The sequence below is a fragment of the Adiantum capillus-veneris genome, chromosome 21 (genome assembly GCF_014529385.1).
Source record: "Adiantum capillus-veneris isolate H3 chromosome 21, ASM1452938v2, whole genome shotgun sequence".
In the NCBI taxonomy this organism is placed as follows: Eukaryota; Viridiplantae; Streptophyta; class Polypodiopsida; order Polypodiales; family Pteridaceae; genus Adiantum; species Adiantum capillus-veneris.
The window spans coordinates 3,948,158-4,020,246 of NC_140951.1; the positions used below are offsets into that span (position 1 = coordinate 3,948,158).

The window sequence follows — 72,089 nt, forward strand, 5'->3', positions numbered from 1 at the left end:
TCTTGAGTTGTAAGTGTAATGGCATGTGATTAGAGAGGCTTTTTGTTGTGATTACCTTCATCTCTAACGTCGATGAGACCCAATCGACGATTGACTTGTGGGAAGTGGGCCCATGGAACAGCATGCCTGAATTCACCTACACAAGCCTTCAATATGCCCTCATTGCCTCCCAGCTGGACAGATGCTACTGCTCTCATCAAGAGGATAGAATCTTCATTATCTTTAAATTCTTTGAAATTCATTAACTAAAATTTCATGGAAAAATAGTTTAGTGCTTGAAGTTCACAAGATATCTTTTAATTGTTGTTCCATGACTAGTTCAATCATTTTAGGGTTGGGTTAGAGAGAGTAGCATTGATGGTGTGTGTATGTGTGCATTTGTGAGTGTAATTTAGAGAGAGAGAGAGAGAGAGAGAGAGAGAGAGAGAGAGAGAGAGAGAGAGAGAGAGAGACAAGAGCTCTAATCACTTGATTATGCATTATGAAATGAGGTTATAAAGCTGTCTTCTATAGGCATAACACATGGTTCTCACCTCTTCTTTACACATTACTTTCATAATGTCTAAAAAGTTCATTCTCTCTAGGCTAGAAAAGGTTCACACATCATTTCACATGTTAATGATCCCACAGAGGAGGGTTCATTAGGGCCAAAAAGGACTAGAAAAGGGGTTATTTGTGGATTAAGGAATAGGCTAATAGAATATCAACATGTATACAAGAATATGATATTCTTGTCTTCTCTAACTTGACCCTACCTTAGCTAGATTTTCTAAAAAGCTCTAAATGGCCCTCAAGTTCAGTAGAAAGCTTGAAAATGACTAAATCAGATGGATTTTTGCTCATTTTCTATCTCTATTCTTTGAGATTCAATAACTTCTTCTTGCTAGCCTTCTAGCATTATAACTACTTGTTGTTTTTATAATATGAGAGAAAATGGACAGTGAAAACCTATGTCTTTTAATGTGAATGAGTAAGTAATCATGCTTAAATCTTGTAAAGATGCACACACATTGAAGAGGACCAAATGAGATGAAGTGAAAAACCATTGGAAAGGCGACATCTTTGCATTCAAAGTGAAAGACAGTGATTGGCTAGCTAGAGTACAACATGTTTACTTGGCCACCAACATGGTGTTGACAATATCCACTATACTCATTTTGTAAGTGATACGTGCGTGCTTTTATATTGTATCCAATGAACAAGATTTTTTCTTTCAATCATTTATTGCTTTTTTCTGTAGATTTCTTCCCATCCACAGTAGCTGTGGAATGGCAACCTATAGAATGCATATAAATAGAAATTAATGAAGAAATTAGAGATGTTGTGCATGCCATCTAAATTATTTATGTTACCTGAGAAGGTGCATATGGAGAGTTGGAAGATTTACCGGTTCTAGCTTTAGGGCCATTGGATTGGGAAGCCCCTAATACGTGTACCATAGCTAGCTTCAAAAATCCCAAATGATATACAAAGAACGATAATACCATATTGTAACAAAACGAGAACAAAACTTTGCAAGAGTGGGAGGGTGGTGCATCCCCCCCCCCCTTGCAAAGTTTTGTTGCAATAAACACACTTGGAAGTCCATAGCAAAGAACTAGGTAAAAATGGCACGACACTGGATTGTACAAACAATGTCCATATGCAATGAAGTTTTGCAAGGGTGGGAGGGGTCTGTGTTCCTTGCCCTTGCAAATTTTTCTTGAAATTTGACATGATCACATAGGTCCCATGTTAAAATGTAGCCAGTTTCTTGCCATGGACCACCTTTGAGGTCTTTGAAAACAAATCGGTCATGGTAGGACATGAGGCTATTATGACAGTGTCAGATTTATTGCAACAAACCTTTGGAGTTACAAGGGTGGTGTATTCCCCAACCCCTACAAGGTTTTGTTGTGATTTGACGTTGTCACAACGGTACCATGTTGTACCATGATGAGTCTTTTTCCATAGACTTGCTTGAAGCTCTATGGCAGAAATCGGCCATGATACGACTTGTGTGACCTCTATTGGTATAGAGGGACCATACTTCTTTTGGGTGGGGGAGGCAATATTGAAACACAAAGATTGGTTTGAATAATCCACTAGAGGGGTTGGCCAAAAAAGAAACCATGCAAACAAAATATCGTGTCTATGATAGTGCGTGTCGTAGAGTTCTCCACAGCTCATGTCACAAGTGGTACGATTACAACCAAAGTCTATGAAAAGAAAAAAAAAAATGGACATCACACTAAACCATTTCAAGGATCAACAAATGAAATTGGGGATGGGCTAGCATATCTTGACTCAACATTGTGTCCTAGGAAGCTCTCGCCGATATGGGTCAAATTCTTTCCTACCCGATCGAATCTCCTATCCAAGGTGCGCTATGAAACCTTCATGGTTCTCCATGCCACCATCGACTACATGAAGGAAAACCCATCATCTTGACATGCACATTATGCGGGAAGATCGAATAAGGTCCTTTACACCACAAAAAGAGTCCATTTGTCGTGTATTGAAGCATTTGACTATGCATTGCATAATGGCACATGTCCTCAAAATGCAAGCATAGGTGATTGTATTTGGGGGGTAGCCCAGTGTCCTCATTGTTGGAATTTGGGGCGTTTAGTGTCCCATAATCAATCTAAAGTTTCTCTTGGTGTTTCTTGGGGCCCAACCCATCTATTCTCAAATACAATTTTAGTGATATATGATCACTTGAGCATTATGTACTCTTCCACTTGGTGCATCCTAGTAAGCACCCCAATAATAGCTTAGTTTTAGCTTGTAATTCAGACTTAGACTTCAATGCTTAATCAAACTTGGAACAGTTGCCACCTGGTGAGGGAAATAAGATTTTTGCTCTGTTGCCCTCATATGTGAAACTAAGCCAAGAGGATTGTCACAAATTTGATGAGAAAAAGGCTAAGGTGGCTGAGTAGCTTCTGCATATGAGTTGATATGCACCATGGTTGGGACTAGTGTAGATATTGCATTTGCAAGGCTAGTTGTTAGCGGATTTATGAAAAATCCTTGCAAGAAGCATTGAGAGTTAGTGAAAGGTGTGATGAGATACTTCAATGGTACAAGAGTTAAGCATTTTCTTTGGAAGCAAAGAAAATGTGTGATGAGATACTTCAGTGGTACAAGAGTTAAGCATTTTCTTTGGAAGCAAAGATGCATGTGTAGATGGCTACACATATGTACATTATGTGGGAATGTGGACAACATAAGACCTATGTCAAGCTATGTCTTTACATTCTCTAGTGGTGTAGCTTCATTAAGATCTTGCCTACAACACAATACATCTCAATCTACTACTGAGGTTAAGTATATTGCTATGTTAGAGGCTAGCAAGGAAGCCATATGGTTTACTTGTCTTCTGGGGGATTACTACAAAATTTTTCAAATTTGCATTACAATAGTTAGAGTGCTATGCAAGTAGCATGGAATCTAGCGTATTTGACCCGCTTGAGGACAGGCAATCTTAGAGTCAATGATCTATCCATTGAAAAGTTTTCTTATTGTCAAGTGATTATGAGAAGTGGGGAGAGATCCAGACACTACATACCTTGTATATATGTATGTAGCTTACTTGAAGGCACATCGGCCTTTAAGTGGATAAAGGGGAGATATGCCCTGGCGAGACATGGTTGGCCACCCACCCTACTAACCTCACCATGCTTTATTTGATTCATTATCTTGCTTGAGTTTCATGAGAATAAGGAGCTAGCATGCTGTTGAGACCTCCATCCATGTCTTTGTGTACCTCTCTCTCTCTCTCTCCCCTTTTTGCATGCCCTCTACCCGAGAAAAGTTTGTGAAATTGATGAATTTCATGTGTTTGTCATGCCAACCAATGGGTAGGGGTACCCTATCATGCTTGAAAAGCCATGGCTGGGGGCACTAGCATATTGGAATTGCAACCACACAAAGCAAACAAGAAGAGTAAAGTAGTCCACTAACATGAAAAAGGGCAAGCTTGAAGACACAAATTTAGCTCAATCGAGTATTTAACTCTTTTGAGGAGGATTATACGATATCATAGGAGAGAAATAGTATTACAAACGTGATGGGAATGACTCTAGTTGTACTCAATAAAGTGGACATGCTAGATATATTGTGGGTGGAAGAAAGAAACAAGCCAAAATTATAGGAAAAGACTCAACCAAGTAGGCAAAGCAAGGGCCCAAGAGGTTCCCATGTGCATCTACATACACACTCTCTAACATCTTTTTCATCTCCTATTATGCATAGTAGCCAAGCAAAGGCAACCGATTCATCTCTCTTGAACTTATTCACACATGCACACACACATTCCTCCGAACCCTAACACTCACACACTCTCCCTCTCATCCTTACCCTCGCTCTCTAACCCTCTCAATTTCTCCCCCCCCCCCCCCCCCCCCCCCCCCTTCTCTCTCTCTCTCTCTCTCTCTCGTTCAACATGATAGAATTTGTTAATCTCCATTGCTACACACTGATTACCATACACAATTAATATGCTCACATGTACTCATACATACATGTGTAAATGCATGCATATACATGCAAGTAGATATAAGCACACATTTACTATCACGTTAGACATGTATACAACCAAAGAAAACATCAAAAGATAACTTGGTATACACCTACGGAACATATAAACAACTTTTTTGAATTTTGGGGGTGGGGGGTTTCCTCCACATCACTTGGTTAGAAATAAAAGAACGCCATTGATTTTGCTTAGAAATTTTAATCCTCAACAAGGGTTGTGAAGTAGAACTAGTCGCTTTTGCAAAATGGGATGGAATATCAAGATAACTAGCTTGAATGATATTTCTTAAATTAAGTTTATAGTTTTTTTCCTTTATAGATGGCGCATTAATCCTCGATGCATCGACTGCATTATTACAAGGTAGGCACTGGATCACATCTATTTTTAGAATTAACTATTTACTTAGGAGGATTATTCGATGGTTTGTAAATCAAATTGACATACTTATTATTTAGGTCCATCATTTAACACCAGGCTGGTTAAGGCTGAGACTCGTACCCATGCAGTTCCAATATTGATGCAATCACAACCTTGTTCCACTCTTCAGAGCTCCTCCGTTTCCCAATGGCAACAAACGCTTCCTTGCTTTCTTGAATGATCTTTGTGAACCTTCTTGTTTCGATGACGTTCTCGAAAAGTCGGCAGTTCTTGGCCTTCTAGGCATGTTTAAAGTAACAGAACCTGACAATTTGTGTACTTATTAGCAACGGTCGGCTCATGATTACCTTCCCACCTAAGAATATATCGTTCTTACAGAACCCAATCTTCCATGTCTTTTGAACCCACTTGCATAACTTTCTTGCTAGGCCACAGATCCCCGGACAATCCTTGAACAGGTGGGGGAGGTTCTCACTTGCTGATCTACAATGCGGGCTTCATTCGGGCCAATACCTCTAGCTAGAACTTTCACCCCAGTCGGCAAGGCCCCCCAAAGTACCTTCCATACAAAGACCTTCATCCTAAGTGGCCATTGTGGGCACTAGATGTTATTTACAATTGACACCCATCTTGCCTCCGGCCATTGCTTGCCCCATTGCTTGTTCAGAGCGGAGAACCAATCCAACAAGACCATGAGGATGTTGTACACCTCCTTGGTGAGTGGTTTACAGAAGTATTTGTCTATGGGCCACTGCCATGCTTTCCAATCAAGCCTGGACTCGCAGGTCCGTAGGAAACAATTGACAAGAAATTCTAAGACTCTATTTATTAGCAATCTTTCAATCCCTTTGAGATTGAACTGGGAGGCTAGTTGGTTCGATCCTTTCTAGTTACTACTACTTTAGTCCCAAAACTGGCCCAGTCGTTGGAGTCCTTCGTCGTTCATCTTTCTGGCTACCTCCCTCCAGGTAGGGTTCAGCAGGACGCTTTCCACCTTAGAAAGCCAAGGGGACCAATGAAACATCGAGTTGTGGAAGTATCTAGTTACTCTCTCTATTCCAAGGCCTCCTCTGCTCTACTGCACTTTCGAGCCAGCTCGCCAGATAAGCCCGTAAGCTTCAAGTTAGACCACCGAGGGGCAATCAACTTGTCATGAAGATCTGGCCCTTTCTATTCGCCCCCTTGCGAGCATAGTTTGGCCTTTGTCATAACAGCCCACACTTGATCTTGCTTCATGATTGCAATCACAAACTTGGCACACTGGGCCTCCGCATGAGTACTAGGGTTTAGAATTTCGAAACAGCCTTGTCCCACCGTTCTTGCTATGACCTCCCTGCTTGCCCACTGCCAAGGCAGCAAGTCTTTCATGTTGTTTTTCCATATCAATATTTTCACCGGTTTTAAGAACTCCTTCCAGTTGCATTTGGCTATCTTAAGTAGTGGGCCATTAATGCTATATAAAGGGGGCATAAACGAATTAATCACTTTCAATCTGCTCGCGAAAGGGAGTAGCACATATTCCCACCTGTGCAACTTGCTCCTTATCTTATCCAACATCCATGAGAACCTTTGCTTGTGGGTGATATCCACCCCCAACGGGGCTCCCAGGTGCCTAAGCACTGTCCCTTTGGAAACAATCTCCGCGGACCACATTGCCGGATTGAACGACTCATCTTTTGAGAGGGAGATCAATCTAGATTTTTCAATATTACACTTTGACCCTGACGCAATGGCTACATCTGCACAATCTCTAGCGCCTTCTTGATCACCTGAGGACAAGCTTTGAGGAAGAGTAATGAGTCATCTGCAAACAATTTCGCCAATAATTGGTCATTATTGGGAACGGATAGCCCATGAATCTCCCCTCTTGAAGCACTGTCTTCAAGCATTGTCACCAATGGATGAGATCCAATGGCAAATAGAAGAGGAGCTAGTGGGCAACCTTGTTTAATTGATCTTTTTACCTCGAAATCCCCCACAATCCGCTCATTAAATAAGAGTTCAAATTGGCTACCATCACCCAATGTGCCAACCAACAACCGACACATCCACGGCCCAATGCTCAGTGTTTTCATGACCTCTTCGATGAAAGACCATGTGATTGTATCATACGCTTTATCTAGATCCAATTGTAATAATACACACTTTTGCTTTGTGAATGATGCAAACTCTATGCCGACCATTGCTGCCAGAATGTTGTTGTAGATGGATCTTCCTTTTATAAATCCATGTTGGTGAGGGGTGATGACTTTGTCAAGCAGGGGAGAGAGCCCGAGAGCAACAATTTCGGTGATTATTTTGTATGCCATTGACATCATAGTTATTGGCTGAGTGCATATTATATGTTAATGAGGGTTTACATTTTGTTATTCTTTAGAGATATGGTTTGTATGGGAGTCAATATTATGCTACGTTGACAATACCTTATCACAATAACATGGAAAATTTGTTTATGGTTGTTTCCTCACTCTCTCTCTCTCTCTCTCTCTCTCTCTCTCTCTCTCACACACACACACACACACACACACACACATTCCACATTAAATTGCCCATGGCAGCCCAAACCATGATATCCCCCTCCCCCCCCCCCCCCCCCCCCCCCCCCCCCCCAAACCACCACCCCCAAAACAAAAAAAAAAGGGAAAGAAAAAACAATCCCATTGAGGAAGAAATCAAGAATTGTGGGCTCATTAAAGCTATCATTTACAACACGTAAATGGAATGGACTTGTGGGCTCAAGAGAGCTAATTAATTGATATGAGGCTCTATCATGGCAATCGCTAAAGCACGCGCGTGCGCGCACGCGCGCACACACACACACACACACAGAGAGAGAGAGAGAGAGAGAGAGAGAGAGAGAGAGAGAGAGAGAGAGAGAGAGAGGGGGACATTCACCATTTTTCATGCAATCGTAGATTTTTTTATTCTCACCATCTATATTTGGAACCTTAAGTTTATTGGCATTTCAAAACCTAATTAATCTCAATAATAATCAATTTGTTGATACGGAGCACAGTTTTCCATCGAAAGCTTAAGATCACTCTTAGGCTACTTGTTCTCTCAAATGTGCTCCATATTAGTTTGCTGATATGGAGCACATTTTTTCATCTAAAGCCTAAGATCACTCTTAGGCTACTTGTTCTCTAAAGACGTCCACGTGTCTCCCTCTAGTTGGCCAAAAGTAACACTGTAAAGAAAGCCACTTCGTTCTAGTGGTCCAAAAATAAGACCTTGCGTATTAGAAGGAACTGCATTGACAATCTTGGTCACATGCTATAAAAGCATATTCAAAACACTTCATGTAAAGAAGGGAAGACTCTGCTTTGTTGCCATTTTTTGTGCCATGGATGTATAGCACCAACAAGGCAAATCTTGCACCTATAAAGGGATGAATAACTAGTTGGTGCTCTCTCTCTCTCTCTCTCGCTCTCTCTCTCTCTCTCTCTCACTCAGTTTGACCCACGCTGCACCTTGAGTTTCATCTCAACTAAGTAGGTTGGGGAAGAAAAGGACCTTGGCATTGATGAGATTGAGAAGCACAAGTTGGTGAGACAACGGAGCCCTTACTCAAAGACACATGAGTAGCACACACGTGCGCGTGTGCGCGCGCGCACACACACACACACACGGGACATTCACCATTTTTCATGCAATCATAGATTTTTTAATGCTCACCCTCTATATTTGGAACCTTAAGTTTATTGGCATTTCGAAACCTAATTAATCAATAATAATCAATTTGTTGATATGGAGCACATTTTTTTCATCGAAAGCCTAAGATCACTCTTCAACTACTTATTCTCTAAAGACGTCCACGTGTCTCCCTCTAGTTGGCCAAAAGTAACATTGTAAAGAAAGCCACTTCGTTGTAGTGATCCAAAAATAATATCTTACGTAATAGAAGCAACTGCATTGACAATCTTGGTCACATGCTATAAAAGCATATGCAAAACACTTCATGTAAAGAAGGCAAGGCTCTACTTTATTGCCATTTTTTGTGCCATGGATGTGCTATATAGCGCCAACAAGGCAAAGTTTGCACCCATAAAGGGGTGAATAACTAGTTGGTGTTCTCTCTCTCTCTCTCTCTCTCTCTCTCTCTCTCTCTCTCTCTCTCTCTCTCTCTCTCTCTCTCTCTCTCTCTCTATATATATATATATATATATAGATATAAGAATCTATGTCAAATGAAAACTTCTTTGTAGCGCTTTTCTTTAGGCCATTCTTCAATGCTCTTCCTATGCTTGTTGTGGTTTCATGCGCGTACTTTCTCTTTGGGTGTTTCCCCTTGCCCTTCACAAAACCCTCCTATGTGCTCCTCTGGCACCGACCAACCTGATTATCCCACGTGGCACGAAGTAGAGGCGTGATGCCATGAAGCCCCAGTTAGTGTTGGTAAGCATAAGTTTCCACTCATTGTGGCCAAAATTTAAGCAACCAGCACCATCTCAATGGTCAACCACGTACACCCATCCCAAAAGCCTTTCAAACGAGTAATTTCTACCATTATCATAATATTGAGTCTTCCTCTTCAAAAAGAAAAGGAGAGACCACTCATTGAGCAATGTGTTGTAATGATTTCAACCACTATGGGGACCTCTTATGGGAGATGGACTTCATAATAGGGCATACTTGTTAGAGAGATGTTGCCTATATAAGGATATATAATGAGGCAATAAATTGAAGATCCATGATGTAAAAATTCTACTAGCAAAAGGAGACTCCAAGACTAGTTCAGCAACATTGCATGGACTATTTGAATAAGCTCATATAGTGCTCTAAGAGAAAGATAGCACGAACTAGCCACATATGGAGTGTTGAGTGCCAATCCCCTATGATAATCACATTGTAGATTTATCCTTGCCGTTTAACATCCTTGGATTCATCCATGATGAGTACATCAATCAACAATTTAGATCTTGAATTGAACTCTTAAGGGAGTCAACAAACAAGCTTGATCCAATTGTCTTTATTGCTTACTAGGTGGTGTAAATGCTATGGGGGTTAAACCATAGTGGCATTCATGGTTGTGTTTGCACCATAGCAATAGGCAATAGGTAGATTAGAGAGATCTCAATGCAAAAATACACACATTGTAGCATTCACGGTTGTGTTTGCACCATAGCAATAGATAAAAGGTAGAATAGAGCAAGCCTAATACACAAATGTAGAAATGATAAGTTTCTTGATTGATTGTAAAAAATAAGGGAGAATACAAGCTTTGGATAGTGGCCTTATACAAGCTCAAGATGGGAGAATGGAATCAATGAGTGGATGGATATGCATCACATATGGTAATGGTGAGGGTCATATGAGCTACCACAAGTAGCACGTGGCTAGAAAGTGTGTAGCATGTGTTTATGAAATGAGTAGCATGTGTGAGGTTTTAGGGTATCATGGGTAAGTGTGACTATGCACATATTGGTGTATGCTTTTCCTTTTAGGGATTGTTCTCACTATGAATGTAAGTGTTGGGATGTGTGACAAATTCTCACACCAACTAGTGGAAACCCCCTCTACTTTGGAAGCCGACATCTCTGACATCATTGCTTATGCCATTAGATGCTCTCTCTCTATTCTATAAAAGAGTCCCAAGCTACAGACTATGTATTATGCATAGCCCCATCATTTGAGCCCACATTGTATCCACCATTTGTATTTAGTTTTTTAGTAATCCACTTATGATTTGCTACTATTCTTAGTGTTAGTTTCTCTCTCTAATCTCTTGAAATTAACACACTAATTACACCATGAATGGCTCAATCTTGTTTTCATCATAACCCAATTTCTTTCCATGTGGTATAAAAGCCCATGGTTCACTCCTAGGCATTAATCTCTATGATAAATTACATTGGCATCCTCTCTTAGTCGTTGTAATCATTAATTAAAACTTCTTTTCATTGCATGTTCAACACTAATCACATACACTAATGCTCTTCTTTTGAATTCTATTAATGATGGGATACGTACTATTGGAGTACCACTACCCACATTGATGGAATTAGAAAGAATAGAAGTGATTAGAGTCCCTTGCACAATTAATCATGTCGCACCTCAAATTTTTTTAATAAAAGAAAACCATTGAGCACAAAGTAATCACATGTGGGAGGTACAACCCATTCTTACAGAACTGCAGCTAGTAATGACCCCTCAACCTCTACGACAATTCAACGGACAAACAACGATAGGTATAGGTGAAGAAATCCCTCATGGCCAACAAGCCTAAGCAAATATGGATACCAAAGCCAACCAATCCAGAAGTGTTTATCAAGCCCAAGAAACAACATCTTCCAACACAATCTCGACTAGTACCACGTCGATGCAATTATACTTGGAAGTGGCAACTCAAACCACAACAAAAACCTCAAACAAGCCAACCCAGGTATCAATGGATTCCAAGTCACGAACAATCCAACCACCCAAGAGAGCTTGACATTGGAGATCAAAGCAATCTACTCAACAACCAACTCAATAGTCTCCACAAAAAAATACAAATGGGTACCAAGGAAGCCACATACAACAAAAATAAAGACAATGGTACTCCAACAAGAACGAGCATGCCATCTCGTAGTATAGATGGAGCCTCACCAACAAACCATTGAACAATCCGTTCAGTACCCACATCTTGCATAGCATATTGTTACCCCATGCATCTCTTCTGTTGGCATAATAGTGCCACATTAACGGCCTCGTATAGAGACTGTGTTATCGCCCATGCGCACTGCACAAACCTTTGCCAAGGATGACTCATAATGGGAAGGGGGGAGTGTATGGCCAATGCAGCAGATGGGCACCCTCCTAGCCGACCACACCTTGTCCAAGCCCCATTTTTTATGTATATATCTTATTTTTTGAGAAGCCTTGTAAAAGAGCTATAATTTTGATCCAAGAACTATAGACTCTGAGATGTAATATTTTATCATATGCCAAAATTACGTACCCAAAGTGCAAGTAGCTGGTCCTTGGCCATTTTGAAAATCATGGGTCTAAAGGTGAAAAACCTTAGTTTGAACACACTCTTATCTTTGGGAATTTGAAGAGATTTTGGTCTGTCAAGCAGCTAAACTCCAACTTGTGCCTCATTTTTCTCATGATTCCGTATCCCAAATTCAGTTCCAAGAATTGCATTGTGTTCCTTGTCTTTTGCATTTTAATTTAAGTGTAAGGACATAAATAGATTTTTCAATCCGAGAGTGGTGGTTTGCTTGTTGAGTTGCCGTGATTGCTTGCTAGGTTTTTTACTTGAGGAATGACAACCTCAAAGAGTTCCATGCCCTATCCAAGTCACTTCCCTGAGTATTGACATTATCCCACTAACATACCTAAGGCCCCCTGCATAAACCCTCTTCCCACGGGCATTCAAGAGGTCCAAATTCCACATAGGCTTTTTCCAGTAAAAAAAGAAATAAAGTCTTACCAAGCTTGTTATTTCAAGCACAAAATATGTATGTTTGTATGGGATGTCTTGCGAAGATTTTTCAACAAGCATGTTACACTTGTAATACCCGGAAGGCGAGGTGTGCCTGCAAAATACACAAACCTACATTCTACAAGGAATAAACCCATAGATTTGCATACTTGATAAATCTTGTGAGCATATAATTGAAGGCTATATGCAAACAGAGAGAGATAGAGAGTGAGAGAAAGCACGTGCAGGTGCACCTCCTAGAATAGAGTGCTACACTGACACAATGAGAGAGAAGAAACGAGATGAGAGAAGAATAACACAGACATTGGGTGAAATCTCCCCCTGTACAAGAGTGAACATTTTCCTCTTGCATGTATTTAATATAGATTTCTTGAATGCTCAAAATGGATAAAATTGTCCGTCCGGACATAAAATGGCCATAGCTTGCTCTCAAATAATGAAATGTCCATAAATGTGATATCCTTTTTGCATAGCCTTTAGCTCATTCATGCTTTTACCACCTCTCATTTTCAATAAATAAATGATATTTCATTTCCTTTACATATCTCTCCGTTAGAAAGGAATTTTCCTCATTGCTTAGTTAAGAATTTGTAAATCATACTTGTCAAAAATAATGATTAGTATTCTAGGAATTGTCCTCAATTGGTAAGTTAAGAATTTGTAAATCATACTTGTCAAAAATATCATAAATTGAAAGAAAAACTCATAAAATTAACCAACATTTACTTATGCCTGTTGTCATCCACATATTGCATATTATAGTGTCCCATACCACTAGAATAAGCAGTATATGTCATGTCCAGATGTATGAGGATATCATTGGTCACACTTATCATTCAATAATTAATTTTTATAAAATCACTTCCATTATATACTCGGGTAATAAAATAATACTAAGGATAACGGTGATCCAACCACTGCAAGATGATTTTGTGATCAGTGTTGCCTAAATTGACAATTTTACACCAATGAGATATGCTTCCTAATTATAAAATTATGAAGCAACAAAGGTCATGAATGCAGCAAGAGAGCATAGAATCCTTGCTAAAGTACAAATGCTTGTGGCAATGTGAGGATTGGCGTATATCATTATTTTGGAATATCACCATCACTCTACAAAGCTAGGAGCAAAATATAGTTTCTTAAAGAAATTATTAAACAAAACACTTGTCGAATACCTTTGATAAAATAAAATTTTTCTAAAGGTAAAGCGAGACATGCTTGCAACCTGCATCGTCTTTATTATCCAAGAAGTATTTTCAAATAACTTCTAGCAATAAGCTTCAAACTGCTCATACAAACGCCTCAATTATTACTCAATGAACACGCTCTTGATTAAAACAAGCAATTATGACTACTATCTACAAATGGTTCTACACAGAGTAAAACTATAATTACTTCTCAAACACCTCAAGCTTAGCCATCCAGCCCACAACATTGAAGTATTCAGCCTAACTTTAATTGACAAAGCTAGCTGTAAGTAGATCTTGAGAGACGCGAAAGCATTCAAGCCTACAATTTGATGATATTTGAATCCAACATAACATATTCGGATTCCAAATCCTATAGGTTTGGTTGAGGTAAATATACAAGTGTCACAAGTTGTTACACGTACCGAAGGATGTTTCCATCACTAGGGATAATATTAGCGTTTACATAAGTGATGTGGATTAAAAGAGAGCGAAATTTACTAACACGTGCTTGAGTCAATCATGAGTACTTGAATCCCCATCATTATCTCGTGTGGAATTTTGGCCTTCATGTTGAATTTTGCATCCCAAAAGCACCTCCATAAATGCCCGCTACAAGATCCATGAGGTATAACTTGTCTGTCAAGGTAGAGTGGATAGGTCTTCATCAATGAGAACATAAGTGGCTAGGTCTTCATCAAGGTGGAGTAGCTAGGTAGTGGCTAAAACATAAGTAGGTGCCATTGCTCATCACCAAAGGGTAGGCTCCCATGGGCAAGATGGGCTATCGACTAGAAAGCAAGATTTGGAAGCTGCAAAACAAATATTGTGTTCAACTGCACGTTGTCTAGTCCTGTTTTTTCTGGAAAGTGACTCTTGCAACAGCAATGTGCATAATGCATCAAACTTGACAACTTCTGGATTTCCTTGGGTCATAAGTTTCCAAGTACTAGCAAAAGTCTGGTAAGAATCTGGTAAGGCATCAAGGACATTCTACACAAGGGAACTGTCTGAGATGACTTCACCTGCAGAAATAAGTTGCTCATTGATATCCTTGACACTAGCAAGGAAAGTTTCCATATCATCTTTCTCATGCATAATCTTCGACTCCATCTCTTTATGCAGCAAAGCAATTTTAGCCTCATTGCGACTTGCATAAAGACCAGCCAAAATATCCCAAGCTTGTTTTGCAGATTTTGCTGAACGGATGTGAGGAACAATGGTGCGCTTCACAGACAACGCAATCAATGCATGAGCCTACGCATCCTTTACATCCCAACGAGCTTGTTCTGCCATAGGAAAAACAACTCTAATAGCAGCAAGACCTGCAACATCCTCAACATCGCCTGCATCCTCAGAACCAGGACGTATATCAATGCCCTGCACAATATTCTAGAGGCCCTTTGACACAAGAACGTGTTGCATCATATAATCCCACATAGGGTAATTGTCCCCATCCAACCTGTCCTCAACAGCAAACATCTTGAAGACATCTGTGTTGTTATCAGCCATGGTAAATGCTGCACCTAATGTGAAAACTGCCCGAAAATAGGAGAAATGGAGCGGAAACAACACGTGCTATATAGCACAAACCGTAGAAGACTGTAAAGCACCTGTTATGAAGAAATTGGTACTGACAGATCTTCTGCACAAAATGACGAAATTGCTTGTGCAAACCTGCCTGTAGTGGAAACGGAGGTCAAAATGAGCATGAATCAAAAATCTGAGCAGACTAAGCTCTACGAGCTTACCTGAAATATTTGTCGACCTACGAACGCTCGCCAAGCCTCACTGTAATCGGAGAAAGTGAGCATGCGTGTGCTAGAACAACTGACGACTAAGCCCGGGAGGACGTAACCTGCTATGATACCAATTGTTGGAATTAGGGTTGCAAAGAAATGCACACAGCTTGGAGAAGACGAAGGAAGCTCAAGGTACACAATAGAGAGTGTGTTAGTTAGTGTGCAATGGAAAGATGGATAGCCCTAGAGTGATGGGTGTATATACAATGAATCAAAAATCTGAGCAGACTAAGCTCTACGAGCTTACCCGAAATATTTGTCGACCTACGAACGCTCGCCAAGCCTCACTGTAATCGGAGAAAGTGAGAATGCGTGTGCTGGAACAGCTGACGACTAAGCCCGGGAGGACGTAACCTGCTCTGATACCAATTGTTGGAATTAGGGTTGCAAAAAAATGCACACAGCTTGGAGAAGACGAAAGAAGCTCAAGGCACACAATAGAGAGTGTGTTACTTAGTGTGCAATGGAAAGATGGACAGCCCTAGAGTGATGGGTGTATATACAATGCTCGGGGGAAAAAACCTCCAAAAGAGGAAAAAAAATGCCACGACGGTCCTAGTGTGTTCACACACATCACTATCACATGTATATGGCAACACTATCAAAATGAAGCTTTGCATCATGCTAGGCAATTAGAAAACTTGGAATACTTGAGAAGCAAATTGATTTCCTTTTATGGTCTTTACACTTGACTTAGGAGTAAGTTTTAAAATGTGGGTGATATTCCACAGCCTAGGTTTCTTCAAGCACTAGTTACAAGTGGATTCTGGTAATTGACATGATATCCAAGTTTCTTCAATCATTTGCTTCGATTTTATTCTTAGCTTTTTACCCCATTATAGAAAGCACTATTTGAACTTAGTTATCTTTTATAGTTTAAATTTGTTTGCAAGTTCTAGCTAATATTACAATTCCCAAACAATTCTTCCCCTATGCAACCCTTCATCTTGTTTGTTGGAATTGAAGATCTTCATCTTGTTTGTTGGAATTGAAGATGAAGGGCGAATGACATTTGATTCCAACATGAATCGATGTCCTATAGGCTAACAAATAGCTCAACTGGGCTTGGAAAAGCCAAATGAGCACATTCTTACTGTCATGTATGTCAATCACCCTGTCCTCATTGCCAATAGCCAGCAAGAAATACCAAGGCTGAGATGTGAGTAATTCATTGGCAAAGTATGAAATTATTGTGCATGGGTGGCTATTGGCTCACGTAGAAACTCAACATTTTGCCTATGTCTAGATTTACATCCTTATTTCAGCATCTAGTCATCTTAAACACAAAATATACTAGTGCATAATACATCAGAGTGGAAGCCTCTGAAAAGCAGCTTGTATAGCTTCAAACAATTCAACTGCCGACAACATTCTAGTGTCCATGTTGTGCGATCAGTTTGTGTGTTAAATATATATATATATATATTTATATATACCCAGTTCCAGGATAAGCCAAGATTCACCCTTAAAGGAAAGTGCAATGTATAGATCCATGGCAGTCACCACAAGACAATATAACCATCAGCTCCATCATGCATAGTATCGGCTAAATACCACGACATCCCCACTAACGTCGTCAGCTTGTTAGAAGTTCATGCGGGAAGTGGACATGCTACAACTATACGACAAGCTTCTTCAAGTAGCAAATGATTTCACCATGTACCACACATCGGCATATATTGAAGAACCACAAGCCTTTTCCAATATACACAGCCAACATAGCTTAAAAGATTGGCCACCTCTTGAAGCACGCACTCTAAAGTTCACTTCTCTGATCAAAAGAGTACAAGAATGTGCCATTCCATCCAGGAATCACCCTCATAAATGCTGATTTGGTATAACCCAAAGCAAATCTATAAAGTCAGGTTGACAGCTTGCTCGCCATCTCCATCAAATTATTAATGAGTTGAACTGGCATCTTGGCACCTTCATAAAACGACGTCATAAAAATCATTACAAAGATCAGCTTGCCATTAAGCATTCACTGCATTTTCTGGCTGCAGAAAAACTCGCTTGGCACCCTCCAATGTGTTCTTCAATAGCATGGCAATTGTCATTGGGCCAACACCACCAGGTACTGGAGTAATATAACCAGCCACTTTTTTGGCTTCTGCAAAGTCAACATCGCCGACAAGCCGATGGCCTGATTTTTTGGTGGAATCCGGTATGTAATTTGTACCAACATCAATAACTGCAGCTCCACGTTTTATCCAATCGCCTTTCACCTGGTAGCATGATGCAAATGTGTTACGATGGAGAGACCATACTCACGATGAAATGTTGATAAGTTTTCTCTTACCATTTGTGCTTGCCCTGCAGCAGCTATTATAATGTCGGCTTCTTTCACTATACTCTTGGGGTCCGCTGTATTTGAGTGAACAATGCTAACACTTGCATCAAGTTTATTTAGCAGCATTGCAACTGGCATCCCAACAATGTTGCTGCGCCCCACAACTACAGCCCTCTTCCCTTTTAATGGGATGCCCATCCTGATCAAAAGTTCTATGCAGCCCTGCACCAAGAAAGTGCATAAGCATAGCCATTATCAACAGGCTCATCGATGCTTGATTGCTGCGATCAAACTTCACTCTCCAAGTCACAGAACTGACCTTGGGAGTGCATGGAACAAACAAAGGTTCTCTTCCTTTCATGCACAGTTTTCCAATGTTAAGAGGGTGGAAGCCATCAACGTCTTTCTCTATGCTTATAGCATTCAATACTCTTTCCTCATTCACATGCTTTGGTAGTGGCAACTGCACTAAAACACCTGCATCGGCATGAAAAAGAAAAAAGACTCAGAGAGCCAAAAGAACGTTCATTACTTCTTTTCATGAAAACAAATCTTACAAATATAGTTATTTGGTGCATACACCCGCATGCCCCCAAAATTGGTTATAAAAATGGTTCTCACCCCCAGGGTCCTAGACACGGGCCCCCCTCACCTTCTGAAAAAATAGTCACCGAACATGATTGGGTAGGCGTGCACATGCATTATTATCTACAACCTACTGCACGTCTGCAAATCAATACTAACCTAGATTGACCTACTCTCACCCGACAAAGTTAATTGCACAAATTCGCATTCCAAAGGTTAGAAGCAGTGTCCTGAAAGGTGTCTCAGCTTACAATGCCGCTTTAAGATTCAAAAATGCCGGTTGAGAGCAAGAGGAAAGCCCATCTATATATTTCAAATTAGTGAAAAACTAGCTAAAATTTTGAAAATTTTCCTATTGGAGAAATTATGTGTTGGATAGAAATGATTTTGCCCGAACACAGGTTGTCACGTGCACATCTAACCCTATGTGTACGTGGACAAGCTACTTCATGACATAGGTTCAATTCAGTTAGAATAAGAAGTGATCTCGCACTGTCGTGAGTCTGTTCGCAGACCGTGCATGTCCAGACACTTAGAATAGATGCATATCCTCTGGTTGCACACAGCAGGATCATCAGATTTCCATCAGGAGCATTTTTACAATGCATAGACCTATTTTCTCTATTTTTGACAATTTTCACTTATTATTTTTAAGTGACTTTTGTTGGGAATTGGGTAGGGCAAATTAGGAAGTCAAGTATATAAGAAACCCTAGCGGTAGCACTTTCTCGCAGAAGAGGCAGCAGGGACCTGACATCCACAGTGCACCTTCTCAAGCAAGATCCCCTCGGCAAGAAGACTCAGCATTTTCAGCCAAGAACATCCAGCATTTTTCAGCTATGAAAATCAGCCCTAGCGTTTTGCATTTGCAGGACAACCCCGCAACGGCAGGACAACAGAAACATTAGTGTTTTTGCAACAGAACCCAGAACCAGCCCCTAGTGTTTTTGGATCAGCCTAACCCTCAGCGTTTTGCAGATTCATGAGACCACAGATAGTCTCAGCGTTTTCAGTTTTCAGCATTCAGACATCGCAGTAGAAGTCCCAAACCTCGCAGATCTCACCTTCCCGCAGAAGATTCTCGCCGCACGGTCAGATCCAGCATAGTTTGCAGATTCAGCCCGGAAAACGCAGATTTCAGCATCTGCGTTTTCAGCGCGTTGTCGTTGCATCGTCGTCATCCACATCGTCACCGACATAGAGTCCGAATTCAGCAGAAGAGATTTGCAGATTTCAGCCAGTAGCGTTTTCAGATTTCAGCCCGTCTCGTCGTCCTCCTCATCGTCGGCAAGTCAAAGCATTGTAGAGATTTGTGCAATCAATAGTAGACCGCTCTCGCCATAGAGAGTGGGGCCTTCGGAGGAGGGTTTGACAACATTCTGGTGTCGTATTCTTCTCTCTCTATCTCTCAGTCTCATGCACCTTTATTCACAGTGTCATTCACTTTGTTTGTGATCATTTGCACTCTCTCACTTCCGTAAGTAAAAGGAACCTTGAGCACAGTTCGGAGCACTCATCTTGAGCAAAGTTCAACATTCACTTTTGCTCCACCTAACATTGGTATCAGAGCTTTGGCAGTGTTCTGTATCACTCAAGGAAAGAACCACAAGAAATTTTTTTGCTTGTTGCAGTCGCACGTAACCCAAGTCTTCTTGGGCGTGTCGATTCCTAATCGTGTTTTTGAAAAGTGACAGGAAACCCAAAAAAGAAGGGCTTGTCCAGCCTTTCTTGTATCTCTTTTCACTCATTGAGAGCGGATCGTGCACTTAGAGGCCGGCCAATCGACGTGAGGTGGGAAAAAGCAACCTTGGTGTGAGCGCAAGACCGCTAAGGGGTGCGCCCGCAGGAAAGAGAAGAGCTTGGGTGAAGAGAAGATCCTTCTGTAACACGGATTGCAAGCTAAAGAAGAACCTCAAGAACCTCAAGAACTCAAGACCCCCAAGAACCCAAGACCCACAAGAACCCAAGTTCCTCGTGAACTTAAGAACCCAAGACTTCAGTGGATGGTCATCATCCGAAGCGGAATGGATACTTCACATGGAGGTGGTGAGCATGGAAATGGCGAAGAAGAGTTTTCCCCACCAGGAGATTTTTCCGACCCTCCCCCTTCTCCATCTACGCCAAGGATTGCACTAACTCCTATGGAGGCTTTCGACAAGATGATGATGGACAAGAAGTTAGAAAGCGAAGAAAGAATAGCAGCCATAGAGCGCAAATATAAAGAAAGAATGGCAGCCATAGCACGTGAGCACGAGCAAGCACACTTAGAAGCCAAAGTAAGAAAAGCCAAATCGGATCATGAGCTTTTTGAATGGGAAAAGAGTGCTACCGTGAAATCACGAACTTAGGCTCGCTACTGCTGCTCGCCCCCCCCCTTGCTTCGCCATCGCTACCCTCCCCCCCCCACTCGCTGCCCCTGCACTGCCCCTGCGCGCTAACCTCCCCCCCCCCCAACCCGCTGCCCCCCCCTGTTTTCGCGCTGCCCCAAAGGCTGCCCGCTGCCCTCCTCTCACGTTGCCATCCCCACCCCATCCCCCCGCTCGCTGCCGCTTGTGCACCCGCACATTACCCGGCTGCCCTCTTCGCCCTCGCCGTCCCCCCATCCCCCCCCCCCCCCCCCCCCCCCCCCCCCCCGTCCTCTTTGCTCCCGAAGGTCTTCTGCACCTGGCTCGGCAACGCTTTCTCTTCGGACAAGTGCTTGGCGTACTCGTTCGCAGATTTTCTTCACCGCCCGCTTCTTCGACTCAGCAGTAGACAAAGATGGAGGCTCCAGCTCCACCTCAGAGGGACTCGCCTGAAGCCCCCTCGCCCGACCCCGCTGAGCCCACCATTCGACTTGCTCTTACGCCGGCAGAGCAAGCGAACCTTGCCACAGAGGTAGAACGCTTGCAGGCGACTTCTGTCATCTGCAAGGTTCTCGGCACTCGTCCCAGCAGAGGAGAACTGCAAGACCTTCTCCAGGCCCGCCTCCTCGCAGAGGTGGGCAAGATCTTGGATGTCCAGATTCTCGGACGGGGGTACTACCAGATTGAGTTCGAGACTTCCGAGATGGCCTCCAAGGTCATAGCTATGAGTCCATTGGCCATCCGAGCAGCACGCGCCCACTTTCGACAGTGGCGACATGGTTTTGACCCGTCTTTGGATGTGCTAGTAGAGGAGGCGGACATCCCCATCTCAGTCTGCTTTCCGGGTTTACGGAGGGAGTACCTTCCACTTCTCTCCAGGATTGGCTCCGCCATCGGAACTGTCCTGGAGACACCTCGTACGGCAGCATCAGTAGCTGCCAAGGCGGCTGGCATCCCTTCAGTTCGAGTTTTGGTCAGAGATACCCACACGCTCCCGAAGGTCATCCTTCTGCCTCGGGTGAGTGGGGGTTGGTTTAGACAGAGTGTGGAGTACTCGGGTCTCCCGAACCAGTGTTTCATTTGCAGACAGATGGGCCACCTAGCGAAGGCCTGTCCACGGAGGAGACCACGACCCGCACCCCAGCCTCAGCCCCAGCCTGCCAAGGCTGGGCCACAGCCACAACCAGCGACACAGAGCACAGATTCAGCGCCACCCTCCGAGCCTGGGGCTCCAGCGGAGGAGGGGTGGCAGCAGGCCCGTGGCCGTCGACGCCAGGGGCCACAGCGGCAGCCTGGCACTCAGAGTGGCCCCCACGTGCCTACTCAGCAGCAGTGGGTTCCCACGGGGAACCGCTTTGGTCCTCTTGAGCAGGAGGAACCCCCTACGCCAGCCTCCACCTCCGCTTCACCCTCGCCAGCCCCTCCGCCTTCCGATCTCCCCTCCTCCTCCTCATGCCCTCCCCTGCCCTCTGCTACCGCTCACTCCCCACCTCGCCCCCCCCAAGTCTCTGCCGCCCCACCCCGCTTCTCCTCTCCCCCGCCCCCCCCAGCCCCTTCTCCCCCTCCTCCTGCTTCAGTACCACAGTCGGCTCAGGAGACTGGACCCTTGCCGGCGGCCAGGAGATCTCTTGGCAGCGCCTTCGCCACGAGTCGCCTAGCGAGAGAGGGTCAGCCCTTCATGCGGCCCCCACTGCAGATTCAGACATCTCCTCTTGCAGCTATTCCTCGTGGTTTGACGAGCTTTGACCTCCGACGCCGCTGGGATTTCTTCGATTACGGGTTTACTCGTTTTCTTGGCGATTCCGCAGCAGACTACGTGGCAGCCTGCTTCAGAGTCCACGCTTTGTTCCTCGCCGCTAGGGGGACAGAGGCCTTGGACTCAGCAGTTGGTTTCTCCTTCCCCCTCTGTGGCAGGACTGAGACAGAGTGGTCCCTCGACTCAGTGGTGGGATGGTTGCATACACAGGTTCTCGAGTTCTCTCACCACATGGGAGAACTTGGCGTTACAGATTTGCTGCAGACTTTGTGGCCACTGGCCAAGTTTGCGGTGACACCCCCAGATTCAGCAGGATGTAGACACATTGTGGTGTACTTTTTTGCTGATACGCAGTGCTTGCCTTGCTATGTATTCATTCATGAGGACTCCTGGACAGAGGAGGTTGCTTTACGCACGGCTCGCTCTACTTGGGCTTGGACCAGGCACTCACTGTAGTCTCGCCTATCTAGAGGACGCTCGGATGCGGATTACTCCCCATCCAAGCCTGCTTCGAAGATAGCTCGTCTTGCTGCTGCGGCAGCATTTGTTCTCTCTCGCTCCCCATGAGGATCGTCTCGTGGAACGTGCAGGGACTCGGTGGGCCCCAGTTTCAGCGACAGCGGGGCCGATTGCGTCAGGAGCTTCAGCGATGCCTTGTGGGAGGAGAGATTGATCTCCTTATGCTTCAGGAGCACCATTTGTCTGAGAGCCGCATTCGGCGATGTGGTCAGATTTTGCGTGGACGCTATGATACCTTTTGGTCAGCTGCTTTTGGACCTGGAGGCATCCAGGGTGGGGTATGTATGACTATTGCGGACTCATTACAGCAGGCCATTGTGGACAGAGGGATTATTGTACCAGGCAGGGCTCAGTGGATTACTATGCAGGTTCAGGGTAGCCTTGTGGGTTTCCTGAACATCTATGCGCCCAATGTGGCGAGTGCTCGTGCAGAGTTTTGGTCACAGATTGTTGAGTCTTTGCCACAGGTTGACCAGTGGTGTGTAGGAGGGGACTTCAACATGTTGGAGGACCCTTCTGACAGAATCGGAGGCAATCATGTTACTTTGCATGGAGTCGAGTTAGCAGCTTGGGAGAGGTTTTGTATGACGTTGAGGGTCTCGGATACATGGCAGCATTCTGGCTTTGTGAGGCCTCCAGAGAGTCTTGCCTTCTCTAGATCGGACCGCAGAGTGGGAGGAGTGAATCTATCGCGCATAGATCGCTTCTACATAGTGACCACTTCAGTGACTTGGGGGGATCAGTGGGCATCCTAGCAGGGACATCCTTCTCGGACCATGCACCAGTGATCCTCACAGTGGCAGACAGGCAGAGGAGTGGGAGCACGATGCTTCGCATCCCAGAGCGGGTCTTGTTGGACTCAGCACTCAGAGAGAGGGTCGAGGCTCTATGGACAGAGGGCATGGACAGCCAGGCTCCACCTGCAGACAGAGTGGCCTCAGGCCTAGCTCAGCTCAGCCACTTCTTTCTCCAGGAGTCTTTGGCTCGACGGGCTGCAGCGAGAGAGGAGGAGCAGCGTCTCAGACGAGGCATTGCTTCACTACAGAGGATGCAGGAGCAGCATCCAGACAGTCCATGGTTGGAGGAGCAGCTACAGCAGGCTCGACAGGAGCTTGCTTGCACAGAGGAGAGGCGCCATGAGTTTGCCTTCCACCGACAGGCATCTCAGTGGACTCAGGTGGGTGACAGAGTGACAGGTGTTTTTTTTGGAGACAGTGGGACCTCGGCACTCGCATGCCAAGGTCAATCAGTTGAGGAGACCCGATGGGTCAGTTGTTTGCGAGCCAGAGGATATGCGTGCAGTTGCTACTGACTTTTACCGTGAGCTACTGTCGGCTGAGCCCGAGTCAGAGAGACAGGATGCATGCAAGGAGCAGGTTTGGGCACAGATGCCTTGTCTTGTGACTGAGGAGATGCGGCAGAGGCTTGAGTTACCTCTTCAGCTTGAGGAGCTGCACACGGCTCTTAGGGCCCTCCCTCGTGGTAGCTGTCCAAGTGAGGATGGGCTGACTTTCAGCTTCTTCTTGGAGTACTGGGACCTGCTTGGCCCAGATCTTTGTAGTGCCTTTCAGTACATTCTGCACACAGGAGTGATGCCGGATAGCATGAGTGAGGGCCTGATTTACCTCATTCCAAAGGAGGGTGGCTCCTTGGATGAGATTCGACAGTGGCGTCCCATCACCATTCTCAACTCAGCCTACAAAATTCTTGCCAAGGCTCTGAGTTTGAGGATTCAGCCACTTTTGGAGAGCCTTATACATGGAACTCAGACAGGTTTTGTCAAGGAACGTAGTATCCTTGACAACATCTTCACTTTTTGGGAGGCTTCTGCCCTTGCACAGCTCCGTGGGGAGGACCTTGTGATTCTTCTTCTCGATTTTGAGAAGGCATACGACAGAGTTGACTGGGACTTTCTAGAGGGCACGCTACGCAGGATGGGCTTCTCAGAGGCTTGGATCAGAGGGGTGTCAGCTTTGTACAGACAGGCCCACAGTCAGGTGCTTTTGGCAGGAGGTAGAGGTGAGCGCTTCATGCTCACACGATCGGTCAGACAGGGTTGTCCTCTTGCCCCCTTTCTCTTTCTGTTCTATGCGAAGGCGATGAGCAGATTTTTGGTGTCACAGCAGGTTGGGTTGAGGGGCTTGGCACTCCCTATATGGGGAGATGAGCTTCTGGACGCTGAGTTTGCCGACGACTCAGCCTTGTACTTAGAGGGCCAGGAGGCCAATTTACACAGATGTGGACAGGCTTTGGAGACCTGCTGCTATGCATCGGGCGCACTGATCAACTGAAGAAAGACAGTGGCTTTCTCAGTTGGTAGTGCTCCTGTGCCAGATTGGATGCCAGGAGAGGGTTTCAGGTGGATTCCTCCAGGGACTGCAGTTCGGTACTTGGGTTGTCAGGTTGGTTTGGATTTGTCCCCCGAGCAGCAGATTTCTCCTCTTCTCCTGTCCATCAGGAGAAAGCTGTTACATTGGAGCTCAGCACGACTTTTGCTGGCTGGTAGAGTAGTAGTTGCCAACCAGGTGTTGTTGGCGACTATGTGGTACATCACTTCTTGCTGGATCTTCTCGAGTTCTTGCATCAGCCAGGTAGAGAGGCTGATCAGGAACTTCCTTTGGTCTGGTCGCGACACTCAGATTGCCCGAGCCAAGGTGGCTTGGTCGGTCATCACACTTCCTTGTTCTCAGGGAGGGCTTGGGATCATTGATCCAGCACAGCAGAGCAGAGCCCTTCTTGGGAAGTTCGTCGTCAGAGGACTTCTTCCAGGCGAGGAGCCCTGGAAGGAGTTCTTGTTGCAGAGGCTTCGTGCCAGGGTGCCTCAGGCAGGAGGCCCTTGGCAACCTTCGACCAGATGGATCTTTACAGAGTTGCGCCGAGTTGGTTTGAGCAGGAGACTGGAGGACCGATTCGCTGTGAGTTTGCTTCGGTCTTGGGAGCTATTGCGGCGTGGCCTAGAGCAGCGACAGCCGACGTGCACGGAGGAGCGCCTACGGCAGCCCCTCGTCTGGAACCCCATGGTTAGCACTCAGAGAGGCCACTTGGTTGGGAGTAGGCCTCATGTTTCTTGGGGTCCCATGGCAGCAGGTCCAGCGCGCTCTCTAGGTGACTGGCTAGAGTTCACAGGTTTGTCAGAGAAGGTGCAGGTTGTCCAGCTACAAGGCATGAGAGGGGTTCAGAGCATGTGTCAGGACATCTCAGAGTCAGTTCCAACTGATTGGCTCACGCCTCTCGAGCCAGTAGCACCCCGGTGGATGGGAGCCTTCACACGACTGGAGGTTCTCATTTCAGTCAGGGCTTGCTCAGAGACTGTCCCAGCCCTGTTCTTCGAGCTTCAGGGTGGGGGACGATTACAGAGAGTTGCAGTAGAGGCCCCCCAGGTAGCAGAGTGTTGTTTCCAGAGGATCCGAGTTGTGGGCATCTGTGGGAGGACTTGCGTCATAGACCCTGACCCAGCAGCTCTTGAGACAGGACACTGGAGGCTATGGGCTTGGGAGTGCTGTCCACTGGCACGAGTACAGTGGGATCCTGGTGAGTGGCTATGGAGGGACCCATTCTCTTCTGCAGACCGCCCAGGAGTCCCTTTCTTTCAGTACACTGTTCGGCTTGGACGTCATATACTTGCAGCACAGAGAGAGGCCCGCCCCGCTGCAGCACGTCATTGGCAGGAGGAGGGTCACACAATTGAGTTCTTGGCAGCTTTTTGGCAGAGGCTGTGGGACTCCAGACAGCCGAGGCGCGTCACCTTGTTCCAGTGGTTGGTTGCACACAAAGCCACAGCAGTAGGGAGTTGGCTTGTACATAGTGGTCTCTCGGCCGCATGTACAGCCTGTGACCAGTTGGTGGAGAGTCAGCGTCACTGTCTTTGGGATTGTCCCTCGGCCCAGCAGGTGTGGCTACGAGTTCTTTGGCTGATGCCTACCCTCTCCACGGCTCGACAGTACACTTGGGGGGCGGCGGCTTGGTCCACCCTCACGGGCCCGGCACTTCAGTTTGAGCTATCTTCCACCAGCAGGATGATAGTGATACAGGGGGGTCGACCTACACTCCAGCCTGCTACAGACCTTACTCCACAGGAGTGGAGCAGTGAGAGAGCGGAGTGTTGGGAGCTCATCAGCGGCCTAGCTCTCTGGTTCATCTGGCGGGCCCGTTGTTTCCGCATCTTTGAGGCTCGCCTTGTACCACCAGCAGAGACTGTTCGTGACTTTTGGCTAGAGCTGATCCATACTCTCAGAGGACAGCTTGAGGGACTACAGGGCAGCTCCGACCGCATGCGGGAGCGCCGCGAGGCTTTCCTTCGTCTCTGGCGCCCTGGGCTGTTTTACTCCATGGTCCAGGGGGTGCTCAGATGGCACTACTGTCCACCTGTGTGGCTTTTCCCTCCTCCCATCTCTTGATTTAGCCCCATTGTATATATGCTGTTTTTTCATTGGGAGAGTCTCCCCATCATGTTTGTTGTAGCCCTCTCTTGCAGAGGTGGATGTAGCCCTATGGGCAGCTTTCATTAACTAATAGAAGGATCTTTTTCTCGGAAAAATAAAATAAAATTGGATCATGAGCGCAAAGAAAGACAAGCAGACTTTGATCGCAAGAACAAAGCAAGAAAAGCGATCAGCGACCAACACATAAAAGAGTTGTTGCAACTTTTTCTAATGTGCAAGCACAGATTAACAAGAATCAGGAGAAGGAGACTCTTTCAGTCTCTTCTTTTCCAAAGTGCGATACACATGATTTGGATGATAAGGATAAGCATGATGATTTGCATGATAATGATCAGCATGATGAGTTGCATGATAATGATAAGCATGATGATTTGCATGATCAAGATGTGATTATTCACGAGCATGATGATTTGCATGATCAAGATGTGATTTCTCATAAGCATGATGATTTGCAGGAAGATAATGTGATTGTTCACAAGGATGATGGTTTAGTTGATACTTTGTCTAGTGAAGCTAACCTCATTGCAGATTCGATCAATCATGAAGAACAGATCTTGGCTCTCGAGTTGAGGTCCAAAGAACCCCTACAGGAAGATTTGATCAATCACGAAGAACCCATCTTGGCTCTCGAGCTTAGGTCCAAAGAAGCCCCACAGGAAGTATTATGTGTTTGAATGATTAGTCAACACGCATTGTTCGAGTGTTTCATTCGTGATGCTTTCCTATATTTTAATCACCGTCCTTATGTTGCATGTTGAACACGATGCACTCATGAATGAGCATGGATGTATGCATGAAAAGAAGAAATGTTTGCATTCAAGGAATTCACATTCCATGTCTCTTCCTTGGCATGACATAGTATCCGAAAGAGCACAAGAAGGATTGAGCATCAAACATCGGCATTTCCATTATGATTTGCCACAGTTGATTGATTTAGATCAGAAAGTTAAGATTTGACCCCATTGTGTGTTTGATGAACGGTTTGGCACTCCGTCTTTATGTTCATCTACATTGCATGCACAGTTTTTTCAAAAGACTAGAATTTTTTCAGTCACTTTACATGGAATGGGTATGTTTATGTTTTTGTGTCGAAAGTGGTTTCAGGAATTTTCAGCCTCGGAGATTCAAGAAGAAGTTAGATGCATGACCATAGACGAAGTTGAAGCATTGAAGGAGCTACAGATGACTGTCATTTTCGATGCGGCCCAAAGAAGCAAGCGTTGCAGACCTTTATGAAGTTCAAGTATCGCATGACCCACGCATCAGAGTGGGCCGGCGAAGAGTCCTTTCCAGGATTCCAAACCCTGTTGGCGATCTCCCTCGATGCCATACAGTTCGGTACCAATACCTCACTTTAAAAAGGAGGGGATGTCACGTGCACATCTAACCCCTTGTGTACGTGGACAAGCTACTTCATGACATGGATTTAGTTCAATTAGAATAGGAAGTGATATGGCACTTTTGTAAGTCTATTCGTAGACTGAGCATGTCCAGACACTTAGAATAGATACATATCCTCTGGTTGCACATAGCATGATCATCAGATTTCCATCAGAACTCATCAGGAGCATTTTTACAATGCATAGATGTATTTTTCCTATTTTTGACAATTTTCACTTATTATTTTTAAATGACTTTTGTTGGGAACTGGATAGGGCAAATTAGCAAGTCAAGTATATAAGAAACCCTAGCGCTAGCACTTTCTGGTAGAAGAGGCAGCAGGGACCTGACATCCACATTACACCTTCTCAAGCAAGACCCCACCCCCGGCAAAAAGACTCAGCATTATTAGCCAAGAAAAGCCAACGTTTTTCAACAGTGCAAATCAGCCTTAGCGTTTTGCATTTGCAAGACAACCTGGCAGCAGCAGGAAGCAGAAATGTCACGTGACACATCCAACCCTATGTGTCCATGGACAAGCTACAGCATGACCAGGGTTCGGTTCAGTTCAGTCACGTCAGTCTAGAATAGGAAGTGATCTAGCACTTTTGTGAGTCTGTTCACAGACCGTGCATGTCTAGGCACTTAGATTAAATGCATATCCTCTAGTTGCACACAGCATGATCATCAGCATTACCATCAAAATCCATCAGGAGTATTTTCCAGTGCACAGAACCTATTTTCCTTATTTTTGACATTTTTCACTCATTATTTTTAAGTGACTTTTGTTGGGAACTGGGTAGGGCAATTTGACTAAGTTAATATATAAGCAATCCCTAGCGCTAGCATTTCTGGCAGAAGAGCAAGGAGAACACAGGCACAGGTTGCAGCAGGTTCCTCCCTCTCTCTCTCAAGCAAGATCTCTAAAGAAACCTGGAGTTTTCAGCACTCATTACCAGCGTTTTCAGCATTGTATACCGGCATTTTCATCACTCAGCATCAGCAATTACAGCCCCCTGCAGGTCAGCGTTTCAGCCTTTCAAAGCAGCGTTTTCTTCAGCAGCAAACCAGCGATTAAAAGGGCAACAAATCCAGCGTTTTGAACAGCAGAAATTCAGCGACTAAAGACAGCAGATCCAGCGTTTTCAAGACTGCACCTTACTTTGGTATCAGAGCCCGCTTGGAGGTTAGCAAGACATCTCCTTTCGAGGTGTCAGGCTTCTCTCCCGGTTTGGACTCTCTCATCACGCAAGAGTGCCTTGATGTTTTGTTCACTATTCAACAAGTGCCCTTCCGCAGAAATTTGTAGTCTCTCCTCTTTCAGGATGTGATATGCTTTTGGGCATTCGATGGTTTCGTGAGCATAACCCTCTCATTGATTGGGCGGAAAATACGTTCATTTTCAATGCCAAAAGTGACTCTCCCCTTGTCATTCGTGGAGAGCAAGTTGTTCAATCTGCATCCCTCATTTCTAATGTGCAGGCGAAGATTGCAAAGAATCCAAAAACAGAGACTCTCTCAGTCTCTTCTTTTCCAAAAAATGACACAAATGATTTGCATGATCAGGATAGACATGATTTGCATGAGGATCAAGATGCGATTTCTCACAAGCATGATGATTTGCATGAATGATTGTTCACAAGGATGATGTGTTAGTTGATACTTTCTCTGGTGAAGCTAACCTCATTGGAGATTCGATCACACGAAGAACCGATTTTGGCTCTCGAGCTTAGGTCCAAAGAACCCCCACAGGAAGTACTATGTGTTCGCATGATTAGTCATCACGCATTGTTCGAGTGTTTCATTCGTGATCGTTTCTTGTATTTTAGTCACCGTCCTTATGTGATCCCTTTTCATAGGCATGACATATTGTTCGATGAGCACGATTCACTCATGAATGAGTATGGATGTATGCGGATTACTCATGAAAAGATGAAATGTTTGCACCCAAGGAATTCACATTCCATGTCTCTTCCTTGGCATGACACAGTATCCAAAAGAGCACAAGAAAGATTGAGCATCAAGCGTCGGCATTTCCGTCGTGTTTTGCCACAATTGATTGATTTAGATCAGAAAGACAAGTTTCGAATCCATTTGTTTGTGTGTGTTTGATGAACGGTTTGACACTCCATCTCTATGTTCATCCACATTGCATGCAGTCTTTTAGGAAGAATAGTATTTTTCCAGTCACTTTACATGAAATGGGTATGTTCATGTTTTTGTGTTGGAAGTGGTTTCAGGAATTTTCATCCTCGAAGATTCTTGAAGAAGGTAGAAGCATGACTATCGACGAAGTTGAAGCATTGAAGGAGCCACAGAAGACTTTGTGTTGCTTTCGGCGCAGCCCAAAGAAGCAAGCGTTGTAGACCTTTATGAAATTCAAGTATCACATGACCCACGCATCAGAGTGGGCCGGCGAAGAGTCCTTTCCAGGATTCCAGACTCTGTTGGCGATCGATCTCCCTCGACGCTATACAGTAAGGTGCCAGTACCTCACTTTGAAAAGGAGGGGAGGTCACGCAACACATCCAACCCTATGTCTCCGTGGATAAGCTACAGCATGATCAGGGTTTAGTTCAGTCAAGTCAGTCTAGAATAGGAAGTGATCTGGTACTTTTGTGAGTTTGTTTGCAGACTGTGCATGTCCAGGCACTTAGATTAGATGCACATCCTCTAGTTGCACACAACATGATCATCAGTATTACCATCAGAATCCATTAGGAGCATTTTCCAGTGCACAGAACCTAATTTCCTTATTTTTGACATTTTTCACTTATTATTTTTAAGTGGCTTTTGTTGGGAACTGGGTAGCAATTTGACTAAGTTAATAAATAAGCAATCCCTAGCGCTAGCATTTTTGGCAGAAGAGGTAGGAGAACACAGGCACAGGTTGCAGCAGGTTCCTCTCTCTCTCTCTCAAGCAAGATCTCTAAAGAAACACGGGGAACAAGGGGAGGCTGGACAAGCCCTTCTTTCTTGGGTTTCCTGTCACTCATCAAAAGCACGATTAGGAATCGACACGCCCAAGAGAACTTGGGTTACGTGCGCCCACAACAAGAAAAAAAATTTATGTGGCTCTTGTGGTTCTTTCATTGAGTGATACAGAACACTGTCAAAGCTCTAATACCAATGTAAGGTGCAGCGGAAGTGAACGTTGAATTTTGCTCAAGATGAGTGCTCTGAACTGTGCTCAAGGGTTCCTTTTACTTACGGAAGGGAGAGCTTTCCGTTCCTTTAGTGAGAGAGTGCAATGGACACAAACAAAGTGGATGAACACTGTGAATGAAGGTGCTGAGACTGAGAGATAGAGAGAGAAGAGAATACGACACAAGAATGTTGTCAAACCCTCCTCCGAAGGCCCCACTCTCTATGGCGAGAGCAGTCTACTATTGATTGCACAAATCCCTACAATGCTTTGGACTTGCCGACGATGTCGACGACGATGAGGACGACGACGAGACGGGCTGAAATCTGAAAATGCTAATGGCTAAAATGTGCAAATCTTGATCTACTGAATTTTGACTCTATGTCAATGACGACGATGGGACGACGATACTTTGAAAATGTAGATGCTGAAATCTACGTTTTCCGGGCTGAAATTGCAAATTTTGCGGGATCTGACCGTGCGGCGAGGATTTGCTGATGCGAGAAGGTGAGATCTGCGAGGTTCGGGGATTCTACTGCGGAGTCTAACTGCTGAAAACTGAAAACGCTGGTCTACTTGTTGAGTCCTTGTCGCGATGGAACTGCAAAACGCTAGGGCTGATCACCAAAAATGCTAGGGCTGAATTGGAATCTGCTGTCGCCGGTTGTCCTGCAAATGCAAAACGCTAGGCTGATCTGCTGTTCTACTGTCGTCGGGAATCTACAAGTGCAAAAACGTTGGCTCATCTTGGTGCAAAAACGCTAGGCCTGCTGATGGGTGTCCTGCTGAGAAGGTGCCTGTTGAACGCTGTGTTCCTGCTGCCTCTTCTGCCAGAAACTGCTAGCGCTAGGTTTCTATATAAACTTGGCTAGTCAAATTGCCCTACCCAGGTCCCAGTTCCCAACAAAAAGTCACTTAAAAATAATAAGTGAAAAATGTCAAAAATAGGGAAAATAGGTCTATGCACTGTAAAAATGCTCCCGATGAGTTCTAACTAAAATCTGATGATCATGTTGTGTGCAACCAGAGCATATGCATTTACTCTAAGTGTCTGGACATGCACGATCTGCGAACAGACTCACTAAAGTGCCAGATCACTTCCTATTCTAGACGGATTGAACTGGACTGAACCCTTGTCATGAAGTAGCTTGTCCACGTACACATAGGCTTAGACCTCCTTTTCAAAGTGAGGTACTGTTACCGAACTGTATGGCGTTGAGGGAGATCGCCAACAGTGTCTGGGATCGTGTGAAGGACTCTTTGCTGGCCCACTCTGGTGCGTGGATCATGCGATACTTGAACTTCATAAAGGTCTGCAACGCTTGCTTCTTTGGGCCGTGCCGAAAGCGACAAAGTGTTCTGAGGCTCCTTCCATGCTTCAACTTCGTCTATAGTCATGCGTCTACCTTCTTCAAGAATCTCCGTGGCTGAAAATTCCTGAAACCACTTCCAACACAAAAACATGAACATACCCATTCCATGTAAAGTAACTGGAAAAATTCTATTCTTCTGTAAAGACTGTGCATGCAATGTAGATGAATATATAGACGGAGTGCCAAACCGTTCATCAAACACACACAAAAAATGGGGTTGAATCTTGACTTTTTGATCTAAATCAAGTAACTGAGGCAAAACACAATGGAAATGCCGATGCTTGATGCTCAATCTTTCTTGTGCTCTCTCTGATACTGTGTCATGCCAAGGAAGAGACATGGAATGTAAATTCCTTGAATGCAAACATTTCATCTTTTCATGAGAGTTCCATATACATCCGTGCTTATTCATGAGTGAATCGTGCTCATTGTACAATATGGCATGCCTATGAAAAGGGATCACATAAGGACGCTGACTAAAATACAAAAAAGCATCACGAATGAAACATTTGAACAATGTGTGCTGACTAATCATTCGAACACATAGTACTTCTTGAGAGGGTTCTTGGGACCTAGGCTCGAGAGCCAAGATCGATTCTTCAGGATCTATCGAATCTTCTTGTGGGGGTTCTGTGGACCTCGACTCGAAAGCCAAGACCGGTTCTTTGTGATTGATCAAATCTGCAATGAGGTTAGCTTTACTAGACAAGGTATCAACTAAACCATCATCCTCGTGAAATCCTGCAAATCATCATGCTCGTGAATAATCACATCTTGATCATGCAAATCATCATGCTTATCATTATCATGCAAATCATGTGTGTCTTGCTTTGGAGAAGACGAGACTAAAAGAGTCTCCTTCTCCCGATTCTGTTCAAACTGCGCCTGCACAATAGAAAAAAGTCGCCACAACTCTTTCATGTGTTGGTCGCTCTTCTCTTGTTTTGCATTGTTCTCGCGATCAAATTCTGCTTGTCTTTCTTTGTTCTCGCGATCAAATTTTGCTAGTCTTTCTGTGGACTTGCGATCTAATTCTGCATTTCTTACGTTGGCTTCCAAGCGTGCTTGCTCGTACTTACTCTCGATGGCTGCCAATCTTTCTTCGCGTTCACGTGCTATGGCTGCCGTTCGTTCTTCGTACTTACGCTCTATGGCCACCATTCCTTCGTCGCTTTCTAGCTTCCTATCCATTATCATCTTGTCGAAAACCTCCATAAGAGTTAGTGTAATCCTTTGCGTGGATGGGGAAGAGGGAGGGAACCTCCTGGTGGAGAAAACTCTTCTTTGCCACTCCCATGTTCACCACCTCCATGTGAAGTATCCATTCCGCTTCGCGTGATGACCATCCATTGAAGTCTTGGGTTCTTAAGTTCACGAGGAACTTGGATTCTTGTGGTTCTTGGGTTCTTCAGGGTCTTGAGATTCTTCTTTAGCTTGCAATCCGTGTTAGAGAAGGATCTTCTCTTCACCCGAGTTCTTCTCTTTCCTGCGGGCGCACCCCTTGGCGGCCTTGCGCTCACACCAAGACGGTTCCGAACTGTGCTCAAGGGTTCCTTTTACTTACGGAAGGGAGAGCCTTCCGTTCCTTTAGTGACTCGTGAGAGAGTGCAATGGACACAAACAAAGAGGTGAACACTGTGAATGAAGGTGCTGAGATTGAGAGATAGAGAGAGAAGAGAATACGACACCAGAATGATGTCAAACCCTTCTTCGAAGGCCCCACTCTCTATGGCGAGAGCGGTCTACTTATGATTGCACAAATCTCTACAATGCTTTGGACTTGCCGACGATGTCGACGACGATGAGGACGACGACGAGACGGGCTGAAATCGGAAAATGCTAATGGCTGAAATCTGCAAATCTTTATCTGCTGAATTCTGACTCTATGTCGGTGACGATGTCGATGACGACGATGCGACGACGACACGCTGAAAACGCAGATGCTGAAATCTGTGTTTTCCGGGCTGAATCTGCAAACTACGCAGGATCTGACCGTGCGGCGAGGATCTGCTGCTGAAAGGTGAGATCTACAAGGTTCGAGGGTTCTATTGCGGAGTCTGACTGCTGAAAACTGAAAAGGTTGGTCTACTTGTTGAGTCCTTCTCGCGATGGAACTGCAAAACGCTAGGGCTGATCTGCAAACCAAAAACGCTAGGGCTGAATTGGAGTCTGTTGTCGCCGGTTGTCCTACAAATGCAAAACGCTAGTCTGATCTGCTGTTCTACTGTCGTCGGGAATCTGCAAGTGTAAAAACGCTAGCTGGTCTTGGTGCAAAAACACTAGCTTGTTGCAGATGTGCAAAAACGCTAGGCCTCCTGATGGGTGTCCTGTTGAGAAGGTGCCTATTGAACGCTGTGTTCCTGCTGCCTCTTCTGCCAGAAAGTGCTAGCGCTAGGTTTCTATATATACTTGGCTAGTCAAATTGCCCTACCCAATTCCCAACAAAAGTCACTTAAAAATAATAAGTGAAAAATATCAAAAATAGGAAAATAGGTCTATGCACTGTAAAAAAAGCTTCTGATGGGTTCTAACTGAAATCTGATGATCATACTGTGTGCAACCAGAGGATATGCATCTACTCTTAAGTGTCTGGACATGCGCGGTCTGCGAACAGACTCACAAAAGTGCCAGATCACTTCTTATTCTAGATTGACTGAACTGGACTGAACCCTTGTCATGAAGTAGCTTGTCCACGTACACATAGGGTTAGATGTGTCACTGACAAGACATGCTTGCTACAGCTAAGCCTTCCAAGCATCAAGTAGAGTTAGTCACCACAGTGGAAGGATGTCGACGGGTAAAAAGAAATCTTCTACCGAAAGCAACACGACTAGCTATGACTTTATTTTCCCTACCCATAGTCAAGGACGACTATGATTTCAAGGGAGAGGTAATGTCATGAATATTAAGTTCTAACCTTCTAAAAGTATTTTCTAACTTATATTGGTTACTTAAGTCTATGCGTCAACCACACTCGGATACACACGGGTACGGAAGTACGGAATAGCTACGGATCAGACCACCCGAAAATTCCACACGTCAGATAGCCTACTACATAGGATGCTTAAAAGCCTACATACTACAACACCATGTTTAGAACTTTATACTCGAACACAAAACCATAGAAACTTTAGAAATTAGAATTTAGAGACTAGCTTGTTGCTCAATCTGCATACGGTACACCAATTAGTCAATGACCATCATAATTCATAACTAGAAAAATTTGATTGGCTAAGGCCCAAAGGTATGTAGACAAAGAACAAAAAAAAGCAGAGAGATGGAGCCTCAAAGTAATGAAGTGGCCTACAAACAAAAAGGACTCAGGTTTATAGAAGCAAGCCAAAAAACATTCAGGAGTGTAGTCTCCTGAATCCAAAACATAAGTAGAGACTAAAGGCTAGAATCTGAACTGTGGAGTCAACACCATAAGTAAGTGGCCAGGCGCAGTGAGCTCTAACTCTCACCATAGCTCACATCCTTATCACCATAAACGGCGCCGTCATCACCACCATCACCATCATCCTCGTCCTTGTTCTCGTCACCAACTGAGCATAATGTCTCAAGGGCCAATATGACTCGTAGAAGCAATGAAAATAGGCTCTATCGCACCATCTGTAGTACTCTCTACAATGGTCTCCTGAATCTCTTGCAAGGCAAGCAAGTGGTCCTCATCTTTTTCCTTATTGAGCATTTCCAATGTGACCTCCATTCTCTCATAGCCGCACTTTTTGATTTTGGATATGAGCCTCAACTTCATGCGTATGTATACAAGCTTGTCTGTATGAGATTGGAGTAGCCTATTTCTTCTCTTGGTATGAATGAGAGAGAAGGTGCTTTGAGGCACGTGTCCCTTGAGAAAGCACCCTTCAAGCAAGAGCTTGCAAATCAGGTGTGCAAGCCCCAAATTTCACTTCCTCTTGCATATTGTTTTGATCTTTTGCAATTGGATGAACAAATGACTTGCTTTCAGCTTTATAAACGTTGAACTCATCAATTAGGGTGCTTTGCAAGGTCAAATCACCCTTGGTGTACCTGTCGAAGAATGTCATCCATCCTTCATGCACCTCGCCATCACTTTCTTGCCCTCTTCCTCACCATGTAGGATGCAACATGTATCCAACAACATGTAACGATGTGTGCATCATATTCTATCTTTCAATGCATAAATCCCTAATCTCTCTCATCTTTGCAGCATCAATGCCTTGTATGTTTTCAATTTTCTCTACTGCAATCCATAAGCTCGTACATAAGCCCCATGGTGGCTCCTCCCTATCAACCAAACGGAGAATTTCAATATGGGAGCACAAATTTTTAGAATCAATTTGGCCTCTTGCCAAAAGGATGCATTAAACACAATGAGCGATACCTCGATAGCCTTTTCAGTGTTTGATTTCTTCATCTTCACAAATTTGTCATCAATCATACGCTTGCGCATACCTTGCATGCATCTCTCATCCACAAGATTGGCCAGCATAATAAAGTAGTACGCAAATCGAGTGGCTGACGCCTTCACAAAGTCCTTCTTGCTAAGTTGCCGAAACAATGCCAACGCAGTAGACTTTCTTGTCACAAATGTGACAATCTTTGTTGCATCCTCAAGCACTTTTGCAACCCAATCAATCTTGCCAATGACCTCGAGCAGAAGGTCCAGGCAATGGCAAGCACATCTGGTTTCCACTCCCTTTCAATCATCTCCCAATGTACAACATTTGCTGGGCCAACCTCTTTGAGATGCTTAAAAATGAATTCCGATGTCTTCATTTCCCCATGCGTGTCTACAGCTTTCAAAAACACTAACCCATGAATAGAGCATGCAAGAAAGTTAATGATAGGCATGCGCCTAGTATCAGACCATCCATCACATACAATAGAGCATCCATGTCTTTTCCATTTCTCGCCATGATCTCAGTCTTTACGCATTTGATCTCCTCATTGAATTCTGTGGTACACAAAGCATGGTAAGAGGGGGGAACGTACGAAGGACCTGCTTGTCCACTTGCTTAAGGGCTCCTTACTTTCCATGTAGGAACATCCTCAGCATAAAAAAACTTGCGCAAGGCTTGGTCTGCTTGCGTCTGTGCTTGCAAGTCAAATGCACTTGCCAAAAACCCTTGCGCAACCTTCCTCTTCTTGCTTTAGAGTGCCACATTGGCTCACACATTGGTGATAAACAGCCAGAAAAGGGGGTACTTTATATGGACACAATCCACAACCTTAGCCATATCTAATGGAAGGCTTCAAGACAAAGAGGCGATGCTAGAAAATGAGCTTGAATAAATGCTCACAGCATCCCTTCTTGCAAAAGTGATAAGCTGTATAGTTCACAAAATATTGAGACAATATGCAGTCAAGGACTTATCTGTCCCGACTTTAAATGTAAACCATGGCTTAATGTATTGTCAGTCTGACCAATCCCCTAAGCATTATGAAATGTGTTACCTCAAGTTCACAGCATTCGACAGTTGTAACTGCTTCTTACAAAATACGAGTCAGAAGTTGTAATGCAGACTAAGTGCCGCAGGGAGCTTAAACTCTCTACCTCTTGGCTGCACTTAGTCAGATTTCAACCCCAAAAATTAAGATTGAAAATTTTAAGATGGGAGTTATACAAACATTTGGCAAGCTTCCGAGGACAAACCGACAAAAGCAATTCCAATTTCAGTCAAGTGACAACAACTGACCAATCACTTCAGGATCCGCATTCAGCTCCATGACATGATCCAAAATTGTTTCTTCTGAAGCATCAGCAGGCAGGTCAACTGAGATGGACTTCATGCCCACCTCAGTACATGCTTTCCTCTTCATGCGCACATACGTCTGAGAATCTTTTCGATCCCCCACAATGACCACAGCAAGACTTGGCACCTACTCACAGCCAAGTGAATACAGGATTGTTACGTTAAGTACCTCTCTCTCTCTCTCTCTCTCTCTCTCTCTCTCTCTCTCTCTCTCTGCTGCACAACCACTCTCCCTTCACCAACAGAGAATTGTTTGTGTGTGTGTGTGTGTGTGTGTGTGTGTGTGTGTGTGTGTGTGTGAGAGAGAGAGAGAGAGAGAACCCGGCCATAGTTGTTCCAAAGGTAAGTGACTTCCTGAGCGATCTCTTGATGAATGGTGTTGGCAATGGCCTTGCCATCGATTAGGACGGCACCTTCAGCACCAGAGGATCCCATTAGAAGCTCAGACAACCCGGCCAAGTAAAGTCAAACGTCACTCTAGAGTAATGCCTATATACATTCTCACGCCTGATGCCTGCAAGATTCTCCTCCGTCCTCTTTACGCGGCGCTGCAAAGGGCACTGATTTTGCTTCTAAATTTTGGAGCTTCACTTCGAATGTGAATGTCTATCCTAACAGCATGCACGGGGTTTTAAACGACCCGATCCAAGGAGGCACAAAGCCCCATTTGGAAAAGTAAACTCGTACAATTTTTGTAAATTCGGACATCGAGATAGTAAACTCAGGCAAGCATAAGTAAATCTAAACAAGCTCACTTTTCAACAAACTACATACGCGTGTCCGCTTAAAGCATTGGACTGCCGCAATATCCATCTGAGTTCGAATCTGAGGGGAAGGGGGGCCTGCTCATCACCGATTTTTTGTTTGTTCTCGGATCTCCTCGAGATCCATGGACTGAATTGTCCACCATTGACCCCGTGCCACTTAGAGCCGTGGGTGGTCGAGGGACGGGAGAGAGGTTCTAACTTTGTACCTTGGTAGTACATTATCTTTGGAGAGGTGGGATTGGTTGAAGCTTTGCAAAGTGTGTGCAAAACCAAACTCATGTACACTATGTTGCTTTCCTCTCCTTGGAGACGCAAACAACAACCATCGATTAGCAGGAATATTTCTTGTGAATGTTTGATTGCAGGTATTCAATGTTAACACATATGTGAACGTTTGATTGCACTTATTCAATGTTAATCACATTTGTGAACGTCTACAAGTGACTGTAAATATACCACACACATGCTTGTTATAAGAGGGGAGAAGCCACTAATCTCCTATTCTCCTCTATATTTACAATAATTATGGAAAGATGCGTCTTTCTTTCCATTAGTCACATTTGTGCACATTCTGTGCTATACATGACTGTAGATACATCGCACACATGATCCTTGCAAGAGTGTGCGATGAGAAGTGGCGCTGTACTCTTCTATTAAAATAATTATGGAAATATGAGTCTTTCTTTTTGTTAGGAATCTTAGTGTTAGGAGCCCGGTTTGGGCTTCTAGTTGGGAAAAGCGAGTTCATGAAGAGATTGTAAAACACTTATGAGGTACACTTACATGAGAGAACGGGAGGTCTTGATTTTGTGGTATGCTATTTTCAACTTATGTGTTTTCTTTATCTCAAAGACAATTTTTGAAAAATTAAACTATAATTTTAATCAACTACTATGGAGCATTAAGAATATGATGTATGAAGCGATGTGAGTAAAATGTGCCTTGCTTGTTTACGAACCACTAACATACACTACCGACTATTGTGAGAAATAGAATGCAAGGAGTATTGTGAGAAAGTGGACGTGTAAATAATGTCTTGACAGTGGACTTTAAATAATATCTTGACTTTCAAGAAACCACTATGTCGACCATGAACAAATGCAAATGGAAAGCTTAGGCAAGGGACAGTAATACGAGGGTAAGACAAAGTCTTAAGCATGCACCAATCTTTAGTGTGATGAGGTCTATGTAGCTTTATTACAAACATACCTAGGTACTTTGAGCCTTGAATCTTTGTATAGAAGGATGAAGTTCTCTATTTAAGACTTGTAACCATATACATGTGGTAGTGATGTGTGTGGACACACTAGGACCGCCGGGGCATTTTTTCCCTCTTTAAGAGGTTTTTTCCCCGTGCATTATATATACACCCATCACTTTAGGGCTATCTATCTTTGCATTGCACACTAAGTAATACACTCTCAGTTGTGTGCCTTGAGATCCCTTCGTCTTCTCCAAGCTATGTGCGTTTTTTCTGCAACCATAATTCCAACAATTGGTACCAAAGTAGGTTGCGTCCTCCCGGGCTTAGTTGCCAGTTGCTCGAGCACACGACTGCTCACTTTCTCCAATTTCAGTTAGGCGAGCATTTGCAGGTTGACAAATATTTCGGGAGAGCTCGTAGAGTTTAGTCTGCTTAGATTTTTGATTCGAGCTCATTTCGGCCTCCGTTTCCATTACAGGCAGGACTGCATAAGCAATTTCACCATTTTGTGCAGAATTTTTTTCAGTGCAAATTTTTGCATAACAGATGCCTTACGGTCTTCTACGGTTTGTGCTATATAGCATGTGTTGTTCCCGCTTTGTTTCTTCTCTTTTTGGGCAGTTTTCACATCAGGTGCAACATTTACCATGGCTGACAACAACACATATATGTTCAAGATGTTTGCTGCTGAGGACAGATTGGATGGGGACAATTACCCTATGTGGGCTTACACGATGCAACATGTTCTTGTGTCAAAGGGCGTCTGGAATATTGTGCAGGGCATTGATGTACGTCCTGGTTCTGAGGATGTAGGCGATGTTGAGGATGCTGCAAGGATTGCTGCTATTAGAGTTGTTTTGCCTACGGCTAAACAAGCTCGTTGGGATGTAAAGGATGCGCAGGCTTATGCATTGATTGCATTGTCTGTGAAGCGCACCATTGTTCCTCACATTTGTTTAGCAAAATTTGCAAAACAGGCTTGGGATATTCTAGCAGGTCTTTATGCAAGCCTCAATGAGGCTAAAATTGCTTTGCTACGTAAAGAGCTGGAGTTGAAGATTATGCATGAGGAAGATGGTATGGACACTTTTCTTGCTGGTCTCAAGGATATCAATGAGCAACTTATTTCTGCAGGTGAAGTCATTTAAGACAGTTCCCTTGTGTACACTCTACGAGATTCTTACCAGATTTTTGCTAGTACTTGGAGACTTATGACCCGAGGAAATCAAGAAGTTGTCAAGTTTGATGCATTATGCACATTGCTGTTGCAAGAGTCACTTTCCATAAAAAACAAGACTAGATAGCGTGGAGTTGAACAAGCTTTTATTGCTTCTCGTAACATCAATGCAACCACTTCTTATGGTTCTGCTGCGAGTGGCAAAACTTCTGTTCCCAATGCTTCTGCTGGCAGCACTTCGTCTAGCAATTCTGGTGATAAGGGCAAACAGAAGATGCGTTGCCATTATTGTAAAGCTAATGATCACTTGATCAAGCAGTGTCCTAAGTTGGCCAAAGAGGCTAAGAAGAAAGAGGGTGGTTCCACTGCAAATGCTAGTTCCACTACAAATGCAGCCATTGTTGAGTCTTCTATAAAAGGAGATTGTCATGCTAATGTTGATGCAGAATGGGCTTTTAGTGCAGAGTGCACTTACAATCCTGTTGTCCATGATGCATGCATGTCAGTTGCTGCAGATTCACATGTGTGGTATCTCGACAGTGGTGCTATAAAGCGCATTACCTCACATCGTAAATTATTCACCTCTCTTGAGTCTGTCCCTCATGGGAATTCAGTCACTTGTGCCAACAATGCCTCTTATCCAGTTCAGGGAGTTGGAAAGATTGTGCTTACTGCTGCAAATGGCAGTTCTTTCACACTTTTTGATGCACTTTATGTACCTGGGATCAAGAAGAATCTTTTGTCTGTATCTGCACTTGCTAGACTTGGACTTGTAGTCAAATTTTTGGATGACAGATGTACAGTTCATGATCTCAGTTTTGGTGATGAAATTGTCGCATCTGGGCTTTTGTGCCGTGGGCTGTATAAGCTCACTTTGTATGACAAGTGTGGACAAAATTTTTCAAATGCACTTGCAGATTCAAGGGCTATTTCAGATGCAAAACTTTGGCATGCATGTTTTGGTGATTCTGAATTTTGTCAGTTGGCTGCGTTTGCAGAAATCTGATATGGTTGCTTCTTTGCCGCCTCTTGAAGCACCTATCAAACATGTATGTGAAGGCTGTATTTTGGGTAAAATACATTGTTCTAAGTTTTCAAAGGATTGTTTAGTTCGGGCCACATGCAGGTTGCAACTTGTGCATAGTGACGTTTGTGGGCCCATGCAAACTCTGTCCTTGGGCAATTACCTTTACTTCATGACTTTCATTGATGATTACTCCATGCATGCATGGGTATTTCAGCTTAAAGCGAATTCCAAAGTTTTTATGTGCTTCAAACAATTTCTAGCTATGGCTGAAAATGTCTCGAAATGTACTATGGGCACCCTACGTTCTGATCGAGGGGGGGAGTATATGTCTCATGAATTCAATACATTTCTGGCTAGTCGTGGGATAAAACACCAATGTACAGTGCCTTATACACCTCAAAAAAATGGTGTCGCTGAGAGGAAAAATAGGTCACTTACGAAAATGGCACGATGTATGGTTAAAAGTCAAGCTTTGCCGCATTCTTTTTGGCTTGAGGCCACCATGTGTGCCACTTATGTACTAAAAAGGTGTCCTACAAAAGCTTTGTAGTCTATTACTCCATATGAAGCATGGCATGATAGAAAGCCTTCTATTGAGCACATGCATGTTCTTGGCTGTTTGGCATATGCTTTGGTGCCACAAACACATAGCAAAAAATTGAATGATAAGACTGTCAAATGTGTTTTTGTTGGTTATTGTGCTGAAAGCAAAGGTTACAGGTTGTATTGTCCGCAAACAAAGCATATTCTGGTTTCACAGAATGTAGTGTTTGTGGAAGATTCTATTCAGCCCTTGCTGTCATGTACTAGAGATTATAATGTAAGCTCACACGACATTTATGACACTTTGTTGCCTCTTTTCAGTGGTAGAAGTTCGAATGTAAATTCCAATGAGGCAAATGTACATGCTATGGGGGTTTCTGAAAATGTTACAGATCATCCTATTTCTGATGCAGATGTACATGTTGTACTTGATGAGGAAAGGGCTGAAAATGAGCATGCCAGAGGTATGCCAAAATGGCTAGTGCATACATTGCATGACAGTAAATTGGATGGACCTTTGTCTAGTCGTACTCGTTCAAGCTCTCGCCATGCATCTTATGCATGAGATTGTTATGCTTAGACTGTGTCTAGCTTACATGACGTTGAGGAGCCTCTGTCTTTTGATGAAGCACAATATTCATAAAATTGGATGATGCAATCAGAATATGATGCACTTATAGAAAATGAATGATGGACTTTATGTGATTTGCCTCCTGGCAAAAAGGCCATTGGTACAAAGTGGGTTTACAAGTTGAAACGCAAGCCGGATGGTGAGATCGATCACCATAAGGCTTCACTTGTTGCAAAGGGTTATGCACAACAAAAACGCACATATTATGAAGAGACTTTTTCTCCCACTTGTCGTATGACTATTGTGCATTTTCTATGTGCATTGGTAGCTCATTTTGGTTGGATGTACATCAATCAAACAATGTTACTGCTTTCTTGAATGGTGACATATTTGAGGAACTTTATGTAACGTAGCCTCGCGGTTTTGTCAAGAAAGGACAAGAGCACAAAGTGTGAAAATGTAACAAGGCTTTGTATGGGTTGAAGCAATATTCTCGTGCTTGGTATGAAAAAGCTGAGACTCATTTGGTCAAACAAGGCTTTCGTAACAGTCCAACAGAAAGCACATTGTATGTAAAGCATGAGGGTGATGTACTTCTCATCGTGGTTCTTTGTGTAGATGATTTTCTGATCACTGGACCAAATGAGAGACATATTGCTGAATTTAAGGCTGATTTGAATGCTACGTTCAAGATGAAAGATTTGGGGTTGTTGCATCATTACTTGGGTATACAGTTTAAGCAGTGTGATGGTGGTATTGCCTTGTGTCAGAAAAGTTACATAGAGACATTACTATGTAAGTTTGTTTGAGGATTGCAAACCTATTGCCACTCCCATGGAAACAGGTTTGAAATTGAGTCTTCATGAAGCTGGTGATCCTACTGATGTCACTCTTTACCAAATTGATGTTGGGTGCCTCATTTATGTATGCAACACGAGGCTGGATATTCAGTTTGCAGTCTCACAGGTCATCAGATTTATGCATAGCCCAGGGTCTAAGCATTGGCACGATGTCAAGAGTATTTTTCGCTACCTTAGTGGCACTTTACATCTTGGCTTGTTTATCCCAAGGGGGGATCATTGCCGCCAGACTTACTTGCTTTTTCGGACTCAGATTGGGCTGGTTGTTTTGACATGCGAGTGTCCACAAGTGGTTTTTGTTTCATGCTTGACAGTTCATGTATATCATGGTTGAGCAAGAAGCAACCTACTGTGGCCACTTTGAATTGTGAGGCTGAGTACATGACAGTCTTCACAGCTACGGTTGAGTGTGTATGGCTCAGATGCCTTATGGCTGATTTGGGTGTTGGACAGGACACTGCCAACACTATCTACACTGACAGTCAGAGCGCATTGCCAGCTGCAAGGAACCCAATTTTTCATGCTTGCACAAAGCACATTGAGGTGCATTACCACTATGTCAGGGAGAGGCTCTCAGTAGGAGAGATCATCTTGGCTTATGTGCCAACATAGGACAACCTTGCAGACCTTTATACAAAGGCATTGTCTCGTGAGAAGCTCGAAGCTTTTTGCAAAGCTTTGGGCTTACTCCCCTTTGCAGACTGATCATGTCCTCAGGGCATGGCACTTCCCTTTACTCATGTGCCAGCTCTCGTTCACCGCATCACTCCGGGGGGATTTCTTACCATATACATGTGGTAGTGATGTGTGTGAACACACTAGGACTGCCGGGGCATTTTTCCCTCTTTAGGAGATTTTCCCCCCCGTGCATTATATATACACCCATCACTCTAGGGCTATCTATCTTTCCATTGCACACTAAGTAATACACTCTTAGTTGTGTGCCTTGAGCTTCCTTCGTCTTCTCCAAGCTGTGTGTGTTTCTCTGCAACCCTAATTCCAACAAGATTTGCTTCTTGTCTCACTTTGCCACATTGAACACTTCTCTATAACTTTGTGGGTGCACTACAACAATAAAAGAAAACAATGAAAAAGAAAAGGAAAAGTCTTGTAACCAAAAGAAAAGGTCATTTGATAACATATTTTGGATGTTTCATGCATACCATGTGTCCCCATCCTTTATCATCATTGTAAGGCTTAGCACATAGCAAAAGTGAAAATAGGGGCAACCCTTTTAACTTACAATCATAGTGAGAACAATCCCTAAAAGCCAAGCATACACTATTACGTACATATCACACTTTCCCCATGGAAACCTATAGTTTCACACATGCTAATCATTTCTTTAACACTTGATAGCCGCATGCTTATATTGTGGTAGGTCACATGACCCTTGCCATTATCATATGTGGTGCATATCCATTCACTCATTGATTCCATTGTCCCACCTTGAACCTATATTAGGCCACTATCCAAATTTTTCTTCTCCCTCAATTTCTACAATCAATCAAACAAGTTATCATTTCTACATTTTTGTATTGACCTCTCTCTAATCTACCTATTATCTATTGTTATGGCTACAATGGTTTACCCCCCATAGCACTTACATGTGGTATCAGAGCATGGTATGTGATTAGCACTTCCTAATCACCTTCACATGATACTAATAGATTACTAATTAGCATTAGATGGCATTTTTTGAGCCAAATTAAATTGTGTGTCATTGGATATGTGCAAACACTAAAGGCCATTAATTGAAAATTGCTATGTGTGTGTGTGTGTAGGATGAATTCAACCATCAGAGCATAAAACAGACAATCATCCATATATAAAAAAAGTCCAGAAAATGTATATTTATCACGTGTAACTTGGGCAATGGACAATCAAGGAAGAAAAAACACTCCCATTAAACCACTTGCATGCAAGATATGGTAAGTCCTTCAAATGTTACCTGCCACCATCACAGCCAACAACAAAAAAGGAGTTAAAAGTGGTATGCAGGTGTCATTAATGAAGGACACTTGTTATCGATGTCCGCCATAGCTTAAGGTCAAAAATTTAAAGGAGAAGTAATCCTATGATGAATGCCCAGACCTGATTGGGAAGCTCCATATTGAGTTGATTAGAGAAGTATGGTCCAATCACAAAGTCTTGCAAACTTAAGCTCTCAATACCCGACACTGCAACCTTCATATAGATCTATAGATTTTCCATTTTTCAAAAAGTAGGCGGGAGTGATTTACTCATGCAGAGTGGGGTGGTGGGAGTAAGGGGCAACATGGGAGAGGTGGTAGGGTCTCCTTCTTTGATATAGCCCCAACTCAATACCCGCCATGCAAGGATGTATGTCAGCGTAGTGGTCTAGTGGAAGTGTGTGAAAGTGATTTGTAGTACTTCTGATCTGGCGGACAAATATCACCCTTATGATGTTAAAGCCACTCACTTTAAGCCTTAGATTCCATAGGAAAACAAATCCAAGGTGTGTGTAGAAAAAACCCTCCTCTTTACACTAGGTCAATTGTTTGTAGGAGAGTCCACTAATGGGGGCACTAGGCCCCCATTAGGGACCTAGTGCCCACCCTTTGAGGCATAAGTTGACTTTTTTGAAGTCTGTACATGATTGCAACTTTTTTGTGGTTTCTAAGTATTGGTAGATGATTCTCCATAGTCTAATTCTCTCAAAGCCATTCAGACAAAAGGCTTGTACAAGGGTTTTTATATCAGAGCAGGCTTGTTATATAGAGTGGTTACAAAAGATGATGGGTTTTATTTGGGATAATATGACTTTGTGAGACCAGTTAGACGGTCTATTGCTGCCTCTGTGGATAAAATTTAGAACATGGGCGGGTACCACCATACTTTTGTCTATCCAGGATCTATGCAGTTCCCCATGATGTACTTCAAGCTTCATGCTAAGGAAAGTTGTGCTGATACCTTTGCCTTCAAAAAAAATGGTATTGCTATCATCAATGGATAGGCAGGGAGGATAAATGGGGTTGGTGATAATAGTGAAATCCCTGGGTTGCTCATTGTTAACCCAAAAAATATCATCAAAGAACCTGAAGGGAGTTTTTAGATGGAGAAGGTGATGCCGATGAAGAGGATCTTTTAGGACTGAGTTAATGTAATTGTATTCCAATGCATGTAGGTAAAGGTTACACCAAATGGGAGAGCATGCCAGTCCCATGGGGATTTCATTAATCTGCATGTAGAATTTCCCATTACATTGAATGTACATATTGTTAATCAGCTAGGAGTTTAGTTCTAGGACTTGTCTTTTCTCAAAGGCTAATTGATTGTTGTAAGGTTGCTGCGACCAGCTTCCACTTGTAACTTACTTGGAAAATTCTTAAATGAGATGAAAGGTCCATGCCGATCAAAGACATAGCTAATGAGGGAGTTCATGATGGTAATGATTCCGATGCTTCCCTGATGGGGAATGTTCTCATAGCATTTTTTGACATCAGCTGAAAATATAGAGTTTACTTTTCTTGGTAGATTTAGGATAACCTCATATAGTGAGTCCACAACCTACCACGATTGTAGCTTGATATTGCAACATAACAGGGCTTTTTGGTTGAGTGGGTGTGCCCTAGTTTTTAGGCAAGGGATACATGTTTTGAGAATACATGCTAAGAGCAAAGAAACCTCTGAAAAACAACAATTAGACCCACATGTGATCCACCTAAAGGCGTTTTTATGGGATTTATAAATAGCCATTAGGTAGGGTAAAGGAGAGAGGTTTTTTAATTGATACTTGGTGAGGAAATCACCAATTGCTTTCAAAATGTCAGTTTGGGGCATATTAATGGGCAAAAAATCAGATTCTGGTTAGCCTCTTCTTGGCTTCTTGAGTCATGAAGGTTGGAATAGGGTTATTGGCAGTTTTGTCCAAGCATGTAATAAAATACTTGCTTTTGAGGGCATCAATGTGTTGATCCATAGGGGCAATCATTTTTGTAGAGTGTTTAGATGGTAGTGTAGTTTCACAGTATGCCCAAAATAGGTTTTTGATCCTATCTTCTTGAAGATGGGGAGGTAGGGGTAAAATGCCACTCTTAATTATGTTAGAAAAACACATCCATAGTTCATTTATGGTCATATGTTTGCACAAAGGTTGGGAGGGGATATGATTAAGCCCTTTCATGAGAATGTTTCTCATATTTTGATCATCAATGTACTTGAGATCAAAAAATAGTACATGCTTTAGACTGCTCAAATAACCGGGTGTAGCATCATTGCACTGACATGGGGGTAGTTCAGTAGTAGAAAAAACTTCCTTAGCATTGCATATCTGTAGTTTAATGGGGTCCATAAAGGACCATGCAAAACATAGTTTGTCCCATAGCTCATTAGTTGGAATATCTAATCCATACAAAAAAAGGCCAAAAAAGGCATGGATAGACCTTACATTCATAAAGGCATTTCTGTAGGTAAGATGCACGAAGGTACGGCACTTGGATGGCTGATTTTATACCAGACAAAATCTACCAACTTCATCCTTGATAACATCCTGCAATCATTAGAAATACATCAGATTCTTGGCACTAGGGACACATCCTGGGGTGATAGCAGAGCGAGCACGAGAAGTAGCAATAGAGGTAGGGGTAAAACAAGGGGTAGTAGGGGATAGTCTGGTAGCTTGTGCCACAGGGCGGCTAATAGTAGAATAAGTGGCAGAGGATTCAGAGGGAGAGAAGACTGAGTTCCAAGGGGGGGGGGGGGGGGGGGGGGTAGTAGGCGGTTGAGTTAAGTATCTCGGGTTTGACCCTTCCTCGGTCTATCTCTGCCTTGGTCAACTCGTCCTCTCTTGCCATGCCTAGAGTCAGAGCTAGACTCTCTGGTAGGCATCACAACTTTTTGAAGGAAGGCTTCCATTTCATTATTTGGAGCATCAAGAGGGGTTTGTTGGAATAAGGCAGCTTGCTTGATGTATACTTTGAGCCTTTCCCTGTACATATGGTGAATGAGAAGTGCTTTGATTCCTTCTTGTCCTTCAGTAGACACCCATTTTAGGAATTTCATGGTGGACTTCTTTAAAGAGTCAGCTGGAAAAAATGAAGAAACTTTAAACATTATTAGCCATAGAGCATGATCAAACCAAAGAACGTTGCCGTCTCTGCATTGGTCTCCTTCACCATTGAGATCACATCCACATTTGATGAAGGGGCGGTGAATGTTCCATAGATGTGTAGTATAGCTAGGGTCCCTCCCGGTTAGGGATATAACACCTTTAACTCCTAAGACACACCTGAGATTGATGGGGCATCTCTGTGTCTCAAACTGTGCCATGGTGAAGGGGCATCCATAAGATAGGGCTCAATGATATTTGACGAATTCGTCATGAGGATTTGCTGCAGGCCAATTATTGCTGCCTCTTTGTCCTTACCATTGAGAAGGGTAAGTAGGAATTTCTCATTGATGGGGGAAAGTAGGGCATAATTGTCAAAACCCCAAACTTTCTAATGAGTACCATGTAACATCGGTTCCAACCGTCTATGTGGAATGAAAGGGTCAGTATATATTTCCATAGGTTTTGAAGCTTTTTCCAAAGTCTCCCCTGTAATAACAACAAATTCCTCCTTGATTGTTGCTTGCTCCTCCTCATCCAATTCGTCAGGTATTAGGCTGCTCATGGGGTTAGAGGTTGGTGAGAGAGTGAACATGGGGCCACCCTGCAGCATGCCCTTCTTCCTTTGTCTCACCAAAGGGTCATTCCTAAGCTTCTTCCCATGCATCTCCATAACTCTTCTCATGATAGAAGGTGATCCTTCCCACCATTCCCTCCTTTCTCTGGTATCCTCATTAGTGATGTTGGGGATAATGGCACTGATTTCTCTGATTTTATCAATAGCCAGTGCCGGGTTTCCTTGGCTAATACATAGATGCAAAGCTTGGCTAATACATAGAGGCGGGTACTTCCAGAGTAGAGAGAAGCATACTCTCAAAACCTGCACCAGTACTGTGACATGCCAAATCATGCTCAATGATAGTAATATGGAAAAGAGGGTCTCTGATATAGAGAAGAAGGCCTTGTATGAAGGATGCAATAGTCGGTAATTGCTCAGAATAGCCCAACCTTATAAGATCCTCATGCCAGGAGTTAGGAACGTCCTGTAATAGGAGAATTAAAGGTTATGTAAGCTCAAAAATTTAACAAAGGATCTTGGTCAGCTTGGAAGGCTGCCAAGACCATTAGTGTGTGTAGGATGAATTCAACCATCAGAGCCTAAAACAGACAATCATCCATAGCTAAAAAAAGTTCAAAAAATGTATATTTATCATGTGTAACTTGAGCAATGTACAATCAAGGAAGAAAAAACACTCCCATTAAACCACTTGCATGCAAGATATGGTAAGTCCTTCAAATGTTACTTGCCACCATCACAACCAACAACAAAAAGGAGTTAGAAGTGGTAGGCATGTGTCATTAATGAAGGACACTTGTTATCGATGTCCACCATAGCTTAAGGCAAGAAATTTAAAGGGGAAGTAATCCTATGATGAATGCCCATACCTGATTGGGAAGCTCCATATTGAGCTGATTAGGGAAGTATGGTCCAATCACAAAGTCTTGCAAACTTAAGCTCTCAATATCCGACACTGCAACCTTCATATAGATCTGTAGATTTTCCATTTTTGAAAAAGTAGGCGGGAGTGGTTTACTCACGTAGAGTGGGGTGGAGGGAGTAAGAGGCGACGTGGGAGAGGTGGTAGGGTCTTCTTCTTTGATATAGCCCTGACTCAATACCCGCCATGCAAGGATGTATGTCAGCGTAGTGGTCTAGTGGAAGTGTGTGAAAGTGATTTGTAGTATTTCCTATATGGCAGACAAATATCACCCTTATGATGTTAAAGCCACTCACTTTAAGCCTTAGATTCCATAGGAGAACAATGCACCAATCTATGCCACTTTTGGCCCAAGCATCAAGATATAATACATCAATTAAGTCTTGATTTTTATGCTTCGTGTCTCCATCGATTTTCGCTCATTAATCCCTTAGTTGTATGTGTGTGTGTGTGTGTGTGTGTGTGTAGCTGTTTTTACTTATATAATAAGACATAAATGAACTTTAATGCTCAAAAGACAACTGGCTTTAGAAAAAAGGCAATGATTAGTACAAAAACAACTTAGTCTTATAATTCTCTTTGTACATGGCTTATGAGAATGAGGTCTCATTCTAGTATACAATAATAATGACCCATTAAAGAAGTAATTTCCAAGTAGTAGGAGCAAGTGAAATCATGGATAGTCATTTGCTTCAAGCCAAAAAATGCCAAGAAAGGATAGAGTCCTTACCTACATCCATCCAAACAAGACAACATATACGTTAGCCTTGAATGCATTTTACAGGTGTCAACGAACTATATCAATTGTTATCCATGTCCATTTTATAACTTTTTACACTTAAAACAAACGTCCAAAGTGCACATGTATTTCAATCTTGTAAAAGAATCTTTTTAAGCTTTGTAAAAAAGGCCATTACCCCTTTGAATTATGGTAGTTATTATAAGTATGGTTTCTATATAGCCCAATTTTTAATAGACCTTAAATAGATATTTACATATATATCATTTTGATCAAAAGGCCACCACCCCTTCTGATCCAAGTGTCTTAATACCAACATTAGCTCAAAATTACTTTGTGCCTACTCCTCAGCCATACATCATCAAAATTTACATAGCAAGTTTATCATGCTCTTATTTAATGTGGAAAAAATCAGCCAAACAATTCATCTAGACTAATCCAGTGTACGCGGTAACCCTTTGACCACCTCCATCCTTAAAACCATCAAGAAAATCATAGTAGCCTTGTCCTTAGTAACAGATACAACCCTCAAAAAAACATTGTGTTACACATCAACTAGTTGTCTGTTGCTTGGTTTAGGCAAAAAAGACTCAGCTAAGCATATCAAGCCAAACAAATCCACTATATTAGATTGAGTAAGAGGAACCAGAACTATACAAGTGTGATGAAGACATGTCTTATGTGAAGAAACCCATTAAATCTAGTATGTTCAGTCATGACATTGTTATCAAAGACCACCATCATGGCATGTAGGACGACCCAGGCCAAAGTGCATAATACATCATTCCAAATGCGACACCATTATCACGCTAGCAACCCAACAAAAACCAAGTGTCAAATGCAATAGAGCCCTAAGAGACCCATCCCCTTTATATACAATGATTCCAATATACCCGGCCAGTACGTGGATGAATCCCTAGTGTATCTTGCCCGTTAATGGCATTAGTGGCTAAAACCGCAATTGTGAAGTGCGTGGGTATGACCCAATGCTAATTCACTCTTATACATCAAAAGGATTGCCAAAATCTAGTTTTTTATGTATATGCTAGCCAAAGCCTTGGTGCAAAGAAACCTACAGTCGTGTAGTCATCAATCACAAGGTGTGTGAAACACAAAATCCCTTCTTAGTTATGCAGACCACATTTTAAACCCCTAGCATAAAACAAAATAAGGTGCAGTAAACCTTAGGTAGATAAATAAATCTGGCAACTGATAATCGGACAAGTACTTAATGGGCACTTAATGGGCACCTTCTTTTGGGCTGACAGTATCCAAGGTATTCCTTTACTAAGTTTAAGTTTGCCCAACAGCAAGGGTCTAACCACCCAATCCTCACTCATTTGCTCAGGCCAAATGTCTTTCATGCCCAAAGTCAAAACATATCAAGCAAAATTCTGTCGAAAAAAATAGGTTTTTAATAGATTGTGGTATAACATCGTTGTCTAAAAAGTCCAGAGAAACACGCAACAAATGGACCATCTAGTTTACTACTCATGGCTGATAAACCCCAAGCCAAACAATCCCTCTTAATTAGTTTAAAAAGGTTTCCTGCAAATCATATAAAACCAGAACGTCTGGTGCAAAAAACCAGTCAATGTGAGACCTTGGGACTGCCTAGACTGGATTCACCACCCAACCTCCCCTATATAGCCCCTGGCTACTGAATCCCCTATTCCACACTGGGAGCCGGCCACTTACCGGCCCTGGTCCGTGACCTCCCTTGGATATGCCCTTGGCATGACGTTACTCCCCCCTTGGAGAAGTGTTTTCGTCCTCAAGAACAAGAGTGATAAGACACTAATGTTTTCCACAGTGACATCCTTCATGGATCCAACTGTTTGCTTGACCGGAACACTGTTCACTATCTTGAGTTTCCACATTGTTGTCTTGTTGTAACCATGTTGTGTTACCAATTCCTATCCAATCAGAGTGTGTAGACTCCATTTAGAACGCACATGAGCATGTTAAACGAGTTATCACAACAAAGATGTACCCAAAAGAGTACCGCTTTCACTTTTCATGAAAGTAACTTACTGACATAACTCATCATCCAAGTTTAAGTCCTTGACTTATTCTTAAATTTCATTAGTAAACAACCCCACCATAAATAGTTTTCAAGGTTGAGAACCTGAAAATATGAAGGGACTAAATTGAGTCACAAACATGCTTTACCTTATTGTCCCTACAGGTGGGCTCATAATAGCATAATGTAGAAATGTATCTTGGACACTATGGCCCAAAATACTTTGGTCCGACATGCCCTTTGCATGTCTCTGAAACGTTCAATTGTATCAACAGGACTTGAAAAAGAAACCAAGCAAAGCATACTAAAAAATGGAATAACACCAATTCAATAGATACGTACCTGGAGATTGAACGTAATGTTCATTTACCCAGCAATCCAAACCCTTTGGTTAGAATCTACGTAGTCAAATCCCTTAGCAAGACCCTTGATAGAAACTGCTCAACTAGCACGTAACGGTAACTAAAATAGTCGACCGCATTAAAAAATGATTTGAATCAACTGGAAAAGTTGAACTGTGTCCTCGACTGCGTGGTAGATTGCGGACTTCTTTCCTTGAAAGTATAACAGGAATAGATCAAACTGTGATCCTCAATGCCTATGGGGTGATTTAGTAATCACCCGCTGGGTCTTACCCCAAAACTGTGCTTCCATAGACACTCGTAGTGCTATAGAGAGAGCAGGATATCAACACAAGTGAAATGCCTAGCTCTTATGGACAACCATGTTGCTTGACATTCTTGCTGCATCTATATGCCGTGTTATAGATCAGCCTATGCGAGTGTAAGTTTATCAAAAATTCAGCTCAATCACATGTAATGCTTATGAAATACCCATATGTAATGGAAAGACTCTTGCTTGGCCATTAACATTGATTGGGAGTCCACGGGGTAGATCTGTTCAAGTTGGAGAACAATCACCCAAGAAATGCCAACAGTTGGGTCTTACCCGAGATCTGATAATGACTATTAGCCAGTGTGTGTGGCTCATAACCCTTATGGCAATTAGTGTTCAATCGACGAACCAATGAAGACTAATTTAGATGGCGTCTTGCCCAATTTCTACTGAGAGTTAGAGCATCGTGGCTCAGGCTGACTCCCAAACAAAACATGTTCAAAAGCTTCTTAGAAAGTTTTCATTATTCTTTGAGAGAAATAAGGAAAAGAGAGAAGGAGAGCATGCGAGGCTAAGGAACTTTCCTTAAACTATTATGACGTGTATAAATGGTGCCCACGCTCGTGTGCATCTTATGCCTAGCATGCAGCTTATTCTATAAACATGCAACAATTTGCCTGGATGACGTGCTCATCGAGAGAGTAACAGAAATCACATCCATACGCACCTACCTTGTAGGGGTCGTGACTGTACGAGGAGGACTTAAATATGGAACTTTGCCTATGAATTAAGTCCAAAATTTAGGTTCTTTTTAGTGTGGTTGTGCGTTGTCAGCAACCAAAAAGCATGTCTATCCAGAACTTTTCTTGTCCTTGACAGAGTGTTTGGTGTTATAGAGGAAACATAATCTATGAGGCAGTGGAATTCAGTCCACCTGACCAATATGCCTTGCATGCAAAATTGTAAGCCCTTGGCTACTATGACGGCCTCAAGTGTGAGAGTCGAAACCATAAGTGCCTTGCACAGTCTGCATTGGTAGTGACGCATCATAACGTGATGTCGCCACACATAAAATGGGAGCAAATTTCTAATCGTAACTGTTCCCCAAACTGGCATGCCAATGCCCTTGATAGTCAATAGGCTGCACGTGTGAAAAGTCTTGCTTCATGTGAAATTGTCAAAGCACTTTGCTTTAAGTGACGGACAACATATTCCAAAGTAAACATGAAAACATGGATAAAAAACAAATTTAAAATTTGGCTAACCTGGTTATCCCGCTGTAACCAGTCATCTTGAAATTTTGATGGAGAAAAACTCGTTCCAATACGGCTCATAGCCCAGTCTGCTGCGCGAGAGAGAGTTGTCACGTGTATCAGATACACCCTCTGAAACAACCTATAGGTACATTGAGAAATGTTGCAAGTTCGTATGCTCATAGCAGAGTCCAAACGTGGGAAAACTCCATACTAAATGCCTAAAGTGAAGCCGTGATTCACATAAATACATCGATCCTCATTGCCAACAAATTCTATTGTTGACATATGCCATAGCAAAGAGAGTAAACCTTGTCGATCATGTACAAATATTTGACCTTGTCACGCAATCTCAACTGAAATTGGCTAGTTTTGTGTGGCTAGCATCTTTGCCAACTTGTGGAAGCAGGGACAAGAAGTCGGCAATGCCAAGCTCTGTGCACCCTTCATCAATTCGAGCCACAGGGTGTGCCGATCTCCTTGAGATTCCATGGGCATCAAATTGTAACCTCAGATATGCGTGTGCTGTCGAGGTACGCTAGAGAAGCCTTGCTTCTAATCAACACTGTTTGTACATAAGACATGATTAATTTGGATGTGCAACTAACCATTGGCCCTTGCCAACAATGTATGCTACAAAATTTGAAGGCTTATGTAACTTTCACAAGCCGTGCTCGTGCTTGGAGGGTTCAAAGTATATGCAAGAGGCCTTGCGTGAACACCGTGACAGTTATCCTTGACAAACATCTTTTGAAACAAGTTTCCCCTCCATCCTAAGTCATGATTTCAAAGCTTGCTTTTACTAATGCAAAAATTGCTGCAAAATAAACTCAACACAAGTTAGCTTTAAAATAAAAAAATAAAAAAAATCTGCATACCTGCAACCTTGTTGATTTGCCCGTTAAAGATCAAGCCTGGCTCAACTTGCTTGACCCGATCACTATGATTTGCAAACTCATAGAGGCTTGGCATTATTTGTGTGCCGATCATCCATATCATTGCTGCAATACGAATGTGGTTTGCCAATGGCCACGCTCGATTCCCCTTCATGGATTTTGTGTTGCCTTGGCCGCAACATGGGATAACAACGGCCCTGCCTTGCAGAGGTGTGCATGCCATGGTTGCATGCCATACTAATGTGATCGCTGCAATCATTTGTGCCGCCATCCATGGGCTGCTTGCTTGTGTGGCCTGTTCACATGGGATAAGTCCCTAAGTTTCCACAATTTCTAGCATAGGTAATTTCCTGTAGCACCCATGTATGTTGTACATCAAAACTATCAACGGCATGTTCACCTGAGGTGGGCAACATCTTGTCAGCGTCTGCTGGGCCTTGTTGGTCATGGGGACGACCCCTATGGGGTAGGGTTCCCAACTTAGGGCCTTCCCTTAAAGTGAGATGGCGGAAACATAAAACACAGAAATGGCGGCCGCAGCCTGTGCACAGAGAAACAACGATGGGGGTGTTTGGGGGTTCCCTTGCATGTGTTGCAGTGACGAAAAATCAATGGTTCGGCATGGCGATCCCAATGAGGTCCTCCCGGTGTAACTTCGTCGTGGTCGACTTTCAACCCTTCCCCGACACAAGAGCATCTGCCCGCGGCTGCCTGCTCCTTGGTTGTTCCTCTTTGCATGCTCCATGCATGCTTTGCAAGACCCTCACATCACGTAGCTTGCCCCTTGATCCCTAAGCTGAGAGAGAGAGAGAGAGAGAGAGAGAGAGAGAGAGAGAGAGAGAGAGAGAGAGAGAGAGAGAGAGAGAGAGAGAGAGAGAGAGAGAGAGAGAGAGAGAGAGAAGAGAAAAAATATCATGCCCTCTTTCCCCCTCTTCCCTAGCTCACCGCTCATTGAGCTCTGATACCAATGTGAGACCTTGGGACTGCCTAGACTGGATTCACCGCCCAACCTCCCTTATATAGCCCCTGGCTACTGAATCCCCTGTTCCATACTGGCAGCCGACTGACCTCCCCTGGATATGCCCTTGGCATGACAATAAAAGAATACTTTAAAAAAATATATAATGCGGACCTGAAAAGCACCATCCTTTTCTATCAGCTCCATGGTTAGACAATAGGCAAGCCTCCAGGAAAGTCCTCAAATCTCTCTTTACTCAAACACAAACACCACGCAAAAGAGAAGACTAAGTGAGGGGCTTAGGGCCATCCTGACCTTATATAGTATTCCATAAGTGGAAGGACTGATGAGGAAGACCTGCATGTATGATTTCATTTGAATTCTGCTCGACTCCCAAAGCGCCTGTCTGGCTACAAACGATAGTCGTCATGGCCCTCTACATAGGGGATAGATTGGGAGAGAAGAGGGAGGAAAAATATCATCATATTGTGCAAGTGCACAGAGATCATTTGGTAGCAGGGTCATGAGGTAGAGAGGGTAAGTGGACAAGTGTGAACTTCTTACTCGATGTGTACTACAATCATTTAATTTAGCTAATACGGTATCCTAGAAATGAATGCCATTTACCCTAATTTTGGGACAGTGTCCCATATTTCATGCACCCTATGAACGGTAAAGGACCATGTATGCTTGAGAGGCCAAAAAAACTTATCAAAGTGGTGTGGGAGGGACTAGTCCCAAGGGAGGGGGGAGTGGGGGTAGGGAAAATTTTGTTGCGAGGGGTTTCGGGGGTTAAAAAATTCCAATCCTAAACCAGACTTGGTATAGAGTCAACCTTTGTACTAGGTTAATATTAGTTGTATAAGTACTTAGGGGTGTGTGTGTGTGTGTGTGTGTGTGTGTGTGTGTGTGTGAGAGAGAGAGAGAGAGAGAGAGAGAGAGATCTTGAAGACAAAAGAACCTTTTTAAAGCCTTCTAAAAGGCTGCATATTGCAGATACCATTCTCTAAACAAAAGACAAAGGATTTCTTTTCTTTTTTTATCAAATTAAAATCACCTTTCTCTTCAAGGTGCAATTTTGATGACCTCTGCCTGCAACACGACACACCCCACATTGTTAAAGGCTTACTAAAAGGACATTGGGCCAATCATTTAGTGAAATAGCTTTAGTGGTGGTGTTAATTAGGTCTATCCTTCTAAAGCCATTAAGGCAAAACTTGTGAATAAGAAGCATGATGTCCTCCCAAGCCATAAAGCAGTTAGAGGAGGAATAGAGGATCATATATAGCATATTAATACATGTATTGAGGGCCGCTTTATTTGGTCGATAATACTTTTTTATAAACTCGACGGAGAAAAGCAGCTCTCTTTTCCAAATGAAACGATAGTCAAAATTGCCATTATAGGGGCTATGTACTGTAATTGAAAAGTTAAGGAACTGTATGGAAGTGGAAAAGAATCCATAAGCTGCCTCGAAGCCGTCATCGTAGGTCGCTTCAATTTTAAGGTAGTTAGGGTAAATATGGTTAATCTCTACCAGAAAAGTTCTATTGTTGAGGCTTAGGATATCATCCATGTATCTGTATGTATGTTTAAAAAGTGAGAGTTTATAACTGGTGCTTTTATCTCCCATAGTTTCAAGAAACCATTTGTATTCACGAAGGCTAAATATAAATTACACATAAGAGGTGAGCTGGAGAAGTCCATGGGGATGCCAAGGCTTTGGTTAAAGCAGTGGCCACCAAAGTGGACTGAACAATTTTCCAGAATCGACGTTATGTAATTAACCAGTTTTTCCTCAAAGTGGGAGGAGTGAGAAGAGCTTGTTTTTTTTAACCATCTAGGCTTGTTACATTTTTCAACCCTACTTCCCCATTTAGAGGTATATTTTCATAACATTAGGTGATGTCGACAAAAAACAGATAGAAAATCTTATATGAGAGGTTGAGAATAACCTCAATAAAGTTTTTAACAAGCCAAAAGGGGTTATAGTGTATCCTAAGAAAGTCGAAACAAAATCTTTTTTTGTTAGCACAAACAGATTCGAACTTAGAAAGTATAAGGTCGAGGCATAAAGTGATGTCCTTAGTAAACCTCGTAAAAATACCATTTGAAGCATCAGATATCCATCGAAACTTGTGTTTATGATGTTTAAATGTGGGAAATAGAACAGGAAGTTTGACTACCTCCAACAAGTAACCAAGCTCAATAAGATATTTAGCAATATAATTGGTGGCTTCTCTAGGGGATAAATTGAGCAGAGTAAATCCTCCCCTAAAAAGGCGAGAGTTGCCGCTTTCCAAGCTAGGTTTTTGCAAATCAGAGTGGGGTAATTGGTTCTCTTATCCATGCCAACAACAAACCAATCATGTGCGAGATTTCGAAATCTTAAACTAAGGTCAGATGGTGTGAGCCAAGTGCTATTTGTGGTCAACCAATTGTGTGGTAAGAGGGAGACTTTTTGGAAGAAACATAGTTGCACCAATTTGGTTAATTCCAGTAGGATGATCTTTTCCAATTGAAGAGAACTGCCCAGGTCAGTTAAGCAGCTAAGTAAAGCTGATAAAGCCAAGTATGGATTTTTGGGAAAAGTAGGGATGTGGTTTAATTCTTTTGCCAAGATATTCTGGATTGTGGCGTCATTAATCACACTAAGATCACAAGTACATACATGCTTTCTTGAATCTCCAAAATCTTTACAAAAAGTACTATACGTGTCACAAGCACATCCAGGGATAGTATTGTGGCGTAAAATCATTATTGTAAACAAAACTTTTAATAGGCTAATGGTAAGTCTAGCCAATACGAACATTATTCAACATTTTGTGGTTGTCAAAAATTAAGTCAAAACACTCACAAAATATTACTGTGCAAATGAGTCCAACAACTCATTTTGGTACAAACATTGTATATAGATAGAATCTGATGAAGTGGAATTCTTAGAGAGACCCATCCTTCCACATGGGCCACAAAATACCTGCACAATATAGATGCTTACAAGTCAAGGAGGTGTTGGATGGGGGTATTTCTAACTCTGCCTCAAGTAAAGCTGCGAGATTTTCCTCTATTAAAGCTAGAGGAAGTACTTGGTGTTAAAAAAGATCTGAAAAAGTTCTTGGGGGTAATTAATGAGTTAGGTTTTTTTAGTGACGGAGAATCTTCATCCTCAATACGTGGCTTAAGTAATTCAGTAATGATTTTGACTCCCTTGTAATTAGCAAAAGTAGTGAGGTAAGTACCGGGTTCATCTGACTTGAGTTTCTTACAAATATGAAGCATCAATCCTTGGAAGATATTAAAAGAAATTTGAGCAATAACCAGCTGCTTGGCCTGACCTCCAACCAGGAGTAGATGAGGGCTACATGAAAGTCCACAAGTTTCTCAAGGAAGAGCTGATCCAAATGATTAACAATATACACAGATTGAATAGTCAATGATACTGGATTCATAAGAGGCTTTAGGGTTGAGAAATTTGCAGGCGCATTTAAGATAAGGTTGGAACACATTCCTAATAGACTTAGTGTAGAAGTCAGGATTGATTTTTGCAAACTGCATGTTGCCCTTCGTACGAATATATAACCCTGCAATAGATGAGTGTGCGCATCTATTGCACGTGTCAAAGCAAGGGACTTGCCGTACATTGTGTGCAAGCCACAAATGACTGCAAGCACACAACTAGATTAAGCTAGCAAGCTCAAGAGAGTAAGGGTGTGTCACTCATCGCCCTACGCTCGCCTTCGTGGAGGATTCCTCGCTGCAAAGAAGAAGGAGCTACCACCGTGCCATGCTCAACCGCCTCGCCGCCGTGCCACTGCAATGCTCGATCACACACAGACATACTCTCTCTCTCTCTCTCTCTCACGCGCGCGCGCACACACACACACACACACACACACACACACACACACACAAGGAGATGATGAAGAAGATGGAGATAGAACAAGAGCACTCTTCAATTGCACAAATGAGAGAATGAGTGATTTTTAGGTTTAGGTGACTTTTATATGAGCTCGCCCATTCACGCTTGGGTGCCCATGTTTAGCCAACTAATAACTCTTGGATGTTCCAGTTAGAGTGTGCCTCTCATCAGCGATCACTCTTACCCCTTTCCTATTGGACCGACAAGCCCGGCCCATGACTACTAGAAGTGGACGCCAGTGCTTAACACGCCCCCCTTCCTGATGTAGATTCCATCCTCGGAAGCTATTGAGTTGAAGCTCGTTCGTCGAGGTGGAAGAGCATTTGAGATGAATGTCCTTAGCCTTCTTTAGCCACTGCAAAATCAAATAAATTTGGCATAGTAATTGCATTCTTATATACAATCAAAAAGCATATGCAGCTGTAGGCATACAAATTGATTGGTAACAGAATATTAAATAGTTTGTCAGCAATAAATATTAAATTGTAATATAATGAAACGCATAAAAAGTTATAAAGGTCACAAACTAACAAGTCTGAGGTCGCTAATGTAATGATCAAAAGGCAGTGAGATCAACTATTAATACCATGGGCAAGCTTCTCAGTTTTCTCTGGTCAATTAAGTTGTTTAATCGCGAGAGCCATGTCCGAGGTCTGACTAGAGACTATACCTAGAAGACCTTGTAGATAAGCTACGATAAAAGGAATTGCGCTTGAAATCATCGCCTGACTTATTTCCTTTTCTTTGACCCCCCAAAGTCTTTTCACACTGATTCAATTTTGATGTGTGTGCTTATTTTGTATGCCTTGGGTTTTTTGCTTTTCAAGGAAAAGTGCCCACACTAGGAACCTCTAGGGCTCTAGTACCATAGGTGATACATATGAGTGAAGTACCAAATCAAGCTGAGATTTCTCTTCCCACTTAAGATTTTCCATTGTGGCACTTTGATTTTTTTTGTTTGTTCATTTTTAGCATTTTAATTTTGTAACTTTGGGGGGTCATATAACACTGTTACCCTCCCTAGGCTCATCACATTAGTAAACTCCCTTTATAATACTTAAGCTAAAGCTCGATAGGGACTAAGCCCACTAGAAAGCCCTAGTACATTGCACACAATGTTGCCTAAATCAGATTAAGAACCTAAGTAACCATTGATTATTAGTAGGAAGGCATTCCCCACGGTATTAAGAGAAGATCTCTAATGCCTAGCTTGGTCAAACTAACTTAGTCAAATTGCTTGATTTTTAAACCTAGACAAGTGATTATGACAAAAAACTACATTGAATTTAATGTTTGATACTAAGCAAATGCGTTGAATATTATGCTACCAATAACAATTAAAGCAGACAAACGGATGCAGAAAAGATAAAGAGCAATGCTAATGGACAAGAAAGACCTGTTTGTGTTGATGACCGCGCTTGATTTGAAGAGTGAACGAGAGAAAGATTCCATGAAGGTCCAAATCCTAACAACAGCAACACATTCATGTACACACTAGGAAACACAAAGAATTCCTATAGGAGGCACATCAGTGGGAAGAGGTACCAACCCTTATTGAACACAATTAAAAAACATAAGGAACCCTAACCTAATTATTTGCATTCCTCCTAGAGAGTCAAGGAAATAGGATATTGTAGTGGGCGTGTAGCATTTTGTGATATTTTTCTTTTGATGATCTTCAATTCGTTTTGGAGCTACAAGATTGGACTCACATGGGTCACGTGACAGGTAAGAGCACAATTTACGTTTTGGCACCTAGATTTGACTTTTGATGGAGTTGAAACCATCTGATTCCTCAATGGTAGAAAATTTAAAAGATATTATGATCCTTTAAGCCAAGAGAAGCTACGTGCCATCCATCAAAAAGCGGTAGCCAAGGCACAAACAGAATTGAAAAAGATACAAGCTCAAGCTGAGGCGAAAGAGCGACAACAACCCATAAGACGCCAACGAGAGGCCAAACTTGGAGTTACACATGCATTCCATGTTGAAATAGAGGATGAATGGTTGGACTTTGACACACCTCTATGATACCCTATTGAGCTAAATAGCACCTATAGAAAAGTGCTATATAACGCCTTATTGGACACGGGTTGTTAACCCTCACGGCTCACGGACACCCTATCACCTACGAGACGGATGTTGTAACCTACGGTGGACATTGTATTATTTATTTGGTAGAGTCAGATATCGGGCTTGTCGGTCCAATAGGAAAAGGGTAAGAGTGATCGCCGATGAGAGGCGCACTCTAATTGGGACATTCAAGGGATTAGTTGGCTAAGCATGGGCGCCCAAGTGTGAATGGGGTGAGCTCATATAAAAGCCAACTAAACCTAAAATTCACTCATTCTCTCATTTGTGCAATAGAAGAGTGCTCTTGCTCCATCTCCATCTCCATCTTCTTCTTCTTCACCTCCTTGTGTGTGTGTGTGTGTGTGTGTGTGTGTGTGTGTGTGTGTGTGTGTGAGAGAGAGAGAGAGAGAGAGAGAGAGAGAGAGAAAGAGAGAGAGAGAGAGCGATCAAGCATTGCGGCGGCATGACGGCGGTGAAGCGGTTGAGTGCGACGTAGCGGCGTCTCCTTCTTCTTCGCGGTGAGGAATCCTCCATTGCAGGAGCATAGAGCGGTGAGTGACACACCATTGCCCTCTTTTGAGCTTACTAGTTAAGCTAGTTGTGTGCTTGGAGCCGTTTGTGGCTCGCACACAGTGTTAGGCAAGTCCCTTGCTTCGACAGTGCGGCAAGGAGCGCACATTTTTGGCGCCGCTGCCGGGGAATCGCCCTGCACTAAGCCCAAGAGGCACTTTGTGCTTCTTCTATGAGTTGTTTGTAGTAGGACAGAAGAGGAAGAGGAAGAGGAATGAGTTATTTTTCTGCAAGTTGTTAATTTCTGTATTGTCTGCAAGTTCTTTGATTTCTGCATAATCTTGTGTTTTCTGTTTGCACACAGTCTTTGCACAATTAGTAGTCGTTAGCTTGTTCGCAGTGAATGAGTAAGTCGGTAGACAGTTAGCAATTTCTGTTTGCACACAGCCTGTACACAGTTTTCTGTTAAGGTTTGCCTGCACACAGTCTTTGCACAGTAAGGTAGTGAGAGAGGAAGTAGGTGGACAGTTAGCTCACTGTCAGTAAGCAGTTAGCAAAGTGGTTAACAGATTAGTTAGTAGATTAGTTAGTGGTTAGCAGCACTATAAGTAAGTAGATAAGGTAGTGAGCTGTCTGTGAGCTGTTGATAGAGAGGTTAGGTAGGTGTTGACAGTGTGTGTGGCCAAGAAAGGCTCACATAAACCGCGCGCGGTCTTCGCCTTTAATATATATATATATATATATATATATATATATATATATATATATATATATATATATAAACCGAAAATATTTAAGCGTGAGTGACTGGGGGGCTACACTAAAATTTTGATCGGGATCGGGATCATTAGCCCAAGCCCAAGCCCAGGCCCAGGCCTCAGTCCTCAGTCTTATGATATATACTAGACCCACTCTTATATATATACCCTACCCCCTCAAGAGGGAATGAGAGCATGTGGGGCAAGTCCTCCACTCTCCTCCCTTCTCTTCCCACTTCCACCCTTAGACTTTCTAATTTGGGCCTAGTTCTCTACTAGAAATTGACGGTTTTAGGGATTCCGATGGCATAAAGTGACCAAACGGAGGGCTGTAAAGCACGGCACGTCCCTCTGACCAAGACGCTCGTTTTGAGCTATCATACGTTCTATACTATAGCTGGGTCAGAAAAAAAAGGACCAAAAAATCAACAAAAAAAAAAAATTTAAGAAAAGACTTGGGTTGCAAAACACCCAAAAATACTAGGTGAGCAGCCTTCACGGGCACTCACTGACACTTCTACGGGATCCAAGTCATATGAACCTACGCTTTGGACGAGTGTTAGAGCACGAGAATATTGGTAGTGCCTCCATTTACGCGGGCACCCATTATTCGTCCACCCTAGGTTCTGGACCTTCGGCCGGGACTCAAGGTAGCGCGACCCAAGATCCTCATATCGCGTCTAGTGATTCTTCCTCTGACTACGAAGTCATGTAGGGGTATCCTACACCAAACCTTGATAGTTCAAGTCAAGACATGCATGCCATGGGCCCACGGCCCGGGTCCTGCGTGTTTAGCCGCTTAAAAGAGACCCTTAGTAGAGCTACTCGCTTCGAACATGCGGTTAATGAAATAAATGAAGGGAGTGGGGAGGTAAATTCGTCATTCATGCCTAAAATAGACCCTATGCTTCTTGAGAGTGTGCATGTGAATGTTCCATCCACTGCACCTCCTGATCCTTTAGGACTATCTCCCTCTGAGGTTTTACTACCCGATGGTAGGAGTCTTGCGGAAGTACAAGAGATCGAACGCTATATGCAAGCAACAAGGGAGAGGGAAATTGAGAACCTACGAAGGCTAGAACAAAGTCGAGCCCTAAAAGCAAAGGCTCCTATGACAACAATCATGCCAGCCGAGCAACCGAGTGCTCCCAAGGTAGCAGTCATGGAGGGGCAAGCAATGGGGAGCAATAATGCTTCCACTTCGAGGGAAACCTCCAGCACGCCAGGCCTAGATGGGATATTCCTAAACGAAAATTGGGAGTATGACCTACAAGCAGAAGCTTTAACTGATCGGTACACATGACACACCTATCATGTGGGTTGGTTAGATGTTCTACAATCCACATCGGGTGCTACTAACATAGATGAGCAACAACAGAAAGTCTGTGATGTCCTCCATAGGATTGTCGAGTTAGAAAGACAGAACACAGGGATCAGCATGCCTTCAACAGGCCTAATGAGATTCTTGGATACGGGAAAGGCCAACCAACCAACCCTATCACAAATGGAGACTCCCTCAGTGAGCCCCATTGATCCTCCATATGTTGTTTTGCCAGGAGCCTCAGTACAATCTAAGCCCACAGATGGCAGCTTTACCTTCCCAGATCTAGCTCATCTTTCTCTTAATGACACTACGGCTACCATGCATATCCCAGTGGTGAGCATGACAAGAAGTACACCATGGAGTTCATTTGTTAATACTGCGCCGATGCCTAGTAGCACAGTGCCCCCAACTATACCTACATGTATGTATCAATCATGTGCACCTGTCGTACCTCAGCCTCATGTAGCTCCTACACCTCCGATTATTCCAAGAGCTTACAATCCACAATGGCATTATCCAAGATCTTATACAAGTGGAGCCATGCCGTTTAATAATAACATGCCATGTCAGGCACCCCCTATGCCTAGGGCCACGCCTGTAAACTTTGGACCACCGTCTGGTACACCACCATACGAAATTTGGGACCCAAGAGCCGTATGCCAAGGCCAAGGCCAACCCCCATCTCACATGTGGTTCCACGAGCACATACACCCATTATACCTGCTCAAATAGGAGATTTGGTAGCATTTGCTCAAACTATTGGTCGCTCTATTGTGGAAAACATGCGTATTGCACCTGATAGAGAGCCTAGGAGCAAGGCAGTTCAAGTAGCTAAGCTCACACAGAAATTCAGTGGAGACGGAGATGCTAGAAAGCATATGGAAGTCTTTGAACATGTGTGCGATTCCTTGGAAGAGCACAATGAGCTACATAAGTGTAAGGCTTTGAGTTTGACCCTAAGCGGAAAGGCTAGTGATTGGTATAGAACCTTAAGAGTAGAAGAGAAAACGATCTACTCTACTCTTAGGAGATTGTTCTTGAAAGAGCACATACGAGAGGGAGTACTTTGGGGTGTAGCCTCTCAGCTCCAAAAAGCCCAACGAGAAGAAGGTGAATCCGTGAGAGACTTCATTAGTCACCTAAAGAATTTGAATTCTCGATGCAATCCAAACGAGCGATTCAACAACAACCAATTGCTTGATAGATTCATTAGGGGACTACGACATGAAAGTATCTATAATGGCCTAGTCATTAGAGGTATCACTACTTAGGAAGCAGTCACCATGAATGCAATCCAATTGGAGGATAATTTAATGATTGCAGGAGAAAGAGTGTCTGCCGAGCCGAAGTCTAGTAGCTCGCAAGCGTCAGGGCATGAGCCAATGAAGATAAAGCCAATCATGAAAGAGCAAATGATATCTGAGATGACTTTGGCAGATCTCATCAAGGCCATCCAAGAAAGCCTTAGGGGTAATCGTGCTCCACAAAACCCTCATATGTATCCAAGAAGGGAGCAACAATGGTGCTAAATTTGCTTGGGCCCACATACTACGAGTGAATGCCCTACTTTCAGAGTAAAGTTTAACGGGACTTGTAACGCGTGTGGTAGGTATGGCCATCAAGCGAAGGATTGCCTAATGCTTAAACGCATCATGGAAAATAGACCGCCTATAGCTTGGGCAGACTCACCTCGAGTTCCTGCATTGATGCCTACCCCACCCATGGAGCAACAGTTGCCATTACAGCACATGGTCCCTAGAACCCAAAATGTGGTCCAAACCACACCGTTGCCACCTCCAGTGCTAGGACCGCAACCCCCTCATCCAAGAGTTACACCTATGAACCAAATAGGTTGCGAGTCATCTAGTACTTATGTAGATTGCGAAGAGGACATAGACTCTAGTATAACCTATGGAGTCGACATGCTTGAGGAGTGTCCCATGTACTATATGGAAGACCATTGGGGACAAATCAAACCGGTATATCAAGCTACTGCGCTAGCAGCAAGAGGCCAAAACATTAATAGTTTTGCCAGGAGACCACCTCTTCAGTGCTACGAATGTGGTGGACCACATCGAGTAGCTTAGTGCCCCATTAGAATGCAAAAGAATGCTGCACTAATGCAAACAAGTCAAGGGAGTGCATTGGCAATGCCAATACTCACTTGTAATCATTGTGGCATAGATCATTTGATCGCACAGTGTCCTAACAATCCAGACGCACCGAAAATCACACCATTGAACTTAATAGAGATTGTTGATGGGACACCACCAACTATAAAAATAGTACCAGTAAACGCACTCACACGATCGATGCTCCAAAAACAAAATTATATTCTTGAGGAAAGAGACACGGCATCAATTTCCCAATCTCAGAAAAAGAAGAAAACACGAAGAAAGAGATCGCAAAAAGCAGCGAAGTCAGACCCCAGCTCAAAGACCAACATAGGGATTGGTGATGACCCTGTATATATGAATGACGCTGAAGAAGATTCTGATTCAGGTGAAACCATGGAGACCAAAACGACCACTAACATAGAAACCAACAAGGAAGATCTTCATGAGCCACAATGGCCAGGATCCAAAAAGAAGATAGGAACTTACCCAAACCCTACTGAGGAGATTGAGAGAGTCAAGCATTTAAGGAGTTTGGTAGAAGATACCCAAAGGGATCTAGAACCAACACCTAGGAAGATCCAGATTACAGACACTGTGTTCCCTACACAACAACACCCTCACCAAGTCCATAGACCCTTGGACATACCTAGTGTCATCCAAGAAGAAAGTGACTTAAAGTCATGGGAAAGTGGGCGTACTCACTTCTTGATGGAAACAATGTTTACAGAGGGACAACCTGATCCTATCGAAGAAATGGAGATCCCATCTTCCCCACGTCAAGGGACTCAAGGCCAAAAGGTGCCGTTAAACATTGCCAAATTGATGGATTTCATGTCTTCAGAAGTTAGAACCACCATCATGTCCAAACTATATAAAGACCCCGAGCTAGTCTCAGCTCTTTGAGCCTTCCTCAATGGAGAATTACAGGCCGGATTACCACAATTTGCACATATGAACAAACCTGACTCGGTAATGAATGATGAGGAACATTTAGCACCACCATCTGACGTAGCGGGACATGAATCTGTAATTGAAATACCCGTTAACAAGTTGGGGCAATACTTTGAAGGTGATGAATCTAATGCTACTCTACCAATCACTACTAAAGGATTAACTGTAAAGGGGGTCCTTGACGGTGGTGCGGGAGTCAGCATGGTGACAAAGAGTTGTTGGGAGTCTATGGGGAGACCTCACCTTGAAGCCACAAGCGTAGTGGTAAAAATGGCTAATGGATCTATTGTTACACCTATTGGTATGCTAAAGGATCTCAGAATCAATGTCTTGGGACACAAGGTAAGGCAGACTTTTATTGTTATGGATTTTTCCAAGCATCCTATGTCATTTGAGATGATCTTAGGGCGTCCATTCATGAGGGAAGCAAAAATGGTGCATGACTGGTCCAAAAACCACGTCTACTTACAGTTCCAAGACTCTGTCATTCGAGTTGATCTTTTAAGTGGTCGAACACATCCTCTAGGAAATAAATTCATCATTGATAATCGATCAGACACAACAATTCACTTAGCTCCATTACAGTATTGTTACACGTGTAACGAAGACACGGATATTGGGGAGAACTCTCCTTATATAGATATCCTACCCGGAATGGCTGAGTCAGACAATGTCAATTGGGTACACCTAGTGGCAACTATAGATACATGGGGAGCTAGAGGAACAACCTGGGTAACACCAGATGGGGAAGAGATACCACACATTGCACCAGTAAACATGTTAGGTGTAGCGCATGTAACATCCGATGATAAGAAAGAGGCACACCTACCTGAGAGTGAAACTGATGATTCCTCAAAGGCTTCAGGCCAATACACATCAGAAACGGAATCTCAGGGAGAAATGGATTCAGAACCTGAGAAAACATCGAGTGAACCAAGTATAGAAACTGAACACTCAAGGCCTAGTACGACCATCTATGGTAATTTATATGAGAGTGAAGAAGATACAAGCGAAGACCTATCAGGCGAGTCGAGTTCAAACATTTACCAAAATCAAAACCTTAACAAGAAACAAAGGTCATATAAGAGACGACGATATCGAGCAAATATGAGAGCTAGGATAAACAAGGAAAGATCTACTGCAGAATGGCTTAGCTATCTAGGGGCATGTGATGCTCATCGAAAGCTAGTAGACAATTGGGGTGAACATCTCCAGAGTGTCATGTGGTGCAGCCCGCGACCCATTGACCTCGCTCAATTGGAGGTTACAGAGCCAAAATTGAGTCGAACTATAAGAAGACGTCAAAACCGAGAGTTAGCACAACAACAAAAGGAGGCAGAACTAAAAGAAAGGTCTCCGTCAGGACAAGAGCCTGTTGACTTACATACGGCTCCTGAATATTTTAAATCTTATACCACGGGGGAGCGAAAGGTTGTGTATGCCAAAGCCCAAAGAATACCTACCAATGGAAGCAGTGGAGTCTATGATGGTCCAGCGGTAGTTAAAGAGATAGAATTAGCAGAACCAGGTGAGGATTCTAAACCAGTCTTTATTGCTCAAGACCTTACCAAAACTGAAGAGGCTGTACTTAAGGAGCTCCTCAAGGAATACAAGGATATCTTTGCTTGGACATATCATGACATGAAGGGCGTTCCACCTTCTGTGGTGCAACATACAATTCCCATGATCAACATTGCTAAACCCGTCCAGCAACGACCCTATCCAATGAATCCTAAGAACGCCAAAATTGTACAAGAGGAGATTGAAAAACTTATCCAATGTGGATTTATATACCCTATTGAGCACTCAGAATGGGTTTCTCCAATAGTCATTGTGCCAAAAAATAATGGGAAACTAAAAGTGTGCGTGGACCTCAAGAAAGTTAATGCAGCTACTAGGAGAGATCATTATCCCTTGCCATATTCAGAACATGTGCTTGAAAGAGTTGCGGGCAAGGAAGCTTATAGCTTTTTAGATGGGTACTCTGGTTACAATCAAATCACAATTGCATTAGAGGACCAAGCTAAAACTGCTTTTATCATAGAGTTTGGAGTGTTTGCATTTCGTGTTATGGCTTTTGGCTTAACAAATGCCCCTGCTACATTCCAACGATTAATAAACACTGCGTTTAAAGAATTTCTAAGGGAGTTTTGTGAAGCTTTCCTAGACGACCTTTGTGTTTATTCTTCTTGGGAGAAGCATTTGTTATATCTACAAAAAATATTTGAAAGGTGCAGATTTTATCGCATCTCATTGAACCCTTTCAAATGCCAATTTTGGGTTAAGCATAGAGTCATTCTAGGGCATATAGTGTCCAAGAACGGGATATCCACAGATGAG

General features: G+C 43.2%; 1 protein-coding gene across 1 annotated transcript; it reads right to left on the reverse strand.

Annotated features, from left to right (window-relative positions):
* Positions 1-16,971: 16,971 nt before the first annotated feature.
* Positions 16,972-39,512, reverse strand: LOC147430471 (Amino acid dehydrogenase family protein). Its single transcript, XM_086493099.1, has 5 exons — positions 39,216-39,512; positions 38,838-39,021; positions 17,931-18,088; positions 17,621-17,833; positions 16,972-17,546 (listed from the first exon to the last, which is right to left on the reverse strand). The coding sequence occupies exons 1-5, from the start codon at positions 39,327-39,329 to the stop codon at positions 17,295-17,297; spliced, it is 921 nt and encodes a 306-aa protein (XP_086349225.1). The 5' UTR covers positions 39,330-39,512; the 3' UTR covers positions 16,972-17,294.
* Positions 39,513-72,089: the final 32,577 nt, after the last annotated feature.

What these genes read in the sequence shown, in the direction of transcription:
- LOC147430471 (XM_086493099.1), bottom strand. Translation starts at nt 39,329, where the DNA reads ATGGGATCCTCTGGTGCTGAAGGTGCCGTCCTAATCGATGGCAAGGCC. An exon ending in TTTGGAACAACTATGGCCGG is followed by an intron (nt 39,022 to 39,215) that starts GTTCTCTCTCTC and finishes GGCTGTGAGTAG; the next exon opens with GTGCCAAGTCTTGCTGTGGT. An exon ending in TTGTTCCATGCACTCCCAAG is followed by an intron (nt 17,834 to 17,930) that starts GTCAGTTCTGTG and finishes TTCTTGGTGCAG; the next exon opens with GGCTGCATAGAACTTTTGAT.